Genomic DNA, 72,089 nt, shown 5'->3' with positions numbered 1-72,089 from the left:
GTAAATCTCTTGAATAAGATATAAAAGAGATAGAGAAACGATGTATTTGAGTGTCTTAATTATTTTTTATCAACTCTTCCATATGGATCTGCAAAACTGAGAAACGTGTTTTTGTCTTTTTTAATGAAAGGATATCGAAATTGGTAGATTTCGATCGATCTAATGGTTATTTTAAAGAAATTTGAACTGCAAATCTGTTTGTTTAATGGTGTTTGACAGAAATCTGCAATGAATTTGATTGATCATCCCAAGTTTAAGCTTAATTTTGTGAAATTATGATTCCACCACCGGTTAATGGTGGCGGTAGTGATGATGATGTTAGTTTTGGTGGTGAGGTGATGAATGGTGTTGGTGGTGAAGGGATGACAGAGTATTAGTTAACATTGGAATCAAATTTTCGCACGCAAAATTGTAGCTTACGATGGTGCTAGGTGACATTGGTGTTTCTGGTGGTAGGGTGGTGACGACGGTGATGGTTGTGGTATGTAAAGAAATGAGTTGTTGTCGCTAGAGTTGGTGGCAGAGCCGCTGGTGTTTGTGGAGATGCTATTGGTGGTGGTGGCAATGTTGGCGGTGATGGTGGTTGTGGCAGTGATATAGGTATTAGTGGTAGCTCTGGTTGTGCCGGCAGTGGTTACGGTGATGACGGTGATAAGTGAAGAAATCAAGTGATTTCATTAGAGGTGGTGGGGGAGCTGGTAGTGATTGTGGGGGTGTTGCTGGTGGTGCTGGCGGGGATGGTGGTGTGGAGGTGATGGCGGAAGTGGAATCCCTCCCTCATGGAAGAGTTTGATAACAAAGAAAAATTACGACGGACCAGGTAGGAAAGTTAAAAACACGAAGAGGCAATTGCATAATTCGTCCGTACCATATTATCTTTTTCGCCCTTCAGCGTGGTGTATTTACAGCAGTTTCAGTGGTAATTAGAAACGTGGAGGGGCAATCTGGACCTTTCATTGTTGACTGAAAAAGTTTGGGATACTAAAATCCAATATTTTTGGGTCAAATTATAAAAAAGAGTATATCCGACATTGACACAAAGTCACCATCTCCCTTATAAAACATAGTTTGGACAAGTTAGGCAACATAAAGAGCGGCCACGATTCATTCTTGGAAAAGCTAAATCTACGGCTGTAAAATAATCAGTTTAATTAACTTTCAATAATAAATGTTCTATTAATATTTCATAATAATTGTTTGTTTAGTTAATCAAATAAGTATACTTTCATTAATACAGTACATAATAAATTTATCTTATATTATAGACATTAATGGTGATTGTGATGGTGGGCGGGATGGTGGATCAGCGTTACTGGAATAATGGTGGTGGGTGTTGGTGAGAATGGTGGAGTGATGAAATTAATGGTGGTGGTGGTGGAAGAAGTAGTGGTAGTAGAATGAAAAGGGTGTCCTAAGGTAGATAAATTACTTAGTTACCCTTGGTTTATTTTAGTTTGGACAACTTAAGCAAAATAAAGAGCGGTCAGGATTCATTCTCGGAAAAGCTAAATCTACAGCTGTAAAATGATCAGTTTAATTAACTTTTAATAATAAATTTTCTATTAGTATTTCATAATAAATGTTTGTTTAATTAATCAAATAAATATACTTTCATTAATACAGTACATAATAAATTTATTTTATATTGTAGACATTAATGGTGGTTGTGATGGTGGGCGGGGGTGGTGGATCAACGGTGGGAATAATGGTGGTGGGTGTTGGTGAGAATGGTGGAGTGATGACATTAATGGTGGTGGTGGTGGAAGAACTAGTGGTAGTGGGATGAAAAGGGTGTCCTAAGGTAGATAAATTACTTAGTTACCCTTGGTTTATTTTTTTATTTGATATTAGTTTTTAAATTTGTTTTTCTTTTATTTTTCTTTTATTTTTTTAAATTTAAAATAACACTTTCATTAATATTATATTAAATTAAATCAGTGGACATTAATAGTGGTTGTGATGGTGGGAGGGGGTGGTGGATCAACGGTGGAGATAATGGTGGTGGGTGTTGGACGTGAGAATGGTGGAGTGATCACGTTAATGGCGGTGGTGCTGGAAGAAGTAGTGGTAGTGGGATGAGAAATGTGTCCTAAAGTATATAAATTACTTAGTTACTCTTGATTATTTTTTTATTTGATATAAGTTTTTAATTCTTTTTAAAAAAAAATTAAAATAAATATTGTAGGTTAGATTTTGTCGGGTCGAGACAAGAAAGAAATTGAACGATTGAGGACTATAAAGAAACCAAGCTCATTCTGAAAGTTAGATAGCAAACCAAGATAAAGTGCGGTTATAATTAAAAAAATTATTTTGCATAAAAAGATGCCTCAGAGGGCTTTATTAGAAAAAAAAAGAGCAAACGCTTCCAATGAGCTGATTGGTAGCCGAGCGACAAGCCGAGTACCAACCCTTTTTGACATCTAAAAAATTATTTACATCTAAACTGTAAATAATGTATTGTTTTGCATACCATACAAAAAAAAAACTGTGATATTATTCTTTTACGTATTAATCTACTAAATTTTGCATTTGGACAAGTTAGGCAAGATAACAACAGCTGAGATTTGTTTAGGGAAAAGATATATCAATGGTTGTAGTTGTTTACATCATTATTGTATCATTAACTTCACATAGTAAATATTTTACTAATCTCTCATTGTAACTATTCTTTTTATTAAATGAAATATATTTTCATTAAACAAATAATAAATTTGTTAATAATCATTAAGGATGATCGGTGTGGTTTTTGTGAGTAATGGTGCATGGAGCCAGTGACGATAGTGCAGGTGGTGTAAAAGGTAGTGGTGATGGGGGTTCTGGGGATGGCAGTGCAGGTGCTCAATGTTTATTTATGTCATTATGACATAAGTAACATTATTATGGAAGTTGTGGTTGATTTTATTAATGTGAAAATAAGATGGTTATTAATGTAAAAGAAACAATTGTACATGCTGACCACCATTTTTTCCGAAAATCAACCCGAGAAAACCCAGCGACGATAGGGATAGTAAAGGTTTTTAGTTGGTTCCACTATATGTTTCACCCGATGGTTTTTTCGAGACAAATATTTAGGTCAACCTAGCAATTCTCAGAAAAAACACAGACAACAATTAAAAAACATAGAGAATAATTGTCATTTTATATAGAGCCGTCAAAAATTGACAAAGATTGAAATTGACATAATTTTTTTACTTACTATGGAGGTTGTGCCGTTACGGCACGGGTGCAATTCTAATATATATAGAGTCCCCATTTCACTCGGCCGGCCTAAAGGCCAAGATACTTATCGAATAAAAAAAAGTAGATATAGAAATACCACGAGATATGGAATCATGGATTCACATTTACAGTGAAATAGCCTTTTTCTCTAACTTCAACGGCCTATCACCTTCTACCTTAAGGAATCATTTTAATTACAGTATCTTCTGACATCACTCTTGGTAGGGGTGGTAGAGTATGTAGTTGTATAGAGTATAGACGAAAGCAACAGATTAAGAAATAGATAGAGAAATACCACGAGATATAGATTTACATTTCTAGCGAAGTAGCCTTTTTCACCAACTTCAACGGCCTATCACTTTCACAAAATTGGTTAAAAGGATCAAAATCAACAATTCCTAGATGAAATGGACAGTTAGATTTTGATACTATTTAAATGGACAAAAATGTAAAAATAGGCAGGATGTAACCAGTTTCATCGTGCCCATTTTCAAATATTTTTTCTTATTTTTAATTTACGCAGGATGTATCCAGTTTCATCCTTGCTATTTTTAAATTTAAGCTAGGATGAAAACAGTTTCATTCTTAGTGTTTTTTTTTCGCCATTTCCCCCAAACTATTTTTTACTCGTCTATTTGAACCGTGATTTAAAAATATTTGGACAAATGACCCATTTTCCGTATCACTTTCTATTCTTCTTCAGATTCTGGCTCGACCTTATATACATACCATTTAGTAAATACTAAAAACAACATAAGATTGAGAAAACTCAATATCCCTAGAAACGCATAATAGTAATCCAAATGAGATAAATTAATGTTATCCAGTATCCATCCTGTGCCGCGACGCTCCGTGATATTTGCCACGGTTTTTAGAAGAAAACTACCAAGGAACTGTCCAATTCCTAAACTACTTGTGTAGTACGATGTCCCAATACTTTTCATGCTTTCTGGTGCTTGATCGTAAAAGAACTCAAGGTTCGCAACAAGGAAAAATGAGGCAGATACCCCCATCAAAACATATTGCGGTAGTAATATGAAAATAGGTAGAGGAACAATCACACTTTTACCAGTAATACCGTTGTCTTTTATCACTTGTAATCTTTTCCTTTCCATTAAGAAGGCCGTCAGCATGACCATAATATGCAATACTATGCCAATTCCCATTCTTTGTAAAATCGTTACCCCTCTTGGATTCTTTGTATACCGTCGAACTAATGGCACGAAGTAACGGTCGTAGATTACAATACTAACCAACATTGAGAGTGTAACGAACACTCCAAGGCATGCTGGAGGAATGTCAAAATTCGGACCCAGGCTTCTTTCTAAGGTGATACCTTGCTTGATAAAAAAGTGTATTTACTTGGGCCATTACCATGGCTGGAACAAAAGTAACAATCAAAACAGGTATCATTTTTATCATCTGTTTGGTTTCTTCTACTCGTGTCACCGGGCAGAGTCTCCAGGGGCTGCTTAGACCAGTCTTGACAGCCGCTTTATCAAGTATCCTGTTTATGGCACAGTGTCAAATATTTTTCAAAAAACAAGTATATACTCCATGGAATTCTAAGTTTGTATGAGATGAATAGTTGAAGAGGGTAGTTGCAAGCGAACTGACCTCAGTGAAGGAGTGTGGTCAACTCTGCGCTTCTGGGCACGGGCATTATTCATCAGGTTTCAGTTCATAGAGATCTTTAGGTTCATCTGGTAAGGGAACTTTGCATTTTCTCAAAGCAGCAACAAGAACCATAGCCATATGAGTGAAAGGACTTCCTGACCGGACCTTGTGCCTGTAAAAAGGGGTTCCAACCAAGAAGACTATAGTTGAAATGGCTAATCCAATTGTAGGAAGGCCATACCCAAGGGACCAACCAACATTGTCTTGTATGTAAACAATAACAGTGTTTGCAAAGAGTTGCCCAAGATATATGGTAAACATCCACCAATTAAAGAAGGATAACTTTTGAGCCTTCTCTTTGGGTTCATAAACGTCGAATTGGTCTGCACCTATTGTTGAGATGTTTGACTTGGTTCCGCCGTTTCCCAATGCCATTATATAAAGCGCAGCATAAAAGATGCCGACTTGGAACGACGAAGGTCGGTCATTACAGTCTTGGGGAAGTACTCCAGGTCCACATATTGGTGGCTTCAATGCAGGTAATGTAACTGACAAAAATAAGAGGCACATTCCCTATTTGAAGAAGGAAAAAAAAATCAGTTAGTTGTACATACGAGTTTCTTAATATGGTCCGAAAAATGCATGCATGTTCGATCAAATCAATGTCAATCTTATTTTAACCATGAGCAGTCGCATAGGTAACCATGAGCAGTCGCATAGGTATATATTTCGTACAGAAATATGAAGCCTGTCGCCAAAATCCATATGTACCCAGCCAGGTGCAAGTGAAATTCAAAAAACGAAGTAAAAGAACATCGTAGGGTTATATTATTTACCGCAAAGTAAACAGCAGATGAGATAACAAATGTCCAATATCGTCCAAGATAGGTATCTGCGATATAAGCACCTACGATAGATAACATCCATGTCGTACCGATCCAGTTGGTCACATTGTTTGCTGATTTAACAGTACCTTCATGTAGTCTAGTTGATAAATAGACCACCAAATTCGTGAGGACTCCAAAAAAGGCCAGCCTCTCAAACAACTCATACCCTGTACATAAGATTGTGTCCCATAAAAAATCCATAAGTATTGATCAGACTGCGCATATAATACGATTCGAATGAAAACGAATACTTTTAGATTGACGAGGTTATGCATGCATAGTTCAAATCAAAATAACTATGAAACCTCTATGTAGTACCGCAGATAGATGTTTGTGTAGACATATTCTTACGTACCTACAATGAAGAGCATGCCTTCCATCTTCCACCTTTTGCTCGAAGGACGGGTCGGCCCTTAAGATCCACTGTACCATCTTGTGTGTAGCCTTCTTTCACCCTCATGTCGCTCATTCCTTTCTCTTCTTCCATTTGTTTCTTATCAAATCTTCTTTTGCTCTTTTCAGTTTTTTGAAGAAATGTTAATTTGGTCGATGGAGGTACAAATTAATGGTAGCAGGGATTCTAATTTATAATCAGTTCAATAGATAGAAATGGATTATTGAGGGGATCTTTGTTTATAATTTACATAAGTCAGTATCGAAATGATTATGATATTAGACATCATGGAAGAGTGTTAGGGTGTCTGACATGTCCAAACTAATTTAGAAGAAGAAAAAAAAACAGTAGATATGATAGGAGTAAGAGTATTCTTTATACTTCATCATTTTTTAGTATCAAAACCAACTCTATTTTTTCATTGAAAGGCTGCAAAATTTTTTTTTTAAGAAGTACCAGCAAAGTCATATGTGAACGGATGTGATCTAAGATGTCACCTACAACACCACCACCACTTATTGCGTCTCCCCAACACAGGTTACACAGCTATGACGTTTGCAATTTGTTATTGACTTTGTTACAAGGTTAAAAAAATGAAAACATGTTGTTTACTAAATATATACACAGATAATAGGTACTTATAAAACGCAAGTTACGTAACGCATGACAGCAGCATGATGATATCTTGATATCATTTGTGTTGAGCCTAGGCATAGGATGGGTTTGGTAATGCTTTTATTTTTACAAAAGCACTTTCAAAACTTATATATGTCAATAATTTTTGAAATTTGTGTTTGGTAAAAAAAATCAAAGTGCTTTTTATCCAAAGCACTTCCCAAATTCCTCAATTTTCCAAAGCCGGGGAGGAGGAGCTTTTAAAAGCTACAAAAACATAAGCTTTGGTCTCACCTATATTTAATGCTTGATTTATCTTTTTTGTCCCTATTTTATTTTATAAATGACAAAAATTACCCTTACACTTATATACAATCAATTTTGTATTTTTTATATTTTAAATATTATTATTTTTTATTATCAAACTACTTCATTTCATTTATCAATAATAACAATAAAAAACAAATATTAAATAATTATTTAATTAATTTTCGTTTGATTTTTTGTTTGAAAATTATATATATATATATATATATATATATATATATATATATATATATATATTAAAAAGTGGTTAAGTAAAATAATTCTTTTTAACAATCATAATAATAGTAACAATTAGTAAATTTAATATTAATTATTTCTAAACCCAATAAAACCGAATAAAACTATTTTCAAAGATATGTTTGTTTTTGTCACTTGCAACAACAACAATGGTTGAATTTGATATTTTACCAAACACACTTTGACTGCTTTTTTAATCAGCTTTAACTTTAGTTAATATTTTACCAAACGTCAAACTATTTTTTTCTCACAAAACAGCACAACAACGCACAGCAGATAAGTGCTTTTACAAAAGATGCAGCAATACCAAACTAAGCCATAAACTGTCTTCCAAGATTTCTTCCTCATTTTCGATAAAAAAATATTGTAAGTTTTGGAGTAACAATTAGGTTAAAGCAAGAGATAGAGAAAGAGAAGAACATGGTATTGATGAAGAGGCATCAATCTGTTACATACATATAATGTTATCTTATATACAACAAAGGGAAGACCTATTCATCTAATGGAACGCACATTCATGGGCCACAGGCCCTATAACACTCCCCCTTGTGCGGTTCAATAACAAAGCTTTGTACATAGTGCTTCACATATAGTTTTTCAAATGTCGTTCTCTCCTTGATGACTTGCTCCGAAATCAACTGCCTTACTAAAACTTTGACTAGGAAAAACCCAGTGGGATAAAACCTTGGTACAACTCTTCACATGTAGTACTTCACATGTTGTCTCTTACTTTACATGTAGTTCATCACATGCAATACGATCTTCACAGATCGATGAGTCTAAGTTGATTGCCTCGTTAAAACTTCGCCAGGGAAACCCAGAGGCACAAAACCTAAACTAAATAAAAAGAGTACAATATTAAGTAAACTTAGAACATAGTTGGACTCGAATATGTTGCCTCATTAAAACCTTGACAAGGAAACCCAGTGGGACAAAATCTTGACGAAGGGGAAAGAGTACAACGTGACAGATGCAAGTACAGGTGATCTGTTGCAGATGATCACTTTGCTTCGTTAAAGTTGTTAGTTGCTTCACAATTTCTTAGGCAGAAAATCCTTGTGGAAAAGAAAATATCCTTAGTTGGGAAGTTAATTCCCAGTGTTTGTTGTTGTCTAATTAAAAACCTTGCCGAGCAACAAAACCCTGTGGAAAAAAGTAACCTCGGTGAAGGAAAATATTTCAACACACCATTAGATGCTCCCCCTGATGTCAGACAATTTTCATTAGTCTAATGCAGTCAAAAGGAGTTTATCACACTTTACTTTGGTGACATGAATTTTTATAAGACCATGTTGTTGATTCTGGAAGTTACGTCGCTTAACGGACTATCGCGTTTCATTTCTTTGATTCAGATATTTTCAGTAATATCAACGCGATCTTTATGTCTTCAACGTTCAACATACTTGATGTTTTTAGTATTATCTCGCTAAAAACCTTGTCGAGTAACAAAACCCTTTGGGAAAAACTATTCTCGATCGAAGGGAAAAAAGAGTACAACACAACTTCAATTTCGAAGTAAATTATGTCGACATCATATCCTTGGATCCTCCCCCTGATGTCGGCATCTCCCCCTGATTACTTTCAGAGTTGTTCCAGACTGTTCCTTTAGTCATGTAGTTTTCAAAACTGAATATCGGTAATAACCTAGAAAATAATCTACCATATCTCCCTCTGATTACTTTCGCTGGAGAAGAGATTATTGTTCCTTCATAATCAACAACTTTTGTATTGCACTTTCATTAGCATTCCTTTTAATGTCTTTGTAGGGATAAAACAAATTTATGTCAATGGTTACTTTTAAGTACATGATTACATTCACCATACCATTCCAATGACGTTGCGTTGGCGCGGAACTATATCTAGCTAACAAGTTCCATGATGATGTAAAATATAATTGAGTACATTATTATACTAAGTACAAAAATGCGTCTATTGTACTTAGATATGGGAATTTCATCTCCAAACACATTTTCGTCATATTTCTTTTTGACAAAATGGTTACTTACTTACATTTGAACCTCGACTAATCATGGGAGTGCTATCAGGATGCATGTCTTTGTTAAATTGCCTGACAACTTTAGACATATGCAAAATGGTGGAATAATATACCACAATCTCAGTATTTGATCGACCTTCCCTAGATTTTTCATCTCAAATTCATATTTTAAATAGCTTTTAAGTTCTCTTATCACATCAAGAGTACACATCATGTCTCTACCATCAACATAAATAGCTACAATTCCAAATCAAGAACTTTCTTATGAATACGCAAGGAAAAATAACTTACTTGTCTATCCCCTCCAAATCAAATAGCCACTTAGACGGGTATACCACATCCGTCTGATTGCTTGAATCTATAAGTGAGTGTTCTATCTAACTGTAAATGCACTCCGTGGTTTAGAGTCATTTGATTTGGGCAACAAAAGTCTATCAAGTACTTTTGTAAATATCTTCTATCTCTAGATTCTTTCAGAGATACGTAACAACCACATATATATGCTGCATTTCAAGTCCTTTTGAAATTACCAAGCTAACTAGGTAGCAGAACTCTATAACGTTCATTACAAGAGAACAATCCAGGGCTTTATGAGAAACCTCGCGCCACAAGGAGAGTCTTTGTACTTTAATACTACTTTCTTCTCATTATGCTTTATGACAAATTAATTATATATGTCCAATGGGCTTTACACTTGGTTGGTTAGCACTACCACACCAAATACCCGTATATTTGTCAAAGAACTAAGTTCTACATGGATTGTGTAGGCCAAATATGCTATTTATTTGAAATTAATCAAAATAAAGCATGGTTCGATCTCATTGTGCTCTACTTCTGGAGCAACTATTTATGGATTATATCATCACTGTGCACTCATGATCCTTCCATTAACTCATGTGCATTCTCATAATCCGTCAGGATTTTATTGTTCTCTAGAATCATTTAAAAATTCGGAGCGTCCTCCAATTTGATTCATGGACATATTCAGAGACAATCTTATGAGATGATTTCTGATGATATAAATAAGTTGCGCCTTACTTACCTACTTCCTTTCTAGGTGAGGATCGATCGAACCAAGTGGTCTCTCCATCTTCCTTTATGGAGCCACGGCCTCACCTACACTTCCACAAAGTGTAGTTGCAACACCTTAGTCTATGGTGTACCCCATACCGAGGATTTCTAACCTTGCAGGAATATTTGCAGCTGGTATGTGTGATTTTGTCACTTTATCGACATCAGTGTACATTCTGAAAATCAAATATTCTTTATCACTTCACATTTACATTTGTGGAGTACAAGAATCAATATGAGACACAGTGGGAACACACCACGAAAATTCCTATCGTTCCCTTAGAAAATACTTTTTCTTATCTCCCCCTAACGACGGGAAGACTGTCTCATTAAAGTGATAACCCGCAAATATAACGGTAAGAGATGTCCTTCCAAAAGTTTTAAAATGCGGATAATTGTTGAGAGTAAATATCCAACAAAATTACTTAATCATTTTCGTGACCCATCATAGTACGATGTGGACTTGTAATGGCACATATATAATGCAACCAAAAATGCATAAGAACACAAATGTCATGCTTAAATTCAGTTACCAACTAGTATGTAGAAAAGGTTGACTAATATTGGGTTCTAAAACGAATTAAGTAAAGATGCGCGTAATATTGCATACCTCTAAAGAAATAAAAGGTAGGTTGGTACGCATAACCTATTCCTTAGACACCATCTGTAACCTTTGATGGTAGCTTCTCCGAGACCACTGGGTATAAGATGCTCTATATTGATCCTATTAAACATGCAATATTCATCAAGTCCTTTTGATGTGAATTCTCTAGCATTAACAAGGGTGGTTAGCCTTTGCATTTTGCATTGTGTAATATGTGCTAGGAGTTTTCAAACGCAAATTTCTTGGGAACTATAACTAGTGTCAAAACATTCACCAGATCCATCAGTCACTTTAATGGTCCGCATTCTGCATGAATATTTTTCTAATTTCACCTTGTTTTCTTTGTAATATGGAAATTTTACCGTTTGCATCTTAGGATGGTCTCGGTCCTGTTTTATGGAAGACTTTATAAAAATGAGTAATATGTTTTCTTACCTAAAAGCATAATGGGAAGGGGGGGTTGTGCATCTAGTAATTTAGAAAACACTTATTGAGAGATATGCCATCACTTTTCATTCTGTCAATCTTTTTCCCATTTTCGTTCACTCAAATAAAGTGATATTTGTATGAGTTCTTTCAAAACGATCATCATGTCACAACCAATGTTTTTTTATGGTTATGCCCAAAGCCTGTATGAGTCAGTTTCCAACATTTCATCGTCAGAGTCAATATGGATTCAATAATCCAAATATTATAGTGAATTACATTGCACTAGATTGACTCATTAGCTTCTCTAAAATATATTTCCTTCCAAATATATTAGAGACTATAAAAGATGCAATCAGTTACATTCTCATCATTTTGATGTTCCATATGATATCCATTTGCACGGGTTACTTGGAAATTTAACAAGGTGTGATTATCTCTTGGTACATCTATAGATTTTGCGACGTCTTTGTTTTATCTTGAAAAAATAAGTGAGCAGTGATGCGCCCGATAAGATAGGGAATTGGCCAGGCAAAGTTCTTGTTGCCATTAAAGTTGATGTGAAAATTGGTTTTTATTATGATACACATACACATTACATTTTATATACCAACACCTATGACCAGGTGCATTTCCAACTCTTTTATTATGATGGGGGCTAGAATTACATTTTAGCTGATCCCATTTTCAATTGATACCTATACTTTGGTGTCATTACTGTTGGGAAAAAAAAATATATTTTTGTCTCATGATATATATGTCCCTTATCACATGCTTTATATGAGTCGGTACGTCTAACCCTCATTACTTTGGGGTTCTTTCCATTTTCAATTTTGCTACATTTAGCTTAATTTGAGAAATTTCTTTATCTCAATAGGCCAAGAGAATCTGACTACACATGTCAACCACTTACTTTAGGTTGAATATATTACTAAAGATAATTCTCTTGTTGTCATACTTCAACATATACCGGTTCGTTAGTATTATGGATGAAGTAGAGAAATGAAAATTTTATGACTCATATAATCTTTTGTGATTTCTTCCACAAAAATTGGCATACATGTGATTTTATTTGAACGTATGTTTTGAAATTACTGAAAGATTAATAGTCGAGCAAGTGGATACATTCCACGTAACATTCAAATTTTTGGGAAAATATCAAGTATACAATAATGGTGCTCAAGTACTTCTAAGCCCCAAATAAATACATTGGAATTGAGTTGGTACAACCAATTGAGCAAAAAACATCATTGAACTATAGCCAATATCATATTCAAGAGAACAAATAGCATTAAGACCAAAATTCTTAATGATTGAGATCAATAAAAATAATTTAAATTGACCGTTTATATGTTGTTGACTTATTTTAAGACAAAAATAAACAAAACTAGGCATATTTTAAAAACAAATAAATAAGCCTAGCGACTAAATAACCCTAGCATATATATATATATAAAAAAGAACTCGTGTTATAGTTACATACCTCAAAATTTGGTTCCACCGTATATACACAAATCCAAAACGCCCTTAGTCGCGCACGATCAAAAATATAATAAAACAGGACATGCTCTGGTTGGGTCGGACCAGATTGGGACTGGTTGGGTCGGACCGAGTGGGGCTAGTTGGGTCGGACCAGTTTCCTTCCTGCTGGACAGGACAGGAGAGGTTTTACTCCAGCCGTTTCGTTCCTGCTTCCTAAAACAAAAGAAGACGGAAAGACTTTTTTGATGAAAAAGACGAACACATATTGTTTCTCTTTTCATAGATTTCATTTCGCACAAATCAAAAAATATAAAAAGAATCAGTACAAGTACAATCCACTTCTCCAATCAACCAAATTAATTCTACCTCTCCTCCATTAAATTAATATCAATTAAATTAAATCAATTCTACCAAAATCAAAAGAAAAAGGAACATAAACACTTAGCTTAAAGATTGATTCCATGATTTCCTTGATGTAAATCTAAACCCAACTTTTGATTCAAACAGCATGTGTTAGCTTGTGTTTATCATCCATTTAAAAAGAAAAAAAAAATCAATCGCTCTGCGGTATAGCATCGGGCATGATAACGTTTTGGAGTAACAATTAGGTTAAAGCAAGAGATAGAGAAGAAGAAGAACATGGTATTGATGAAGAGGCATCAATCAGTTACATACATATAATGTTATCTTATATACAACAAAGGGAAGACCTATTCATCTAATGGACCGCACATTTATGGGCCACACGCACTATAACAGTAAGAGAGTATTACACATTTCATATGTTTAGAGCATCCACAGTGGGCGAGTATAACCAAAAATTTGGGATGAGATCGTAACGCAGTGGGACGAAGTAAAGATTAAATCCCAGCCAAAGATCAAATCCCAGATCATATTTGGTCGCGACTAAATACCAAATCCTAATATAGTCGGGCGTAAATTTAAAGTACGCTTGTTGCTGGGCGGACACCCAACCATCCGCCCGTTCACTTACTCATCAGGCGGGCATCAAACCATCCGCCCCATTCAAAATGAAATTCATCAGGCGGACACCCAATCATCTGTCCGTTCACATTTCGTCAGGCGGACACCAAACCATCCGCCCCATTCAAAATGAAATTCATCAGGCGGACACCCAACCATCCGCCCGTTCACTTACTCATCAGGCGGACACCAAACCATCCGCCCCATTCAAATTTCAGGCGTAAACCAATTTTACGCCCCATTCAAGCGTACACCAAATTTACGCCCGTCTTCATGCGTAAAATTGTTTTACGCGCGACCAAATTTGGTCTTCTCCCCATAACGTCACAGTACAGATTAAACTCATATTTAGTCTTTTTTTTTGTCTTTGATCTTTGAGTTTAGTCGTACCATTGCAATCGCTCTTACATGATTCAACTCTTTGAAAAAGAGTGGGCCGGGGGAATGTATTTATCCAAAATGATTGTATTTGGCTATTCTATCAGCCTCACTATATGTTATCTTCTTATACAAAAGAACAAGTCACTGCGGGGAATTTTTCAGCATGAATTGCAATTATTAGATATATGTTGTAATCAGCGTTTACTTTTGCTCAGGCTACTGTCAGAAAGGTGTATTTTGGATATTGCAGGCGTGGCGTGGGGATAGATATTTTGCTTCCAAATATGGTCTATCATCTAGATGTGCCAAAGTATTATATATAGCATCTATGCTGGGGCTATGTCTTCTTGGCAATTGGTATCTGACCAATGAAATTGTTCCGTCCTGAATATACAATAAAGAGTTGAAATGTAGGATTTGGGACAGGGGCAAGTTGGCAACTTCTGAGTTTAGTCCATTTCTTTTTTCCATCGGCAGTGGGTTGTAAATAACACAACATTTCTTCCAAATATACACACTTGCAAGATTTAATATTGAGAATATTAATTTGAGGAGGCACAATTAAAAAAAAAATAATAAAAAAAAATAACTGACAGAAATTTGTTGCGAATTTTCCTCCAATGGTCGTTATGCAAGTGTGCTGGTGGTACATAGGACAATTGATACGTGCACTCTGCATCGCTCTATCTCCAATTTGAAGTATGCCTTCCAGACGTCTTGCGCCCAACAATTCAATAATAAGCGAACTTTTTGCTAGCGGTACTAACGAAGCGAATGATGGTCATTGTGTATTCATTAATTTTCTTAGAAATTTACCCAATAATTTTTTAGAAATTTGAGTTTCCTTTCCTCCCAAGATTGCTAATTAGCGTTTCCTCCCCAAATAAATTGAAATTAGTGTTTCCTCCCCTTGTTAGTTTTTCCGTCCAAACCTCCGTTAGCTGAGTCAGCACCTGTATATGCGTGGCATAAATTGTACACCTGTTTCTTGATCTGACCAAAATACCCTCGACTAATGAATTTACAGCCGATTTGTCTTGCAAAATCGATTAAAATACCTTCCTACAAGTAGTGAAATTGATTTTCTGGTGCGTATCAGATCACCAACAATTGATATCCATCAAACGAACTCATCCAACTCTACTAGTATTCTAATCAACAAACAAAAAATGCAGACCATCTGATTAAAAACCAACTCTTAATATAAACAAACTTCTTCATCTCCTCGCTTCCTCAACACAGTTACAGACTAAGAACACCAAATTGGGTAGAAGTTTTGAAGTGTATTGCTTCCAAAAAATTTAATTGAGTATGCAATATGAAATTTTATGAATTCAAATTCATATTAATATTCAGAATTTGGGTGAAAATCTAGAGAGGAAAATTGTAATTTTTTTCGAGAACAAACCCTAGTTTTTGGGTGTTTCCAATCGAATCATCAAAGGAATAATGAAGTTGAGAACCGTATTAATGGAAAATCGAGAAAGAAATAGAAAGGGGATGTGACGTGGGTGACTGTTGCTTATTTGAAAAGATTTAGTGCCGGAAAGAAAAGGAGATTAGAAGATAAGGAGAACACAGAGAAAATGGGTTTTGTTGGAGGATTCATATTTTTGGGTAATCCAGAGGAACTAGAAGATTGGAGTCGTTGTTGTTGGATCGAGTTGGAAGTGAAGATAGAGAACAAGGAAGAGTTCATGGGTTCGTATTTGATACCGAGGAGAACAAAAAACAGTGGTTTGAGTTTCTGTGGAATCTGTTGCTAACGTAACTCTGGTGATTAATTATTGGATTTGAGATGATGAAATGAAGGAGATTGTGGAGGATTTAAAGGTTTATAAAGAATGAGAAGATGGGCTTATGAAATTGGTTGCTGCTGATAGAATTGCAATTTTTGTTAAGAAGACGAGGATATATTAGGGATTTTACGAAAATAATTATTATATATTCCACGTGTACAATAATGCTGACTCAGCTAACGGAGGTTTGGACGGAAAAACTAACGAGGGAAGGAAACACTAATTTCAATCTATTTGGGGAGGAAACACTAATTAGCGATCTTGGGAAGGGAGGAAACGCAAAATAGTCCTACTTTGTTTATCCGTTCCATTGAGATTTACTGATATCTAATAATTATCTGAAAAATAAAACTACATTCGAAGCCAAAAAAATTAGTGTAATTGTTTGTGTCTAAACACTTTTTCTTTTTGTGATCCCACAATTATAAGAACAAATTAAGTTTGATAAGTTTGTCGTTCCTTTCCATTTCTTTTCAAACAAAATCATTGACACATGTTATAAAATTAGGTATATTTAACTTATAATATAGATCGTATACATATATTTATTTTATCGAAAATCTTTAACTGAAGTAAAAAATAAACAAAATTAATCGGATACGGCATTGGAAAATTATCCTGCTGTATATTGGTAGTTTCATATCCGTTCCACTAAAACGAAAATATTTGATAACATATGTGTATCAGGTATCTGAAATTTTGGATCATATCCTAATTTTTGGAGGAGATTTTAATGTGATCAGATTTTGTGTCCGTGTTATGTTCGGACATTTTTGTTCTTTTAGCCGTGGGGTTTCGCCTCGCCTCGTCCCGGTTTGTTTTGGTAAAGTTCGGCTTCGCCTCGCCGCGTCCCGGTTTGATTTGGTAAAGCTCGGCTTCGCCTCGTGCCCGTCCCGATTGGCGTAATAAATTCACTGGGTTCATTATACTTATCATATGGGTAAAAAAAGGCTACATGATTGGGTAAAGATTGGAGATACCGACCTAATCATATATTGATAAAGCTCGGCTTCGTCTCGCCCCGTCCCGGTTTGATTTGGTGAAGCTACTGTAAGTTTTTGAAAATTATTTGGACCATGAATTCATATACTACTATCAGAAATTCATATAATGCAAACTACTGTAAGTTTAATTTCCCAAAAAGTACATAGATTAAGTATTGTGCCAAGACTGATAGTATATGTTTCCTCTAGTTCTTATTGCAGACACATACATATAAAGTAAAAATCAACCATGGTTCTTTGTATATTCTTCTCATATGCACGAAGATCAAAGTGACCTTGTCTTCACATAGATAAGAGTATAAACTACAATGAAGTGCTACACTGACTCCAGCAACGGCACCACCAACAATGTCTGGCACCTATAAGTCACACCATGAGAAAAAGATAAACCTAGATACCACCACATTTAAAACATACACCATTCAAATTTCTGATTTTGAGGATATGTTTGATTGTAAGATAATCCAATGAAACTGAGACTAATAAAAACTGCAGCTTCGTACTGTTAATTTTATTCATTGTTGTTTACATAATGGAGGTGGTCGTACATGGATATGAAAACTATATAAGTGCTACTAGGGGAATTAGAAGTACATCTTTGTTCCCTAGATTATGATGGTTGACTTACGCTTTTAATATTATGCAATCTCCTTATCACAAACATCAAAATTATGTTGTTATCATGAAATTAGGATCTTATAATACATGTTAAGAGGTCTCAAACTCATATTCATCAGTTCCCTAGCTTATGAAGGTTAAATAACGCTTTTAATATTCCGCAATCTCCTTACCACAGGCATTAAAATTCTGTTGTCAATTATCAATTATCAATCACAATAAAATTCTTTTAATATTTGTATGATATCAATGTTTAAAAAAAGGGAATTCAGGTTGAATAAGTAAAAAAGTTAATGCAAAAAAATGAAAATGAAACTTACCATATCTCATCATAGCATTTTTTTTTCTCGTAAAGTTAGTTCTGCCTTCCATGCAGAGAGATCTTTACGATCCTTCTGCAAAATGAATATGAAAAGTATCGGCTAAACCATACACGGGAACATACATATACTTACGTATTAGTAACCAACAAAAGAAAATAAGATAAAGTATCCATGAAAGCTAAAAAAAAAAGATGGCTTTGAATAGCTTATTTCAAAGAGCTTTTGTCATTTCTATACCTTTTTTTTTCTTCTGTGAAACAGAGTAATACCTGAATGAAGAATTTTGAAGAAAAACTTGTTTCACTACTGCACCACTCATCTGAAAAATTGGACAGACTTCCAATTGGAAAAAAATAAACTTTTTGTAAAGAAAAGAGTTTAGTCTTATTGTTATTTATCAAATGTAGATGAACTACTTTATATATAATACTGGCAAGAAGGAGTTCCGAGTCATGAGCTAATGGTCCCAGTTCAAAACATCAATGGGAGATGTTAAGTCTCGACTAATATATTTAGTCGAGAGAAATCATTCTAGTCCTGAAGTGGGATGTCATTTCCATGGGAGTCCTCTTGCATATATCTTCATCTTGCTTCTTACGAAAAAGCTCTTTCATATTGCTTGCTTTCAGTTGATCTAATCTCTGAACTTCAGCTTCGTCCTAGAAATTAACATACTGTAAGTAAAAAATATGTTACCTTTTAGTGTTTCAAGTTAATAAATTATAAGTATCGAGGGATCATGGATCAAAGAGAAATCGTGACATGAGATAGAAATTTAACGTGGTTTGGTAAACTCGATCTACGTCCACGGACAAAAACCCGAAGGGAGAAATATTATTGATCACCAGTTTTGATGTCACTGGGATGATTTACAATTACAATGGCACTCTTTATTTATAGAGTGAATATGTAAATAATTAATTAATCAAGATATTATCTTATTCTTGAGTATATCTTAATTAACTATAACATATCCTAATTAATTAGAATATAGAAAATATAGGAAATTAATTAGATACTTTCCTCTATAGAAAATAAGCTAAATTACATAAGATCTCGTATTCGCGTAAACTTAGCTTGATCTCTGTCAATCTTCTGTATTGCTTGATCTACGTCGATCCTCTAGTAACTTGAGTCTCGACTACTTCATTTTGACCTTTGACGTATGACTTGAGTCTTGGTCACTTTACCTTGATCGTTGACTTCATCTTGAGCTTGACCACCTCGATATATTCTAACACCCCCCCGCAAGTTGGACACGGAGAGAATCAAAGTGTTCAACTTGAATACTGACTTAACGAACACAATCTCAATCACGTATTAGGTGTTATCTATAAATTCTTCGATATCTTGATCACATTTGGAAGAAAGTGATAAAAAGTGTTCTCGTCGAAGTATATTTGATCATCTATGTCACTTCAACTGAAAAGAATCGCTAGAATAGCAATGGACAACATTATTTTTATGAGTAACGACATCAAACATGAAATCAAAAAGAAAATAAAAACATTGATTGATGTGAAAAATAAAATTTGAATTTTGAAGCGGAAGCGGAAGCAACTTGAGCGGATCTCCCCGCTCTGATACCATGTTAAAGTCTGCGGGCATCCAACTCAAAACCAATTGGCAATGAGTGGAGCGGCCCTTCCATATTATATTTTAGGTTCATTATGCGGAAACTAGGGATGTGGGACTATTTGTCCTTTCACACCCTCCCTCACGTGTAAGGCCAGTCACTCGGCCTAACACGTGGACCTACGCACGTGTGGGTCTTGGGTGTGCAGGTGACATCGGTCACGGTCCACCCCACGTACAGGTCATACGAGTGACCAGTCATTCGGTCACGGGTGCACATGTGCCCACTCGGGTCACGACGGCTACTAATTCGGCCTACACCCCGCGTATGGGACCTAGATCTGATACCATGTTAAAGTCTGCGGGCATCCAACTCGAAACCAATTGGCAATGAGTGGAGCGGCCCTTCCATATTATATTTTAAGATCATTATGCGGAAACTAGGGATGTGGGACTATTTGTCCTTTCACACAAGTAGATAGTAACAGTACCTTATGGATTATGTCAAGCGTCGGGCTTCAGGAGTTGATATTTCATCTACTGAGATTGATATATATGTACTTGGTTACATGAGAAAACATAACTGATGGTCAATAAATAACAAAATCAAGCTGCACCTAAAGCCTGGTGTAAAACCTAAAGAACACATAAGCATAGACAACCTATAAGATTATAATTCTACTAGGGTTTATAATCAAAACTACGATTAGTTGATGAGTATGCCGAACGAAAATAAATTGGACAGTAAAATTAGTAAATGAAAAAGAAGGGGAGTTTCTTATGTGAATCGAGAGCTAGGAAATCGTTAATGAATTAAACCCCAAATTGATGAAGATCGGAAGATGAGAGGAGAAAATCTACATCTTTTCAAGAAGAAATATAAAAAATACATCGGTATTGAGATGCACTCTGGTACAGTTAATCAATAAATAAATAAAAAGTAAAATTTTAGTCTAGGGTTTTTATGCGTTACCTTCTTCTTTTATTCCTCTTCGTCGTCATCTTTTTGATTCTGGTCTGGCTCCTAAAGCACAAAGTAGAATCCCTGAAAAAAATCAACGAAACTGCCTTCCAAGTTTGAATAACCACCGGTTTCAACTGATTTCCAAGTTTTAATCTCAGCACTTATCCATTTCCTCCTCTAAACACCAGATTCAATGGCAGAACCTCTTAAGTTTTGTACGAAAGATGATTAGGTTTTTTTTTCCTCTCGGAGATTTTTTTTTTCCTCACAGAAGTTTATGTTTTTTTTACAAACCCTTGACCAATAGATTGTTGCCAAGTGTCCTCTCCAGGTTTAACGTGAGAACTCTTTTCTCAGCGATTGTGGCCCTCTCGAAAACTCACTATTCTCTCGTTGAACGGTGACGCTCACCATTCAACATGGGGGCTCCAATGAGTTAGGATTTTAAAGGAGTTAGATAAGATTTTTGTATGAAAGGTCTTCTTCTGGAGAAATTACTGCAGGCATGACAAAATTTAACAATTTCATTACAAGACAATAATTGTTTGACTTGCCTCTGAATGGTGCAACCTTTACTTGGACCAATAATCAAATTAACAACATTAGAAGCAGATTGGATAGATTTTTAATCTCAGCAGTTTGGGAGAAGTATTTTCCAAGAGTAATGCAGCAAGCCCTTCCAAGACCATGTTCTGATCACAACCCCATTGCTCTCTTCTGTGATGGTGTGAAGACTGGTCCAGGTCCATTTAGATGTGAGTATTTCTGGTTTACTCATCCTGATTTTATTTCTTTTATTACTGATCTTGGTCTTCTTTGTCTGTTACATGGAGTGTTGGTTTTACAATCTGCAAGAAATTGCAACTTTTGAAGCAGCTTTTAAGAACCTGGAGCAAGCAAGAATTTGGTGATTTGGACAGAAGAATGGAGGAGCTAGAGGATATTTTTGTCACTCTAGATGCTGAGGAGAATTTACATAATGTTCTTACTGAAGAATAATGTGAGACTATATTGAATGCAAGGCAGGAATATTGCAATCTGGAAATTCTTAAAGATGAGAAATGGAGGGCTAGAGCTAGAGTGAATCACATGAAGCAGCAAGATGACAACACTAAGTACTTTCACGGGTTGGCCACATATAGAAGAAGAAGAAGTTATATTGGAGCAATCAAAGTAAATAGGGAAATGACAACTACTGAGTCAGAGATCAAAGATGGTATTGTGGCTCATTTTCAAAACATTTTTCAGCAACAATCAAACAGAACTGTCACTATGGAGAATATGCATTTCAACAGCATTTTTGAAGAGCAAAAGATTTGGATTGAAAATGAGATTTCTGAAGAAGAATGCTTGGCAGCTATGAAGAGGTTAGGTCAAAACAAGGCCCCAGGACCAGATGGGTTCCCAATTAGCTTTTATGTGCTTTGTTGGGACATTTTGAAGAAGGATATCATGATGGTTTTCAAAGAACTTCAAGACAGAAGTTTTTTGGATTGGAGACTAAAAAACACCTTTTTAGCTCTAATTCCAAAAAAGGAAACTATTGAAGAGACTAAAGATTTAAGACTCATCAGTTTGATTCATGGTGTCTATAAAATAGTTTCTAAGGTTCTTGCAGATAGATTTAAAGCTACATTGCCAGGAATTATCTCTTCTCAGCAAACTGCCTTTATCAAAAAAAGGCAAATTTTAGATGGAGTCCTTGTTGCAAATGAACTTATAGATTCAAGAATCATAAGTGGAAAGGAAGGTATTATTGTAAAGGTAGATTTTGAAAAAGCTTTTGACCATGTTAGATGGGACTTTATTGAAGAAATTCTGGGTCTCATGAATTTTGGTGTCAAATGGAGAAGTTGGATAAAATGAAGTTTAGAATATGTGAGATTTTCTATATTAATCAATGGATCTGCCACAGGCTATTTCAAGTTTAAGAAAGGAATCAGACAAGGGGACCCCTTATCCCCTTTCCTTTTTCTTCTTGTTGGTGAAGCTCTCTCATTCATGCTAAAAAATGCTCAACAACAAGGACTCATCTCTGGTTTTCAGGATGTAAAGGATGGTACTTTCATAAGTTATTTGCAGTTTGCAGATGACACTTTAATCTTTATGGATGTTGATATTGATCAAATCAAGAATCTAAGATTACTTCTTCTTTCTTTTGAGCAACTCACAGGGCTAAAGATTAATTTTGCTAAAAGTCAAGTGTTTGGGGTTGGTTATTCTGGTGATATGACTCAATTTTCTGAGGTTTTAGGCTGCTACATTGGTGCTCTTCCAACTACTTGTCTTGGCTTACCTCTTGGTGACAAAAGTGGTGGAGTGGCAAAATAGAATCTGATAATTGAAAAATTCTTAAAAAGATTAGCTGGTTGGCAGAAATCTTTATTGAGTAGAGCAGGTAAAATCACTTTAATTAAGAGTGTTCTTGCCAGCTTACCTGTTTACTATATGTCATTATTTGTTATGCCTGTCTCAGTTGAAAAAAGACTAGAAAGTATTATGAGAAAATTTATGTGGAATGATAACAAAAATAAGAGAAAACTTAATCTTGTTAAGTGGCCAATAACTTTATATAAAAAGAGAAGAGATGGAGGTTTGGGTATTAAATGTCTGTTGAAGATGAATAAGGCTCTTCTGACAAAGTGGTTGTCGAGATATGCAAATGAAAAAGAAGCTCCTTGGAGAGATTATAAAAGAAAAAGTATGGCTATGAGATGCATGGATGGTTTTCTAAAACTCCAAAGAAATCTTATGGTATATCTCTTTGGAAGGGCATTATGAAGTGTGAAGATACTTTCAAAAATAATATTCATTTTAAGGTTCATTTTGGTAACAATGTCAGCTTTTGGAAAAATGTTTGGTTGCTTGATATTTCTTTGCAGGAAAAATTCCCTAATCTTTTTGCAGTATCCAGACACAAAGACAAAACTGTAGCTGAAATGTTTGTGGAAGATTCTAACAACTGGAATCTGAAAGTTCCAAGAAGAATGAATGCAACAACTATAAGAGAGCTTGAAGATATCCAGAGAAGTCTAGAAACTTTTACTTTCAACAAGGATGATGCAGATGAAATTAAATGGACTCCAAACAGCAAGGGAGATTTCTCAGTCAAAACTGCATATGACAAGCTTAATCATGAAGTTGAAGACCAAAATCAGAGGTATTTTTTTAACTATATATGGAGTCAGAAAATACCTCCTAAAATTAGTTTTTTTTCTTTCGACTCTGGCTGATAAGAGTCTACCAACAAAGGACATGCTCACAAGAAGAGGTATGACTGTAGACCAAACCTGCAGCTTTTGTGATGAAAATGAAACGGTCAGTCATATATTTCTACTGTCAATTTGAAAGAAAAATTTGGTCTCATTTCCAGAAGAAGTTGATTAGGAATTTGTTATGCCTGATGACTTATTCACTATGATATACTTTTGGAATTTATCACTCAGTTCTTCTCAAGAGACTCAGGTATGGAGGATGATTTCAATAACTATCATTTGGTGCATTTGGTTGGAAAGAAATTCAAGAACCATGGCAGATAAGGAGTGTAATGAAGTTGGGGTGCAACATAAAATTAAATACACTCTTTTTACTTGGTGTTTGGTGTTTAAGCATTTAGAGAATCCAACATATAGAGATGCTATGCTGAACTAGCTTCATTTGTATTTTGATTCTCTTCACTAGGAAGTGGTGCTTACTTTCTTTGTTTTTCTCTTTGTTTTTCTTCTTTTTTGTAACCTTTGAGGGTGGTACAAGAATTTTTGTACCCTCTCCTTTTTTGATCAATATATTTCTTTACCGATCAAAAAAAAATGACAAATCTACATTTCCCCCAACAGGCGAAAAAGTGCATACTTTGAGCATTTGGAGATTTTCCTTGTGGAAACATTCACCTTTGCTTATACGGTGGTTAACTAAAAACCTTATTATTTTCTCTATATATCATCATCATTAGACATGTTCAATGTTTGCCGAAATTTAGGCTGGGACCAAGTTTATCACTTTGATAAATCATTGAAAATATAACTTTACATAGACAACTTTCTCTGCTAAGAGATTGTTAAGATCATCGACATACTGAGCATGTTTTTCACAAAGATTTTTTATCTTAGAGACTTGATTATTCAAAACCTCAGAAAGATCTTCATTTTTTTTAAATGATATCAATTCTGATTCTGAATCATAATCATCAGAGTGTATAAATAACTGATTTCCTTACTAGGTGAAAATATTATAATTTCTTTGCCTTTGGTTCCAGAAGAATCAATTAAGGAATCATCCTTAGTGGTAAAACCTAAGCACTTGGCATACTTAAAGCATGAGGAAACCATACTTGTGTTAGAATGTTGCTCGATCAAACTCGCAAGTTTTGTTATCTCGAGTTTGTAATCAACATTAGATGCATAAAACTATATCTTGATTTCTAGTGTACTAAAGTCAAGCCTCGGACTATGATTGGAGTATGGTAGTTGGTATCAGACATCATGAAATAACCCACGAAGTTCGAAGACTGAAGAACAAACAAAGACATTTGCGAGAACTTCATCAACATGTGAAGACCGAACCATCCTATTTACTCACGACATTTACCATTCTATTTTATGAGAATATGTCATAGGATTTTACTAGATTTAATATAACAAAGAAGAAATTTCGAGTCAATCTTGTCTTGATAAATCTCTCAAAATATGATTCAATCAATGGATGTTCATGAACTATTTTTTTTTTCCGAGTTGCTTATTTGGAAATTTGGGCAAGCAATGATATTTATTATCTATGGCATTGGGAATGTTTGAAATTATTTAAAGAGTTTTTACAGAACATCTGATTTCGGCGTACTAGGTAGGTACACATACCTAGTATACGTACCATATTGATCTGAGTTGTGGAATGAGGGGACGTACGCATACCCAGTACCCGTACCCCTGGGATCTGAGTTTGCAAACGCCCCAAGTATGTATATACAGTGCGCGTACCCTTTGAGGCGGAGTTCGTTGATTGTCCATAGTTATGAATACCTACCCAGTTCTTATTTAAGCAGAGGCTCACAAACTGTTTTACAAACATGTTTCACTTTGCTATAGCTCTCATAAACACTTTTAGGGTAACTTTTTTCACAAAATCTCTTGAACTTGTGAATCATGGTTTAATCCTTGCGTGTTATTGAACACCAGTTATTCTCAGAGGTTCAAAGGCTACTTAGCCATTACGAGCCATCATTGTGCACAGTTCCAGAACCCTGGACCATAGTGTATATTCTTATGTGTAACTTCAAAGCGGACATCTTACACGTTTACGTGGATTCCTAATGAAAATCTCATCTAAACTGAGAAAGTGTTTGCTTGAATTATAAGTAATCCTAGCTTGAATTCAAAGCTACTTTGAGTCCTGAAAATCAATAAATAAAGAGACCCACGCAACATGATTTCTTAATTACCAGCACTCTTTTGTCATAGTTGCTTGCTATAGTTGTCCTATATAACCTAGGTTCTTTGTGAACTTTATTCTAGGTCACGACTTTGAAGACTTCACTTAGGGATTCGTGAAGCCCGATCAGACTATCTTTTACCTGATAGTTCGTGTATCCGTATCTTGTTCTTATTGATCTTTGAGGTTCTAGTATTCTCAGATCAGGAACGAGATAGATAAAAATCGCAAAGTTTTCTTCGTATCGGACTTTGTGATTCCTCAAGATAGATATCTAAATTTTTCTTTGATTTGTTTGGATTGTTCATGCTAGGTGGTTAGTAATCCAAGCTTCTAATGTAACTGAGTGTAAGTGTTCGTGATTCGTGAGGTTTCCTGGAATTTATCTATTACAAACATATTTCAAAACCTAAATTAAAAAATCAAAAGGGAAATCAAGTATGCTTATCTGTTAGAGGCAGATTGGTATCAAAAGTCTTCACTGAGGTTGAAGCAACTTTTAGGATGTGAAGGACGTCGGCTAAGGGAATCAAGTGCGTAGAATCTTGCGAGGTTCAAGAGACATAAGAAACACGATTGTAACTGAATTTCCTGGATGTTTAATCCCGTTTCAACTATATTTCAGTCCAAAATCTGATAGTACGCTAGTATTTGTAGCGGTTCAATACAATGTGGTGTTCAAAGCTGTACAAGGTCCCGAGGGTTTTATTCAGGTGCAGTTTTCCTCGTTAACAAAATTTTTGGTGTCTTGTGTTTTTTCTTTTTCCACGTTATATTGTTTTATTTTTATAATACGAATATCGCAGATAGTACGTAATCAGTCTAAATAGGTTAGGTTCTTATTAATTGATATAAAAAACAAGACTCGTTATCATTGAAATATTCATACTTGTTTAGAATCCAGATCCTCTTGATTTGGATACGACTAGATTGATCTTGGATTATTTTTTTTGAGATCGTCCAAGAATTCTTCTGGTCTTCATAATCTTCAGGTCTTCGGAATAATACATGTATGTCTCAACATTCCTAGACTTTCTAGTCTAACCTAAATGAAGTTGACTCTAATATATTTAATCAAGCGATACTAATTGAGTTTTGATACTAAAATATGACAACCAAACTTGACACACCAACGTTGGTGGGTTCAACCAAGAAAAGTCCTAACAGATAAGAATCCATCAAAGGATGATTCCGTTTTTTTTTTTTCCAAATAATAAGATAACCATGTCTTAGAATACTTCTCTTTGCTCAGGTTAGCTACGTGCTTAAAGGAAGGGCTATAGGGTTGAGTCTCTCAATTAAAATAACACTTTGTCAAATTTGACACTAGTATGAATAGAGGAAACATTTTACCCCAAACTCAATAGGCCACTTGTTTAATTGAAGATGGGTTGAAAGTCTTTGCTATGCGACAAACTGTTTGCCTTGTGAACAAACCAAATGGAAAAGACAAACTATTTTCCTTATGGACCGACAAATGCTTATGGCAATTTTTTTCCTTTCTAATACGGCAAAGTTTGGCCCCAACCTCAACTTCTTTTTCGCAAGGCAAACCGTTCGCTAAATAGTCTCTTCAAATATCACTCCGGCTCCACTCTAGCTCATTGCGAAAAAAATAAAGTGTTAAAACACTATGTTCCATAGTCTCAGCCCCCACGCGTATTTAGCTCATGCAGACAACACCAAAAGAAAAAGACATCTTAAATCACATTATTCTTCAACTAGAAATATACTTCCTCCGTCCCACAAAAATATGGGTGCATTCTTCTTTTCAATAAGTACATACTTTTTTCATCCCACAAAAAAGTGGTGCCTTAGCCGGTGTCAATGTAGTACAGTGGTAAAGTCATTGGGTGATGATACCAGTGACCCGAATTCGAAACTCGCTAGCACTAAATTCTTTACCAATCAAAAAAAATAAAATGGTGCCTTAAATATTTCACAATTCTTAAGGTAAAGAAGAGAGAAAAAAGTTTTCCTGTGTTTTCTTCTTGTACACTCCTTATGTGTTAAAATTTTGAACATAAATATCTCACAAGCCAAAAGCGTAGAACATAAATACTTGTAAATGCTACATGGATGTACTGGTTTCTAAACCATTTGTTCTCCCTCAATTTGGTAAATTTGTCAATTTGCTAGTCTTTAGATACCACTTCAGAAGTTTCTTTTTGACTTATGGATGCAAAAATATCGAAATTAGCTTTTAAACTTATGGACGTAAAAGAATTTAGCAGTTAGCTTGGATATACTTTTCAAAAGAGAAAAATAATTTAATAATTAATTACTGAAGTGATATATTTTTGACTTTGTAAAATAAGCAAAACTAGTCATAAAAACCCAAGGTGACCAAACTTGTGGTACAAAAACCCCATTCAAATGTTGGGATCCATTAAAATTCCATCTTAAACAAAATTGATACAAAACCCCCAAATTTTTAAAAATTGATACAAAAACCCCAAATTTCAAAATTGGTTTCATCAAATTCTTTGGGGTTTTTGTGTTACTTTTGTTTTGATGGGGTTTTCGTGTTACTTTTGTTTTGATGGGTTTTTTGTGAATGGATAGTGACACCTTTGGGGTTATAACTCGCGAACCGTAAAATAAATAGAAAGTAAAAAGGTTAAAAAAAGAATCCTATTACTGGGGCTTTAAAGTCAAAGGTCTTTTGGGGCTTTTTTGGGTTCTAACATCCTAAAATGGATAGGGGGAAACCAAATCAATAGTAAAGGTCAAACATACCCTTTCCTATAAATATATTTTAACCATTAAAAACAAAATGGTTAATCTTGTTTTTTTCTTCTTCACTTCTCCTTCATTTCATCATGATGAAATCACGATGAAAATGATGATCATAATTTCATCATGATGAAATCGTGATCATTAGAAAACTTAAATTATAATTCTTCTTTCTTTCTTCTATTTCTTCTCCATCACATCGTGATGAAGATGATTATATAAAAATAACAAAATCTATTATTTTTCTTTCTCTATTTTTCTTCATCTTGTCCATTGCATATAGAGATGATAGAAAAAACCAAAACTAAGAAAATCCACCATTTATTTTTACTTTTGATTGACTTAAAAACTTGATTCGATTAATTTGAGAAAAAAAAAGTTTATGAAACTGTATAACGGCCGGGAGTTCACACTTTTCCAACCGTGAAACCTGTATTCCGGTTGAGAAAGTACATGTTTCCCAACCGTGAAACCTGAACCTACCTGTTCGGTTGGGAAACTAAGAACTCCCAACCGTAAAAGAGTGTTTGCGCTAGATTTTCCTAGTCGTAAGCTATTCTGATAATCACATAAAAAAAATATAAACAGAGGTCTAATTTCGGTTAGGTTTTCCTCGCCGAAAATGCTTACTCTCGGCTAGGTTCCCCAGCTGTAACTTGAATTTTCGGCTTGGAAAACCTAGCCGTAACTGTTTCTGATACTTATAAAAAATTGTAGAAAAAATCCTAGCCGTAACTTGAATTTTCGGCTTGGAAAACCTAGCCGTAACTGTTTCTGATACTTACAAAAAATCCTAGCCGTAACTGTTTCGGATGGGAGTTCTTGTCGACTCAGCCGCGAAAGTAATCTACGACTGAGAATTCTTCAACTGCGAGCCGTAAATTACCATTCACAACCGGTTAGGAGTTCTTTATTTCCCCGTCGTAAATTAAAAATACGGCTTGGAACACCAGTATTTCCCAACCGTTTTTTCGTTTTACAGTTGGGTCGACAAATTATCCCAGCCGAAAACCAAGCTGAAGTGCAGTTATGGCTGGGAAAACCTAGTCGTATCTGGTTCTGAAAACCAAAAAAAATATTGAAAAAACTTTCGGTTGGAAAAACCAAGCTGAAACATGGACTCTCGGTTGGGTTGACAAACTATCCCAGCTGTAATCTTGATTCAAGGTTGGGAATCTAAGAACTCCCAACCGTAAATACTTTCAGAAACTGTTTTTTTTTACCCGAAATTCATCGAATTGGATTTTTTTAACCATTTAAAACAAAAATAAATAGTGGGTTTTCTTAGTTTTTTCTTTCTATGATGATCATCATCTTTATCATGATCTTTGAATGAGAAGGAGAAGGAGAAGAAAATAGTTTTGGGTTTTCTTGATGATCATCATCCTCATCATGATGAAATTATGCTCATTATCATTTCACAATTTATGAATGAGAAGAGAAGGATGGGGAGAAGATAATAGATTTAGTTTTTTATATTTTTATGATCTTCATCATGATGAAATCCTGATCATCATCTTCATCTTCATCATGATTGTAAATGAGAATGACAAGGAGAAGGAGAAGATTATAAATTTAAGTGTTTTTTTTCTTCTTTTCTTATGAATAGTGAAATTTAGATAAGGGTATAATAGACATTAGAAATATGATGTGATAAGGATAACCTCATTTACTATTTCATGACCGTAAAAAACCCCAAACCATTGACTTTCAAAGCCCCAATAATAGGATTAAAAAAAAACCGTGAAGCAAAAACATTCGGCTCCTTTGCTTCTGGCATCCGAACAGGCATAAGCCCATAATGGCCTCAATCCGCTCTTTGGTAATTTCGTAATACATAATCTTTCAAATCTCCACATTCACGGGCTCACAGGAAGACTTTAACCCTAGCCGAGAAACCTCTCTCCCTTCCACCCTAAAACCCTAGACAAGGTTAAGAGGATCTTTGGTTTTTTCTTCGACTTCATTATTAGGTCAAAGGTTTGTTTCCCCTTCTTTATCCTTAATCTTCTTGTGTATTATTGATTTCGATTTCGATTTCAATTTTCTGAGTTTGATTTGACTGTTTAGTCGATTCGTGGTGTAAACTCATTCAAGTAAGAAGCTTCGTGTTTCAGATTCAGTTAACCTTTTATGTTAAAAATAGATGAATTATATCGAAGATTAAGTTGTTGCAATTGTCGGGTGGTGGATTATGTTTTCAATCCATACGATTATGTAGAAAATAGATTAAATAATTTTGTAGAAACTCGGTTTTGGGTTGTGTGGATTTTAATGGGTTTAATCTTCTGTACCTCCCATTGTTGTACAGTAATTTTTGCCTGTTTTGGAATATCGCTGTAAATCTCATGAATAGTCGACATTAATTTTCAGGTGCTTCAATTAGCAACGCAAATTATACAATGTCGCAGCCGGAGAACACCTCTAACCGTGCAGAAGAAGAAGGTGGGACTACTTTGAGTAAAAAAGCTGCAAAGAAAGAAGCAATAAAACAGGAGAAACTTAAACGTCAACAAGAAGCTGCAGCGGCTGCTGCTGCTCTAGCTGCTGCCTCAATTGAAGCTGATCCGTTATCTGAAAATTATGGGGAAGTTGCACTTCCAGATTTGCAATCAAAAGCTGTTAGTGGTCGAAAATGGACTGAAGTTGGATTGGTAAATGAAAGTTTGAAGGATAAAACAGTTCTAGTCCGTGGACGAATTCAAACAACCCGTCCTGTTGGTAAAAATATTGGATTCCTAGTTTTGAGAGAGAAGGGCTTCACTCTTCAGTGTGTTCTTACTGTGGCGGATAATCTCGTTAGTCGACAAACGGTGAAGTTTGCAACTAGTTTGAGCAAAGAATCTCATGTGGACATCGAAGGGATTGTATCAGTTCCTGATGCTCCAATCAAGGGGGCAACCCAGCAGGTATTGTCATTGACCTTAGTAAGATTTGATAACTGCTGTTTGATTTTGCAGGAATTTGGGAGAACTGATCTTCTTTGCTGCAGGTTGAACTACAAGTCAGAAAAATCTATGGCATTAGTAGAGCTTTACCTACGCTTCCAATCAATATTGACGATGCTGCACGTAGTGAAGTCGACATTGAGAAAGCTCTGCAGGTATGCTTTCACATTTATACCTTTCTTGGAGAACCTATGATAAGAAACAAGTAGGATAGAAACATAGGTTCTCTGCTTTCCTGTTTTTTTGTTCAAAGATGTGGTGATTGGTTGCAGAGTTTATTACAATGGAATGTAATTCTGATTATGAACCTATTAAAGCTGTTTCTCTTTTGACTGTTGCAGGGTGGAGAACAGCTTGTTCGCGTTAACCAGGATACCCGTTTAAACTTTAGGGTTTTAGATTTGCGCACACCTGCTAACCAAGGGATTTTTCGCATTCAGTGTCAAGTTGAAAATGTAAGTACACATCCACCGTGTGAATTACATTGCACTGTTAAATACCTCGGTTCTAGAAGGCCTTATGTTATCCTGTTAGTTCTAATATTTAGTTTCTCATTAGTCTACAAGGCAATATTACATTTTGAAACATAAAGAATGAAGTATGAAGAAATGGAACCCCTAAATTGTATCTTCATTTGAAAGTGCATTGATTTCTTTGAAAGCATCCACGTACATTAGCTCAAGCATTGCAGGATAGATCACACACCTTTAAACTTCAAAGTCATGGCTTGGGGACGTTTTGGCATGCCTTCTCTCACTGCCCAAGCCCCTAGAATGAAGTACTGTTGCTTTTTGTGGATGTGTAGGAAGTTCCAACTGTGTGGCAAAATGACCATAGAGTTGTGTATACAGTTGTCCCTTATATGGAAGAGTTAAGGGGAGCTGATTTGGTAAATACTGCTAGTGTATTCTCACTCTCCAACCCGTCACACTTGCCTAGCGATCATTAATTTGCTGTCTGCTCTTTCACAAATAAGGTCATATACCCAAGATGGTATAATTAGCTTGTGCTGTGTTTTGTTCCGCTTATTGTTAAGCGAAGTCTAATTGTTTGTGAACAAATTCATACTTCTGCAGATATTTAGGCAATTCTTGTTATCCGAAGGATTTGTTGGAATCCATACACCAAAACTGATAGCAGGCTCAAGTGAAGGTGGTGCATCTGTCTTCAGACTTGACTATAAAGGCCGCCCTGCATGCCTAGCTCAGTCACCACAACTTCACAAGCAGATGGCAATTTGTGGTGATCTTGGGCGTGTCTTTGAGATTGGCCCTGTTTTCAGGGCAGAAGACTCCTTCACACACAGACATTTGTGTGAATTTACTGGTCTTGATGCGGAAATGGAGATTAAGGAGCATTATTCTGAGGTATGGGAACCTCTTTTGAGAATCCACTATCGCCTGCTTTATATATTTAATTTAGTAATCTTGTTAATGCAGGTGATGGACGTCGTAGACCGCCTATTTGTTGCAATGTTCGACAGTTTGAATGAGAACTGCAAGAAAGAACTTGAGGCCATTGGGAAGCAGTATCCCTTTGAACCTCTAAAGGTAAAAGATTCTTTGAATAAGCATCTAGAATTTATATAGGCCTAATTTGAACTGAAAACTTTTTTATATGTCAGGACAAGCTGTGTAGCTAAAAGGTGCCGTTTAGGCGGCTGGTCTTTGGCCAAATTTTTTGTGCCTTTTGTGCCTAATGGGTCTGGGTAATTAGGCGCTGATTTTTGGGGGATCAGTTATTATTCGGTTGAAAATATTCAGTTTTTATTAGGAAAAGTTACAAAAGAGTGAGAAAAAAAAACGTGCAGCCACCCTCCTATTTGGTTTTCTCTTACATTCTTTTCTGTTTTTTCATCATTAATGACAACTGCTATTTTAATTAGCTCTCTATCTCTTGCTAATATCACATATGTACTTATATCTTTATTTTCCCGCATACTCCCTTACTAGTCCCTACAGGTGCTAGGCCCCACTCCGCCTGGCGACCGCTAAACGAGTTTTTCTACCCAGAGTATAAGTGGGCTTATGTAAAATTCTGCATATAGTGTCAAATGTCAATGTTTGAAAACTGTTTTGAGGCGCTCCTTGATGCGCTCTTTTTTGTGCTTAACTTTTTTTTCTCCTTGATGTGCGCCTTTTTGCGCTTCACTTTTTGCTGCCTTGACGCTTGCACATGTTGGTGTTTTCTTGAGGTACATACTTTTGGGGCTTTAAAAGTCCAAAACATTGGCTTTGATGCAGGCAGTGATGCATGTTTTTAATCCTTTTCATTCTATAAGCCTGTAAAATGTAAGCCTAGCCCCTCCCAGTATAAATACTTTTGAAGAAGATATGTGCTTGAAGTTATATATACTAAACGTGAAGGCAATACTGTAGCATGCGGACATCTCAAGTCTTGTATCCTGTCTTATCATGTGTTTTCGCTCCTTTACAGTTTTTCTAGTTATTTTTTACCTTGTGTATTGTAATTCTGAGTATCTACATGTGTTTTTGTCATGACAGTATCTAAGGAAGACTTTGAGACTTACTTTCGAAGAAGGGGTTCAAATGTTGAAGGTATGAATACACTCTTTATACTTTTTCTCGTTATTATTGAAGTGATGGACCAATGAAGAAATATGATGAGATAGGTAGGAATGCACTCTGTACAATATAAAAGATGTTTCAGACAGTACATCACATTCTAATTCTGAGTTTTCATTCCCACAAAACTAGCCTGTTGTGAGGATAATAGTGTAGGATTTGGCTTTTGGGGGTGAGTGTTAATTTACAACAATGAAAATCTAAGAGTTTGTCTAATTATGGAAGGACTTCTGTTTTTTCCTTGGGAAGTATGTTACATGGATATGTTTGCTGATATAGTAAAACAAAAATAATAAAGTAATTCAAGTGAATCTGACGTCAGTTATTTGGTTTGGACTTGATGAGTTTCGTTTATCTTATCAAATTATCATGAAACCGACACTAATACCATGGCCAAGCATGAAATGCTGGTTTCTGTTTCCTTGTTACGCTGGAAAATTCATTAACAACCTCTGTGCAGGAAGCTGGTGTTGAAGTTGACCCTCTTGGTGACCTAAATACAGAAGTGGAGAGGAAGTTAGGGAAGCTTGTACTTGAAAAGTAAGTATTTAGTTTTGTGTTTTGCCTGGTGATCTGAATATTCAGATATACATATTTGTAGCTCTTATTTGAAATACTTCTGAAGTCATGCTTTTGTGGCTAACTGAAATTTTGCATCTGACAGGTATGACACTGAGTTCTATATACTTCACCGGTATCCATTGGCTGTTAGACCGTTTTACACCATGCCAGCTTATGACAACCCTGCATACAGCAATTCATTTGATGTCTTTATTCGAGGTAACTTGAATATATTTCTTGCATAAAGCAATTGGTAATAGTATTTGATTTCTGTTCTGCTGCTTCACTGTTTTAAACCCCTTATGTATTACAGCATGCGGCTTCATTTATTTTTTTAGCTTCTCCCATGCTGTTATGCATTAGATGTACTTATTTTCGAATTTGAGTTCTTTCCCTACTTATGGTTTCCGGTCCTGTAAGATCTGCTCGATAATGTTGCAACTGTTTATACTGAAAGGAAGTCTGACAGCTTCATCCTCGTCTTGGTTTTCTATATCCGAATTGATAATGCTCCTTAAACAGAGATCTTTGTAGCTTCCCTTGGTAGAATAAAGAATTTTGTATCCCTTGCTTCATTATCAGTCTTCTTAATTTGATTTTTCCATTTCTTCCTGAAGGTGAGGAGATCATTTCAGGAGCTCAACGTGTGCACGTACCTGAGCTCTTGAGTACTAGAGCAGAGGGTCTGGGAATTGATCTGAAGTCTATTGAAACGTATATTGATGCATTCCGGTATGTTTCTTATCCTTACAATTGTCGATTTTCTATACCAATCCTTGAGTTTCTGAATTGATGATGAGTTAGTTATTGGGTTTATTATGGGGGTATATACTCTTAGTGTATTGTAGAAGGAGATTGCCCTGAACATTAAAATTATGTATTAGGAAGTTTGTTATAAGCTGGCCCAAGAAAAACGAAGAAGAATGAGAATTTTCCATAACATACTGAAACCTTAGTTCGTGTAAAGTTGATTTTGAGCAACTTGTTTACCTGCGTTACTATTATATTTTCGTTGTCGAATATTTGTGAAGACCACTTCTGTCAGATTTTCTCGAGACTTGTAGCATTGTTGAAGAACTTGCTTTTGCAGAGATTTTTTTTCGCATTTTTTTTTCTTCCTTTCAACGAATCTCGCATTTCTAGACGCCTTTAGTTTTTTTCTATATAAACTACCTATGTGTGTGTAGAAGCACTCTAATCTTGGCTTATTATAGGTACGGAGCACCCCCGCATGGTGGATTTGGAGTTGGATTGGAGCGAGTGGTTATGCTTTTCTGTGCTTTAAACAACATCCGTAAAACCTCGCTTTTCCCTCGCGACCCTCAAAGGATCACTCCATAGTTTGTTTTCATCTCTTCCATTAATAAGATAATTCCATAGTTATACCCATCTGAACTAGGGTCTTTTTGGATCTACGATCAAATTGTGGTGATGTGATTTCTCCTACCACACCATTTGGATAAATGTTGCTATCAAAGATTGTCATTAGTATTGTTGCAAAATTCAGCAATTGCTGGTCTAAAGTCTCTAAATGGATGAACAATTTCTCATCGTGTCTAGCATGTTTTTGCTGCATTCCAAGTTAGCTTTCATTCAATGGATGAATAGACCTTGAACCACAAGTTTGATCGATATTTTATTGTAGGGATATGCTATTTTATAAGCTTCCCACAGTATTGCTTCAGAGTTGTCATCACTTTAGGAACCAACTGTGAGCACAGGTGCCGCATCCCTAAAAGCAGGGCTCACATCTCTTCCCCCAGTGAAATGATATCATTTGTTGTTTTGGTGGTTGTTTGATGATTTTGTTCTAGTGTAGTTCAGGTTAAAAAAGAACCCTCCTAAATGGTGGTGTCACGAGAGAGAGATATGGGGTTTCTTGATTGCTAGTGCCATTGTGTGTAATCTTGACTTATTTAAACAGGACTCTAAATCGAATTTAGATACATATTTCAAAACACTCGCACCAAAAAAAAATAAAAAAAATAAATGATCCGGGTGTTTGTAGAGTGGGTCAGAAAGAATTTGTGAGGGTAAAGTGCATGTGATTCTTTGCACAAATAGCGTGAAGTATATACCTTGGTTAAGGTTGGCTCCCCAATTAATGGTTCGTTGCCAACCAAAGCAGTCTCTAGGTATATACACTAATATGTCCAATGGTTACTCAAGGAGAGGCCTGGTTATGTCACTAGCAGACAGCTACACCACGCTGAGGCGCTGAGCCAGCCAAATAAAAACTGCACTTTTTTACCTAACACCATTTAAGGCGAAACAAACAAACAAAAGGGTAAAAACGTAAGCTACCATGTACAGTAGTTCTCTACTTCTCTTCTGATACTCAGAGACTCTCTACTACCTTCACTCTCTCATTTGCGAAGTGAAATCTTTTCTTACAAAAACTTCTGGATGTTTTCTTAGGCATGATTCTTAATCCAGGAAATCGTATTTAAGGTTGGTGTTAATCTCTCCTTTTATTCACTTGATTTTACTAAGTTATCATTAGGGTAGTTTCTTTCACCATTATTGTGACTCAGTTAATGTAATTAGTAATAATCTTAGTAATTACTTCTTCTTCTTTTTTGGTATAAAATCTTAGTAATTACTGATGGATAGAACTATTACTGTTTGGGAAAGTGAGGTGAACAAAGCCAATGAAGAAAGTATACAATGGAAAAATATGTTTACAGAGTCAGCAAAACATTGTTTTGCTCTGAAATATCAGAAATTTCAGTTGGAGAAAGAGCTTGAGGATAGTACATCCAAATATATTGATTTGTACTTGGAGTTTGAAGAGAAGAAAATGGAGTTTGAAAGGTTTAAAGAGAAAAGAATGGAGTTTATTGAAACTGAGAAAAGGTTTGAAACCTTAGTTGCTGAAAATAACAATCTCCAGAAGTATAGAAATATGTACAGTGAGTTAAATGTGGAGTATGAAGAGAAGAAAATAGAGTGTGATGTGATTATGGGAAAGTTGAAAGACCAAGATTTGGTTAGATTGGATGCTCAGAAAGTACTCGAGGATTATGAGATAACGTGCAGTCGGTTGAAAGAGCGGGTTAACAGTCTAGAGGAGGAGGAAAAGAAATGGGAACAAGAGAGAACTGCTTATATGGAAGAGTTGGAAAGTGAACAAAGGGACAAGTGTGTTGGGAAGACTAAGGATGTGGGATGTGAGAATACAAGACCTGAGGATGAGTATGAAGTTTTGAATACTAAGTTTGTGGAAGTGGAGAAACATTTAGAAGATTGTAAATGTAAGTGTCATGGTTTGTCTATGGAGCTGAAGGAGAAGAAAATGGAGTCTGTTGGGCCCGAAGGTGAATTGAAGAACTCAATGTTAACAAATGTTGGGATGATTCCTTCTAATCCACCAGGAAGCAGCCCTTCTTCACTTCAGGGTAATTTTGAAGATGCACTGGTTTCTAGTATAGCTCTTTCTATTCTGTCAGTTGTTTCCCTTTATGCACTGGTAGATGTAGACCATGTTGGGTGTTTTAATGTGTCTTGTCAGTTATTACATTTGCTTAGAGTCGATAGACAATCTATGTACTGGTGTTTCTTTAACTAGTACTTAACATGAAGGGAACAACCAGTTAGAGGTTGTCTTCATGATTAACGACTTTGTGGACCTCATATTTGAGGATTTGATTTTTGTGAGTCTATGGTTTAAAGGTGAATACATAATCTATCTTGTGCACAATATGACCACATATGTGTTCCCCTTATCATGGCTTATAATCACTGGACCATTGGACTTTCTTTTTCCTTTCTCTTGCTCAATTATGTTTTCTAGACAAACAAGTGACCCTGTGAAACCTATATGGTACCTCGCTTATGTAATTCTCAGCGTGAATTGAATTTGTACCTGCATATTGGAACTGTTTTCTGTAATTCTCACCTCACATGGAGTACGTATTTTTTTCAGTTACCATTTTCATTTCCTCCCCGCGAATCAAATTCAAATGTCTGTAACTTTTCATGTTGGATGGTTTGAATGATACAGCTTTAAGGCGAAGTTGTACTAGATATTGTAGGTGACAGATGATTTGATCTTTTGTTTTCTGCACTAGAGGAGGTGTCCAATTATCTTTTGGATCTTATTTCACTGGATGGATTTTACCTCAAGTATATGTATGTATTACTAAGAACAAGTAACACTTTAATCATGTAGCTGCAATCCATGGTTTACTTTGTTTTTTGTCACACAATGCCAGTTCATTAGTTCAAAAACTCATGATACCTTCTTTACCTGAGTCATCTGGATCCGAGTCGTCTGGATCTGAGTGAAATCACCTGACTCATCTGGATCTGACTCACTAAGGTCTGAGTCAGAAAATATGTTTGTTTTGTGAGTCAGACCTGACTCAGCTGACTGGATTTTTTTGGACAGAAAATTCCCTTGTGCACATTTCAAACCATAACATTTATCACTACTGAAACATCACAAATTGTTCCATTCCAGTCTGAACAACTTCCCTTTTTGATGGAATTAAACATCATAAAACAATAAAATCTAAAGATTAAAGTCCTACAAACATAAAAGAAGCAACAAAATCTAAAGGAGACTAGCTATCTCATCACGTAAGTTGTTCATATATATCTGCTCTTGTCGTCCAAACAGACGAGGTGCATTTTCTTCCGTTTCTGCTTCCACTTCGACTTCCACCTGTGTCTCATTCATATCAATGTCTCATTCTCATATTCTTTAAATAGCCAATCATCCAATGCATTACGACGTAGAAAGTTATGTATTGACATGCAAGCAATAACGATATTTCTTTGAGTCTCAGATGAGTAAGAAGGCATTTTACTTAAGACGGGAAATCTTACTTTCAATACCCCGAATGCTCTCTCAATCACATTCCTCAATCGAGCATGGGCTTGATTAAACTTCTCCTCTTTTGCCGTTGGAGGTACTCTTCGGTAATCACCTATCCAATACCTTATGTTGCGATACGGACACATAAACCCTTGTGTATGAGAGTACGCAACATCACATAGATAGTATTTGTCTGCAAATTTTCAACAAAAACATTATGAAGTCATGCTGATGAAACTGCATCAAGAGGTAACATATATGCTAGTCCAAAGTAAGGAGAAAAATGAAACTGAAGCGTAAATCAATAAGGTATGACAATGCGAATGACCAAAGTGTAAAACAAGAATCCCTGTCAACTACATTGAGCAATATTATGTGGCAAAAGAGGGGAACCAGGACTTCACACCCTCATATTAACTTATTCATGGCATGGCCAATGTAATGTTTACTGAATTCGAACAATCCAATCTATGCCAAACCCAAAAAGAATGATCCTAATTCCTAAGTAGAGTTCGATATTGTGATCAATTTCCTAGTTATAATGGAAGCACAATTTATTTTTCCTACAATTCAAATATATAAGAACGCAGTGCACAAGAATCTAAATAAAATTGAGTAAAGAAAACAAACCCAATGCAGAAAAATGGGACTTAAAATAGAGATATTACCTGGTGGAGGTAAAGGAAACTTGAAATATGGATCACGCACTGCCTCGGTCAACACGCTCGAGTCATGAGCAGTGCCTTCCCATCCAACCACTACATACAAAAAGTACATATCCCAATCACATATCGCAAGCACGTTTTGGGTACATTCTCCTCTTCCCCTTCCTCTATACGGTGTTTGCTTCTCGACTGGAATGCTCGCACTAATTAGAGTGCCATCTAATGCACCAACAACACCTTTGAAAGCACCTTCTCTGAGACGTTTATGCCTTTTAGTTATAGCTGGCTTGTCAAATACATTAGACGGAGGAACTAAAACTTCAGCAGACCAAATCTTCATAGCAGCCAACACTTCATGAAAATACTTACTAACCGTTTCACCCGAATGTTGAAAGTGATACAAAATTACACGATTCCTACAGTTGTGCCCAATTGTATGTAAGAACATTGCCATCTTCTCCTCTACTTCTATATATTTACTATCCTTTAAAAGTCCTTTGGCTCGGAACTCATTGCATAATAGGGTAAAAGGAACCTTACTCATTCTCAATAGGTTGTACATATTCCTCAGATTTCCATCTAAAAGGTCTTGGGTGAAAGCCTTTCCCGTTAAAATTGACTTCTTGTACTTCGGGCGTACACGCCGTTTAGCCTTCTTAAGTTTCTTCACTAACAAGCATAAAACTACTAGTTGAGATAATAACGTTTTCATTTTCCTGAAAAGACCAAGTAGATGAAAGAAAATCAATTTCAATATAATATTTAGTAGAGCTTGGTGTACTCAAGTAGATGAATGAAACTCAATTTCAATACAATATTTAGTAGAGATTGGTGTACTCAAACAATACGCAATACCCAATTGCACATATACTTTTAAGGAATCCAACAAACTCAATTTCAATACAATACAAGCATTCATTCACAAACCTATATAAGAAAATGAGTACTTGCCTGTATTTAAGTTCTCCCCTTCTCTAAACCCTCTTCCTTGTAGCCTTTCAATCTGCAATGAAATGAAAGAAAAAGGTTAAAAGCATAAATAAGAAAATAACCAGCAAGCAATTGAATGTAACCAATAAGAAAATACGAATTCATTCATTCAACATTCACTCATTAAGCACAAATAAGCACAAATAATACTGATTCATCTATTAACTTCAATAAATACTCATTCAACATTCAACATAAAATAAAACTCGAGTACGTAAGTAACAAACACGAATGTTTTGCAACCCTAACATCTCTAACTATTTCCTAATTTCTCAACATCTCAGTGGATGAGTATTCAAGATTTCTCAACGTTCTTTTAAAAGTTTGTGTACAAAGGCAACACGACGCTCATCGCTTTTCAAACTGACAAAAAATTTCTGCCAACCAGGCATCTCTGAAGCTTTTAGAGTTATGCTCAAATACTCATCCATTGTGATGCAATCAGTCTCAAGTAAATTATCCAAAGCTTTCATGAATTCGGCTGCGCTATCCTTTTCTAGAGCAAGTTTCTTATGTTGAAGATGAGTCTCCATCGATGTTACAATAGAACAAACTTTCTCAGTTAATAGATCACTTGATTCTTCCTCCATTTCCTTCTTCCTTTTCCTGCAACTCCCCTTTGCATTGAGACTAGAATCAACCTCGTTGTCATCCTCATGATTTTTTTCTTTTCCATGACTTGTACGAGATTCAGATCCATTATTTGAAACCCCTGCAGTTGTAGAAGTTCTAGCTGAACAAGGCGGTTCCACTCTTCCAGGCGTATTTCTATTAGCTCCAGTGGAGAATTTCCCATCAAATAAATTCTGCAACTTCTCTGCATCTTCCAGCCCCTTGTTCTTGAATTGACTAGCGTTTTTGATCGTCTGCATCAATTAGAAAGTAAAAATCAATAAATATGTTCAGCTGTTTATACAATCAAAGTTATAATTAGATGCACCAAACAGAACATTACCGGTTCATTAAGGTTATAGAAACATTTAACACGGACGATGCGCAAAATAAAATTAGTACCAAGCAAAGCCCCTTAAACATTAGCCCTTTTCACATATATGGATATACCCTTGTTATTGATGAACTAAAGGAGCACATAAACCTAAAATCACAGGACAAGGTATAATTTTAATTTAGACTTAAAGCAAGAGAACTAACAACTAATTGGTCTAGTTGAAGTGGCTAACTGGCCCTAAAGCCAAAACACATTGCCTTAACTGGCTTAACCTGATGGCAGAGCGACATTTAAAGAAAAACAACGATAGAAGTAAGCCAGACCAGGGCTTACAAGCATAAATTTAATTCAATCATAAAGTCCAAACAAAACTGAAATAGTCTCTTACCTTGTCTAATTCAATCCATTGCTCTTCGCTCCAATCAAATGTGTTCGTCTCCATGTTATACCCATGGCCGGTTCTTGCTAAGAGACGGGACCAAGTGACATATTGGGTTCGCAAGTAATCCCAGTGGTTTCTCAACTTTTTTTGTGTGATGGTGCAGTCATACTTCTCAGAAAAGAACTTGCACAAATTTCCCCACGAAGTTTGCTTCAAAGAAGTTCCAGAAAATCCATACTCAGTAGCTTGTGCCAAACACTGGTCAGTAAATAGCCCTCTAAATTCTGGGACGCTCCTAAAGGTTATCTTATTTGCTTTCTCATCTTCCTTTTTCTCCATAGAGAACTAGCATAAAGTAAAACAAATACAAGACGTGGGTAATTTGAAACAAAAAGAGTGTGCTAACTTTTGAGAATTACCATACAAAGTAATTTACCACTAGGCATGATCTTTATGCATTCAGGATATACGGGTTTAAAATGAAGATAGAATATTTGACATCGAAAAGTAAAAGCAATGGTTGGCACCAGATCCTCATTACTGTCCTAATATCAAAAGAGAGATTCGCCAAAAGAATGCAACTAAAATCACAACTGCTGGCCATTAACTCAGTTTTTCCTTCCTACTTTGACAGTATATGCCTACTGAAATCACTAGCTTGAAAATGTATGAAGAAACTGACATGACAGAAAGCAAAGAAGGTTTTAGCACACCTTTACCCAGCACCCTTTCTTAGATATCATTGACACAACAATTAGATGTTATATTGTGTTCATACACGAAACCAAATACTATGTAGCAACAAATTAAAATGTTCTTTTATGTTACTGCGAAACATAAACATGTATATTTTAGAGTTTTTCACTCATTCAAGTCCATATACACCTGTATATCAACTAAATAATATAGCAAATACTACTCCAATTGCTTTTAACTTATAACTAGATATACAAATGTAACAAATCCAATAATGGAAGTCATAAAAAATGACATCAACAATTTCTGGGTAAAGCTAACTGATCTTGACTCAAAACTCTCAACAATCTTTGAAAGGTAGGACATGATATCAAAATCCATATAAGATGACATATTCTATCATGCATAATGATCAAATAAAACAGTTCTCTCTTTGGCATTTTCACAAACAGCAAAAAGCTAACAAAAACTACCATCAAATACTCAAATTAGCATAAGTAAGTTTGTGGAAGTGGAGAAACATTTAGAAGATTGTAAATGTAAGTGTCATGGTTTGTCTATGGAGCTGAAGGAGAAGAAAATGAAGTCTGTTGGGCCCGAAGGTGAATTGAAGAACTCAATGTTAACAAATGTTGGGATGATTCCTTCTAATCCACCAGGAAGCAGCCCTTCTTCACTTCAGGGTAATTTTGAAGATGCACTGGTTTCTAGTATAGCTCTTTCTATTCTGTCAGTTGTTTCCCTTTATGCACTGGTAGATGTAGACCATGTTGGGTGTTTTAATGTGTCTTGTCAGTTATTACATTTGCTTAGAGTCGATAGATAATCTATGTACTGGTGTTTCTTTAACTAGTACTTAACATGAAGGGAACAACCAGTTAGAGGTTGTCTTCATGATTAACGACTTTGTGGACCTCATATTTGAGGATTTGATTTTTGTGAGTCTATGGTTTAAAGGTGAATACATAATCTATCTTGTGCACAATATGACCACATATGTGTTCCCCTTATCATGGCTTATAATCACTGGACCATTGGACTTTCTTTTTCCTTTCTCTTGCTCAATTATGTTTTCTAGACAAACAAGTGACCCTGTGAAACCTATATGGTACCTCGCTTATGTAATTCTCAGCGTGAATTGAATTTGTACCTGCATATTGGAACTGTTTTCTGTAATTCTCACCTCACATGGAGTACGTATTTTTTTCAGTTACCATTTTCATTTCCTCCCCGCGAATCAAATTCAAATGTCTGTAACTTTTCATGTTGGATGGTTTGAATGATACAGCTTTAAGGCGAATTTGTACTAGATATTGTAGGTGACAGATGATTTGATCTTTTGTTTTCTGCACTAGAGGAGGTGTCCAATTATCTTTTGGATCTTATTTCACTGGATGGATTTTACCTCAAGTATATGTATGTATTACTAAGAACAAGTAACACTTTAATCATGTAGCTGCAATCCATGGTTTACTTTGTTTTTTGTCACACAATGCCAGTTCATTAGTTCAAAAACTCATGATACCTTCTTTACCTGATTCAGTTAAAAAAAAATTATAATTACATGTCATGATATGTCCTACTCTACTGGTTATTTTGCAGGCACACCTCATCTCCATTACCAATGTGAGCTTTCTGAAGGTATTAAGGATGAAAAGAACAATATTTGTTTCGATTCCATGGTGGACTTTGTAATTGCCGATAGCCAGCAACTAGGTGTTGAGACAAATGAGAGCTACAGAGAAACTCTAGTTTTGCTCAAACAAGGTGATATCCGAACATCTTCTACATGTATTATTGAGATTAGCGACGATGAAGTTATGGAGATTTGTGACAGTGAGGAGGATGGCATGTAGCTGCAATGGAGGTTAGGTCCTGCAAAATGGCCATCAAGGGAGACAGCTAAAATCTGGTCAATTCTGTCAAAGCAAAAGCATCTTTTATACTGGCAAGGCCAGTCTATTTTTGGCAGAAGCAGTAGAAATGCTTCAATTAAATGTAAACTCGTGTTGTATTAGATTCACTTTGCATGTAAAACTGCAATCAGGTGGCCTGGATTACAGTAGCTCAACCTCTAGCTTTTTTGTTTGGCCTTGTGACAAGATGTCAAATACTCAGGTGTTTCCCCTTGCGTTGTATGGCGTCTTTAAGATAAAATGCTAATTTTAACCATGTTGCTGTCATTCGTTTTCTTTTGTTCTGTAATTATGTTCTGTCAACATAGTCTACCAAGCCAAAGAAAAAAGTATTTATTGCAGATCGATACTGATACCAACAATCAGAAGAAACAGTCAAGAAACATTTTACAACATAAAACCGGATGAGTTGACACAGCATGATATATAAATTACATTCAAGGCTTTTGTATAACTTTTACAGCCTTCTCAACCTATTTCTCTGCTGGTTCTGTTTCTGAGAACTCTTCTGGTTCGTGGTCGACGTTATAAACAAATTTCTTAGTGACAATCAAGAACACAATAAGATTGAGAACACTCAACACACCAAGAAATGCATAGAAGTAATCTAAACGAGACGCATTTAAGTTATTCAATATCCATCCTTTGTGGTGATTCTTCTTTGTGACATCAGCCACAGTTTTCAGAAGAAAACTACTGAGGAACTGTCCAATTCCCAGACTAGTTGTGTAATATGATGTTCCAATGCTTTTCATGCTTTCTGGTGCTTGATCATAAAAGAATTCAATGTCTGCAACGAGAAAAAAAGCGTCCGATATCCCATCAAAAGAAACTGCGGTAAGTAACACGAAAATAGATAGAGGAACTATCTCACTTTTACCCGTGATGTTGTTATCTCTTGCCGCATTCAGTCTTTTCCTTTCGGTTAAGGATGCAGTAATCATGCAAATAATGTGTATCACTATGCCAATTCCCATTCTCTGCAGTATTGTTATCCCTCTAGGATTTTTGGTGTAGCGACGAACTAAAGGCACGAAATAACGGTCGTAGACTACTATGCTAATCAACATTGAGAGTGTAATGAATGCAGCAAGACTTGCTGGAGGAATGTCGAAATTTGGACCCATACTCCTCTGTAAAGTGGCGCCTTGCTTCACAAAAAGTGTATTCGTCTGGGCCAACACAGCGCATGGGATAAAAGTCACAATCAGAATAGGTATCATTTTTACCATTTGTTTTGTTTCTTCCACTTGTGTCACCGAACAAAGTCTCCATGGGCCAGTTAAACGACCGGTCTTCACAGCAGCCTTGCCAAGTGCCCTGTTATATTAGTAGGCACAATAAAATGCTAGTAAGTCAAAAAAATATCTGGAGGAGATTTTATCTTTTACATGCTATTGTGTATGTTCTGTTCATAGTATGAAAAACTGACCTCAGTGATGGGGTGTGGTCAATTCTGAACTTCCGAGCACTGGTGTATTCATCGGGACTCAACTCGTGAAGATTTTTCGGTTCATCAGGTAAGAACTTTGCGTTTTCGCAAAGCAGCAACGAGAACCATAGCCATATGAGTGAAAGGACTTCCTGACAGGATCTTGTGTCTGTAAAAAGGGGTTCCAACTAAGAAGACTAAAACTGAAATGGCTAATCCAAGTGTAGGAAGGCCATAGCCGAGGGACCAACCAACATTATCTTGAACGTAGACGACAACCGTGTTTGCAAAAAGTGTTCCAATGAATATGGTAAACATCCACCAATTAAAGAAGGATAACTTTTGGAGCTTCTCTTTGGGTTCATAACGGTCGAATTGTTCAGCACCCAGTGTTGATATGTTAGGCTTGGTTCCACCATTTCCTATTGCAATTATGTAAAGTGCGGTATAAAAGATGGCGAGTTGAAACGAGGAAGCTCGGGCATCACAGTCCTGCGCGAGTACCCCATTTCCACATAACGGTGGCTTCAATGCGGGTAATGAAACTGATAAAGTTAATAAACACATTCCCTGTTCAAGAACAAGATGTTCTTTTTTTTGGTACAAACAAGAACAAGATGTTAATTGCTGATGAAATTATGAACAATATTTGCCAAAAAAAAATAAAATTGAAAGAGAATTTGGCGAAAATATTATGGTGAGCTTGTTGCATGTAAACTTGAGGGAAATATTTGTTGGGTGCAATAATCAAAAACAAAGAAAAATCAAATAAGCAAAAGTTATTGATACTTAGCTCCTTTATAATGGAAGTGATTGCTTTGACGAAACGAACAAGCTCCCCGTATCTCCGCAACAACAACAAGGCAAAACTTTGGAAAATAGAGTGAGTCACGTGTTCAACACGCTGTCCTTAAGACATTAGCGCCCGGCTACACTCAAGAGTGATGCTATAGCCCTCACAAGACGGATATCTCCAGGATAAAACTCCCTAATACACCTACTACTAGCATATGTAGTAGATGCTCAACTTGAGCTTGGCAACTCCGAAAAAAACCGTTAAGGAAAATCGCGAATGCTTAAAAACCGATATAAAATATTTTTCCTTAGGGGTCCCTCTAAAATATAGAGCAACCCCTTTCCATAGATTTTACAAAAGTAGTGAATTTCTTTATATAATTGACAAATACAACTTAAGAAGAAAAACTCCCCGATGTGGGACTAAAAGGTTTATATAGTTTCTTAAAACTACTAAAAATTGGAAACTCCACGATGTGGGACTAAAAAGTTTCATTCACAAAATAAAACAATAAATTATAATTTTTTATTAAAACTTTAAAAAATTATTCTTTTATTAATTGTTTTCCAACAATCCCCCACATGAATGAAAACTCAATAAAACATGAAAACACAGATAGATCTTGGTAAATAAACATCCCAACCTCACGATCCAAACAGACTGATCGTGCAAGTGTTGAAATCATACTAGTCATTTCTACGTCCTCTCCCTCACACAAAAGTGTGTTGACCCCAGGGTCATACTATGGATTGCATAAATCATAATAGTATTGAGAGCTTTCATCTTTAGTTCTCACATGGTGAGACTATAGGTATCTTTCACCAAAGTGAAAAAGCATGAACTAGTGAACCCTTAGTGACCTTTAGGTCCTAAGTTCCAGTAATACCAAAACCATCAAAATGAAAATCACATAAAAAACGCCGGAAATACCATTTTAGGCAGAGGTGTCCATGAGGTCTTGAACCTTTGCTTAGTGAGATATTACCAGAATTACTTGCTAGAGACAGTGAACTATGTCTTGAAGAACTGCTAGCATTTGATGTAATTCGTGATAACAACCACGGGTGATATCTCCAAGATTGCTGCCAAGCTCGTGCCGTTTTGTCCGTTTTGGCCCTGGACGTATCCTGTTTCTCAGAATGCTCTAGAGAATCAGCTCATATTCTCACAGGAAGCGACCCACTTCCTCATTCAGATAGGTGAGTTTCCATAAAGAGTGTTACTTCGCTACACCCCACTTCAATCTTAAATTGAAACTATAGAACTCATTAAGACTTATTAAAAAGTCATCCTCCACATGCAGTCACACTATCACGTCTACACCATAGGGAAGGGACAGAGAATGAAAATCTCTGATAGTGTTTACCTTTACCCACCACAAATTAGTTGTCTCATTCGAAACCTTGATCATGGGATCTCCAGTCAGCAAGGTTGAGTATCCTTCATGGCAAGTTTAATATATGAGCTTAAGCCCCAACCCCCTCGATGCATTTTTAACTATCTCTTTGTACAAACCTTTCGTCAAAGATTGCGCGATATTCTCCTTGGACTTTATCCAATCAATGGAAATAACGCCGATTGAGATTAGTTATTTCTTAGCTTTAACTATTATAGCTTGGCTAACACAATGTATAGATATAGCTGGCACAGGCCTATGCCAAAGAGGAATGTCTTCTAAAAATCATTAGGCACTCGGCCCCCTCTCATGCTTTATCTAACGCAATACTCTCAGATTCCATAATGAATTGAGCGATATGTTTGTTTGGAAATCTTCCAACAACAAACCCACATGTTAGAGTGAAACCATATCCACTCGTAGACTTAGACTCCTCTGAGTCAACTATCCAGTTTGCATCATAAAGTCCCAAGGACAACAAGATACCTTTCATAAATCAAAAGAGTATTTTAGGTACCATAATACTCTACTCAGTGCATCTGAATTCTCTTGCTCTGGACTACAATTATATCCACTTAACTTACTCACAATATAGGCAATGTCTGGACTCTTACAGTTCATTAAATTCATCAGACATCCTATAACTTTTGAGTATTCAAGTTAAGATACTCCACTACCCTTATTTTTCTTGAGACTACAAGAATAATCGTACGAAGTACAAGCAGGTTTACAATCAGACTGATTGTATCTCTTAAGCACAACTCAACATAATGAGAACGACTAAGACTTATAAATGTTTGATTATCTTCTAATCCTCATCCCTAAGATTACATCAAAAGGGCCCAAGTCTTTCAAGTCAATGTTCTCATTCAGTGCATGTTTTTAGTGGAATTGATCACATCTATGTTTGTATCAAGCATATCATCAACATACAAGCATACAATTACACAGACATCCTTAACAAGTTACTTGTAGACATACTTGTCAGATTCATTAATTTAAATCCACTATCCATTATCACATGATTAAATTTTCCATGTCACTGTTTACGTGCTTATTTGAAAACCATACAAAGATTTTTCAAATTACAAACTTTGTATTCACAACCTTTCACTACAAAGTCTTCAGGTTGATCTATGTAAATTTCTTTACCTAATTCACGGTTTTAGAAAAAGCTGTCTTAACATCCATCTGATGTATCTCTACGTTCTTTATGGCAGCAATAACAATTAGTATCTCAACGGAAGTAATTTCCGTCACAATTGAATTAGAATCAAGGAAATCTACACCTTCTTTTAGTTTATAGCCTTTAGCTACCAACTTAGCTTAATATTTTTCCACAGTTTCATCTACCTATCGTTTCCTCTTAAAGACTCATTTACATCCCATGGTCTTACAACCTGGAGGTAAACTAGCAAGCTCCCAAGTCTGGTTCCAACGGACTGAGTCCATTTCACTAAATGAAGCTTCTTACCAGAATGGGGTTTCAGTAGATATTAAGGCTTCTTTACAAGTCTGTGGCTCAGACTAAGCTAGGCATGTTATGAAGTCGGTTTCATAAGAAGTCTCAAGTCTAATTATTTTACTTCTCTTAGGCTCAACATCAACTTCATCTTCCTTTAAAATAAGTTCTGACTATTTGAAGATAAATCTAGGGGATCAACAACACATCTCTAATGAGGTACAGGTTTAGAATAAACATGTTCAAAGAACTCAGCATCCCTAGATTCCGTAATAATATTCACACCAATGTCAGAAAAAATCAGAACACACAACCAAAAATCTATTTGTAGAAGTATACTCAATATACCCTATACGAAAACACAATCAACATTTTTGGTTTCAATCTAGTTCTTTTAGGAAGAGGAATTACAATCTTAGTCAAACGCCCCCACACTTTGACACATTCATAAGAAGGTCATCTACCGTTCCATAAACCATATGGAGTTTCATCTGATTCTTAAAAGGGTACTTTATTCAGGATATACTAGTTAAGAGGACTGCCTCCCCCCACAAGGCCGCAGGTAATCCTGAACTAATCAACATGGAAATTATCATCTCCTTAAGGATACGGTTGTTATGTTCAAGGCTTCTAATTGGTTTCCAACTTCAAGTTTATACATCTTAAGGCTTCTAAGGCGTCATCCTTATCCTAAGCAAGTATACAAGATAGTACCGTACTCGTACAATCATCTACGGAAGTTATAACCATCTTTTACCACAGTGGTTTTGGGTTGAACTCATGTCAACTAGGCCTAACTGAATTAATTCTAAAGGCTTAGAATTACTCTGAACATTTGTGCTAAAAGATTTTATAGCATATTTTGATTCTTCACAGATTTCACTTTTGTGTTCAAAATCCAAACTAAATTTGGGTACGAAGCCTATGCTAGCCAGTTAAGCATTGACTTATAAGTTTACGGTTCCAAGTCTACCACGTAAAACAATCAATCACACAAAGATATCACAAGAATCAACTACGTTCACATCATCAGTTTTTCCGTTAAGCTTATATAGACCCAAAGTCCTATAACTCTTGCTTAAAAAATCACTGCCTAGTTACAACAAGTTTTCCAGATTCAATTAAGATCTTAAATATTTTTCCATCTACAACAGAACAAGATACAAGATTTTCGCATATGCTCGGAACATGAAAACTTCATTCAATGTGAGAATATTACAGATATGAGCTTCTGCTCGACCTTTTCCTTTTATGCAACCTCTATTGCATATGAGTTACTCAATAAGAGTTTCTCGACATCCCCTATCCTATGATAGGAGGTGAACAGGTCTCTGTTTCAACAACATTCTTGGTGGCTCCAGAGTCCACCTACTGGTCTCTCACATTGGTTATTAAAATAACTTCCGACATCATGCCACCAAACTCGTTCTAGTTTGTTTCAACTAAATTAGCATTAACTTTCTACTTATTAAGGTTTTTATGTTGTCTACAATTTACTGCCGCGTGGCCAGAATTTTACAAACATAACACTCACCCTTAACTAAAGTAATTCCGGATTCAGGTTTACGAAATATACCTTTATCATGAAGACCATGCTTAGAGTTGCGTTCGATGTTCTCACCTTTGCCATCTTTGGAAGATTTGTTTCCAACCACATGCGGCTATTAGCCATGTCCCTCGGAGATGACACCTTTATTCACAAATCACAATTCCAAATCAGAAAGTAAAATATGAGTTTTGAAGATAACATCTATATATACAAACTTCGTTTGAATCAGCGTTTCAAAAAACTCATGGTTACCCCACAAAAATTAATTTAGTTAACAACAATTTTCTGCTCGTCAGAATTTTTCAGAAACGTTTTTCTGTTTTGTAAAATATCAAAAAATACTTTTACAACCAAAAATTCTGAAATTTTACGCGGGTAACTATCAGGATGTCTACTACGTTGTGTCAAAAGGGTTCATCGAAATTCCTTCTAGATTAAAAGATAAAATTGAAACTCTACAGCTGACCAGAAATTCGTTTTTGTTTTTCACTCCACAATTAACATCCATGATTCACAAACCAATCAATCGTTTTCGATTATTACAAATATAATGTCTTAAGATTGTTGGGTGCAATAATCAAAAACAAAGAAAAATCAAATAAGCAAAAGTTATTGATACTTAGCTCCTTTATAATGGAAGTGATTGCTTTGACGAAACGAACAAGCTCCCCGTATCTCCGCAACAGCAACAAGGCAAAACTTTGGAAAATAGAGTGAGTCACGTGTTCAACACGCTGTCCTTAAGACATTAGCGCCCGGCTACACTCAAGAGTGATGCTATAGCCCTCACAGGACGGATATCTCCAGGATAAAACACCCTAATACACCTACTACTAGCATATGTAGTAGATGCTCAACTTGAGCTTGGCAACTCCGAAAAAAACCGTTAAGGAAAATCGCGAATGCTTAAAAACCGCTATAAAATATTTTTCCTTAGGGGTCCCTCTAAAATATAGAGCAACCCCTTTCCATAGATTTTACAAAAGTAGTGAATTTCTTTATATAATTGACAAATACAACTTAAGAAGAAAAACTCCCCGATGTGGGACTAAAAGGTTTATATAGTTTCTTAAAACTACTAAAAATTGGAAACTCCACGATGTGGGACTAAAAAGTTTCATTCACAAAATTAAACAATAAATTATAATTTTTTATTAAAACTTTAAAAAATTATTCTTTTATTAATTGTTTTCCAACAATATTTACCAGAAAGTAAATGGCAGAAGAGACTACGAATGTCCAGTACCGGCCAAGATAGGTATCTGCAATATAAGCACCGATATGTGTCATCCATGTCGTGCCAATCCAATTGGTCACGTTATTTGATGATTCAACCGTGCCTTCATGCAGTCTAGTCGTTAAGTAAACCACCAAATTCGCAAGAACCCCAAAATACGCCATTCTTTCAAGCAGTTCATAGCCTTTATACAATAGAAACAGTTCAAGTGAGCTAGTTTAGATTTTAGAATCAAATAAATGTGTAAAAGTAAGAATGTTTGTGTAGGCATACAGGATACAGTACCTACGATAAAAGAGCAAGCCTTCCACCTGCCACCCTTTGATCTAAGGATAGGCCGATCCTTGAGATCTACCGTACCATCTTGTGTATAGCCTTCCTTGGACTCCATGCCGCCAATCCATTTCTCTTCTTCCATTATGTTGCCTTCTTCTGGTGTTTCAACAACTTGGAGTTTTGCTGTTGGAAATTTGAACTAATGGTGGCCGGGGATATGTTCACTTATAGTGTACTTGGTTCCATCGATACGCATGAAATTATCGGGAACTCGTTAAGTCAACATAATTTAAATTAGTACTTAATGCACAACATGTAAGAGGGTAGGTACTAGAGGAGGTTACGGAGTATTATTATTGAAAACCATTTTCTTTTCTTTTTTACTGCCACAAGGAAAAAGTTTAATGTGAATTTCTCACAAATTTCTTTGCTAAATTATTGAAAAGAATCATAGGTTGAGTATATACTCATTCAAAGGACTGGATCGTTGAGATGGGTATAGTCTGTATGTGTTATTGTCGATTCAATGGGTGTCATGACCACGAATTTTGGTCTGAATTTCCATTCGCCATCAGCCTCTTGTTGTTCATGACTTCATGTGTCAATTAACATTGACTAGGCAAATATCTGATTTTTGTTTTGGGGCTGCCATTTACCAGCCAATAACACGTGCATTAGTGAGTGCAGCCAACTTGTAACTTTTAAACAAACGGATTTTGGTCTGGATTTCAACTTTGTTGTCGTTGTCATTTCCGTTGAGTCTGCTGTCTTTGGTATTCCAGTACTGTTGGGCATAATTTGAAAACGAGCTAATATGCCCACGACTTTTGCATCAAAAAACAAAACTTATGAAAGTTTCTCGCATCTGTCAAATTCATTAAACTTTTGATGGCATAATTTTATTCAATGACAAGTTGATCGAGGGTTTAGAGCAGCCATAGTTCTGTTTAATCAGTCAATAACTCGTATATAGATCTGACAATCAGCTTGTAATCTCCCTCAGCATTTTATTTCGGTGCTATGAAGAACCAGTCTTTGCAAGAAAAATAAGAAATTCAGCAGCCACAACCTGCAGCCAGGTGTTGATCCCTAACAGCTATATGCATCTATTTTTAAGGATGCGGTCCCCGCATATCCCCACAACCTACGGAGAGTCAGAGATGATTACATAGTATTATCCAAATAAATAATCCCAACTTTTTTTGATAAACTCAGACTAGTATTACTTAAGCAGTTTCAGGCACTGCAAGCCTATGAAACAAAGAGGAAATCCATGGAGAGTAGTCCACATATTTCTCTAGATGAAGTTTGTCCTTCCTAACTTTGTTAGCTACACTATCAGCTAAATTATTGAAATCTCTCTTTACATGAGAGATTTTACAAACTTTGAAAGTAGAAATAAGAGATTTAATGTCTTTAATCAAATGGTTATTCTCCCATCTTTGGAGAAAATAGACCGCACAACCACTTCTGCGTCTGCCATGAGTTGGACTTCAGAGATGTTAAGAGACTTGATCCAACTAAGAGCCTCCAGGATAGCCATGCATTTTGCAGCTTCTGAGTCGATTACTCCGTCTGCATACGATCCCTTAACTCCATCAAAGGTACCTCCAGAAGACAATAGCACCATGCCAGCGCCAGAAGTGAGTGTCAGATAGTCAAAAGAAGCATATACAAAAATCTTTGTAATATGATCTAAGTTCACAGGTTTATCAGGAAGGACTGGCTGGACAGGCATGTTATTCTTGGCTTCAAGAGAGAAATTATGAAGATGGAGATTAATTCTAAAAACAGTAGAAAGAGGGTTTAAAAGTTTTTGTTGAAAGACATGTTCACATCTTTCCTTCCATATATCCCAACTTGCAATATTAAATTTCGTGAGTAATTGGATCACCGATGCTTCTAAGAGCATCTCCAGTGCTAATGGTGGAGGTGATCCTATGTGGAGGTCTAAATATCACATTTTCTATGGAGGTCATTCACATATGGACAAAACAAATAAAGTTAACACCTTTCCACCCAAAAAATCATCTCTAATTCTCAAGGTTTTATCTAGATGATGTGGACTTAGACCCAAGGTCATGGAGAAGGTCTTATATAGACTTTTTCTTCCACCCCACGTAATCATGTCACAATTTTCAAGGACCTTAACCCTTGCATTGGAGATAGAATTTTGGTAGAAGAAGTCTTAAATCTTAAGGTGACATGGTTTTTTATGACCTCCACCCCTTGCATTGGAGATGCTCTAAGTTCCAAGGTAGAAAATAGGTACTTGACAATGAGAGACGGGCTAGGGCTAGAAACCCACACGGCCACACCAAACAACTCCAACAAAAAACCGGTGAAACGGTTTGAATGGCATTTTTTTAAGGCTTATTTGATCACGTAAATAGGATCCTCAAACTAATTTTAAATTAAGTTTGATTTACAATCACATAAATACCAATTTCAAGGCAGTCATAACTCTTATAGAAATCTGACAATTGACGATTCACCAAATTGGTTTTGGCATTATTTGTTTTCGTTTGAAGAACCAGTCTTTACAGAAAAAGAGAAAATCGCCACAACCTGCAGCCAGGTATTGATGTCATTAACTGCTATTTGCATATACGATTTAAGGATCCGGTCCCGTATATCAACAAAAGTCTTCACATCGGATCCCCACAACCTGCACAGGCAGAGATGGTAGAATACTTGATTATAGAGTATTACGTGAATTCTAATCAGTTAAATTTGAAGAGCACTATGAAATCAACCAAGAAAATAATATGTTCTTGGTGTGCAAAGTAGCAAAGTTAAAAGGATGCCCTCCTATCAGACAGGAAAGACTAAAACTTACTTCATACGCTTCTAATGTTGAAATGTATAGGACACACTTAACGTTACAAAAACTATGCAGAGGGTCTAGAGGGCCTTCATTCCCCATGAAAAATTTCTCAGCCTAGAGACGAACAACTAGAAAGATCCAAAAACTCTATCAAATTGGACTTCTTTTGTTATCAGTTAATTATGAATCATATTTAGCTATAAAAAGCGTGTTCAGGTTGAGCTATAATACTTTACCAACAGCCGACACCTGCTGTGTTCGCACCTACTTTATCCGCATCATGATCATCATGCACTGCTGTGGCAACCTCAACACCAACCCCCTCTACAAAACACGTCAGAGTTTAGACTACATTAACAGGCGATAAAAATAGGTTCCAGAAGAATATAGGTAGCGGTTGTACTTACCTAAAGCAGCTTTGAAGATCTCCGTGTCAGGCTTTTCATATCCTACTTCTGAAGATATGATAGTGGCATCAAACCTTAAAAAAATTTAGGGGGAAAAAATCACTTCTTTAAGCAATTAAAAATGTAACGTCATCATATGGCGTACATGGTAATTCAATTTTAGTGATTTCGCGAATTTCAACCACGAGGCAGTAGCAGTGATGTTCAAGCTGAAAATCTTATTTACAGGATAATTACATGAAAAAGCTTCTGCAATTTAACAACAGTTGCAAATGCAAGCAGATTCTATGATAACATTTATTTTATTTGAAGTAAAAGACAAAACTGAAGTAGGACGATATACAAGAGTAGTTGAAACACAGCTTACATATCTAATGGCAACTGCAAGATGAAACTTAGCTTATATAAAGACAACTCTCTTTATTGATGTTTAGAAAATCTCTCAAAACTAAACACAAGCTCTAATCTTGCTCATATGATCAACCACAACTTTGGTGATCATATATATATATAGAACTATGAATTCCTTTTCCTAGTCCTATTACCTTATTACATGTCTTTTCTTTTCTTAAAACTTAGCTAGCTCCTAATTCTTAGAACTTCATGTATTTCCTATTCTTATCCTAACCAACTTGTTAGTGATTTCTATATTGAAGATTAACCAACATCCTCCCCGTTAAGCTTCAACCTTACCCGTGACATATCTTGTACTCCAATCAATTAAGTCATTTCTTCAAACTTGATCCGAGCTAATGCCTTTGTCAATATATCTGCTTTCTGCTCAGTTCCTGATATGTGTTCAACGTTGATGATCTCTTTCTCGATACATTCTCGTATGAAATGATACCTTTTGCGAATGTGTTTCGTCTTCCCATGAAACACTGGATTTTTAGTGAGTGCAACTGCAGACTTATTATCAATCTTGATGAGAACTTTTTCAGGTTCTCTTCCTTTGATTTCACCCAACAGTTCTTGAAGCCATATTGATTGTTTAGCTGCTTCTGTTGCGGCCATAAACTCAGCTTCACAGGATGAGAGGGCTACAGTGTCTTGCTTCTGTGAACACCATGTAATAGGTGCTTCTCCTAGATAAAATATATGACCAGTTGTACTTTTTCCATCATCTTGGTCAATATTATGACTGTTGTCACTATACCCAACAATTCCTTTTGATCCTCCTCGACCATACTTCAATCCACAGCTGATTGTTCCTCTTAGATATCTCAATATCTGCTTTATTACATCACCACGAGACTTGCATGGACTCTGCATATAACGGCTTGCTACTCCCACAGAGAAAGCCAAGTCTGGTATTGTGTGTAACAAGTATCTAAGGCATCCAACATTTCTTCTATAACTCGTTGGATCAATCTCAGCTTCTTCTTGTGCCTTTGAAACTTTAAGTCCAAACTCCATTGGTATCTTAGTTGGATTACAAGTTTCATGTCCTGCTTCTTTCAGAATTCTCCTTGCATAAGCTTCTTGTTTAATCTGAATCCCATCTACTCCTTGATGGACTTCTATGCTAAGGTAATAAGTGAGTTTTCCGAGGTCTGACATCTCAAACTTTGATGAAATTTCTCTCTTGAACTCATTGATCACCTTAAGGGAGTTGCCAGTCAAAAATAGATCATCTACATAGACTGCAATCACAAGAAGCGTTCCCTTTTCTTCTCTTCTGTATACTGATGTTTCTTTAGAGCACTTAACAAATCTGATTTCTCTTAAGATTTGATCTAACTTTGTATTCCAGGATCGAGGAGCTTGTCTTAGACCATATATAGCTTTTGATAACTTATAAACCTTATGCTCTTGTCCTTTTACTTCAAAACCTTCTGGTTGTTCAACATACACATCTTCTCGCAATTCACCATGTAAGAATGTTGTCTTAACGTCTAAGTGGTGAATTTCCCATGAGTTTGATGCTGCTTCTGCTATTAAGAGACGAATTGTCTCTAGTCTAGCAACTGGTGCGAAAACTTCATCAAAGTCTATGCCTGATTCTTGAACGTATCCCTTAGCTACAAGTCTTGCCTTATATTTGTTGACAGTACCATCAGCATTCCGTTTTATTTTGAAGATCCACTTAAGACCAATCACTTTTACCCCATCTGGCTTATCAACTAGAAACCAAGTCTTGTTTCTGTTGATTGAAATAATTTCTTCTCTACATGCTTGTGTCCATTTAGTCGAGACCTTTGCTTCCTGAAAATTCCTTGGTTCATCATTAACAGAAAGTAGCATAATCTCACATTCTTCTGCAGCTCGAAGAACATAATCCTCCAGATATTGTGGCTTTTGTATCTGTCTTGTTGATTTTCGCAGTGGAATGGGTTGAGTTATTTCATCGATCTTCTTTTCTTCTTCTTCTTCTACTTCTTCGTTATTCTCAGTGTTTTCATTATTCTCTTCTTCTTCTTGATTAACATCATTGTTTCCATTGGTATTGATGATTATGGGTCCTTCGCCTTCATCAATTACTTGACCCCATCTCATGTGAAACATTCCTGGATCCCTGCTTGGTCCATCATTAGTTTCTTTCCATTTCCAGTTTGCTTTTTCATCGAATACCACATCTCGACTCACTATCACTCTTTTCGTTGTTGGATTGAATAATCTGTAAGCTTTGGATCCAGGCTCAATTCCTAGATGCACAAGAGTCTGAGATCGATCATCCAGTTTCTTAAGAGTTGCAGAATCAACTTTTGCGTATGCTTTGCAACTAAACACTCTTAAATGATCTATGTTTGGTTTTCTCTTTCGCAAACTTTCATATGGAGTCATGTCTTTCAGGGCTTTCGTAGGTATCCTGTTTATTAGGTATGTGGAGTGTTGTACAGCTTCTCCCCATAGATAATTAGGTACCTGCATAGCCTTTACAGAACTTCTTGTCATCTCCATTAGAGTCCTGTTTCTCCTCTCCACCACTCCGTTTTGTTGTGGTGTATATGGTGTAATAGGACCACATAAATCAGCATGAAGAAACTCTAATGGCTTTGAGGCTCTGAATGTTGTTGCTTTTGGAAAACTTTGACGCGTTTGTTTCCCAACTAAACATGATTCACATATCCTTGATTCATCGTTTATCTGTGGTAGCCCTCGAACTATCTTGTTTTGAGACATTGCCTTTAAAGTTCTAAAGCTTATGTGTCCTAACCTTGCGTGCCACTTCCATGTCTGATCTTCCAATCTCATATTCAGACACAATGGCCTTCCAATCATGAGACTTATCTTGTAGAGTCTATTCTGTGAGCGTGAGACTCTAACTAAAAGTCTTCCACTTGGGTCATGAACTGTTAGATAATCTTGTCGCATTCTAACATCACATCCAAATTCTGTAGATTGTCCTAAACTTAGAATGTTGCTTTGTAAGTTTGGGATGAAGTAGATGTTTGTGACAAGCTTCTGTTCTCCGGTCTTGCTCTGAAATAGAATTGATCCTTTCCCTTCAATTTCTACAGAAGATCCATCTCCAAACTTCAGTTGTCCTTTGATTTTCTCATTGAGTTCAGAAAAGTAGTGTCTCTTACCAGTCATGTGATTGCTGGCTCCATTATCTAAATACCAGATTCCTTCTTCTCCATCCTTTGATTCGTAGTTCTTTGGTATTAGTTTCCCTTCGTTTAAGAATACAACTTCGTGCATGAAAAGAGTTGTATCTGCTTCCCTTGTTTCATTCTTGTTTGTTTCTTCCATCTTTTGTATTCTTTCAGGGCATACAGAGGAGAAGTGTCCTGGTTTATCACATCTGTAACAAATAATGTTTGATCTATCCTTCTTTTCTTTCCCTTGGTTTTGATCATTCTGACTTGTTGTTCTATCTTGTGAGTTAAACCTTTCTCCCCTTCCTCGGCCTCTGTTTCCTCTACCACCTCTTCCACGACCTCTTCCTCTTGTCGCAGAGTTTTGTTGGTAAGAGTTTGTGTACAAGAGTTTTCCTTGAGTTTCTCCATTGTTTTCTTCATCAAGGATTCTTTCTTCATATGCTTTCAATCTTCCAATTATATCTTCATAGCTAGTCTTCTTTAAATCTAAGACTTGTTCGAGAGAAGCTATGATATGAATATACTTGGATCTTGGTAAACTATTGAGAAACTTCTTTACCAGTTTATCTTCATCAATGGATTGTCCAAGTGACGCAGCTTTTGAGGCTATCTCTGATAGCTTTCCTGCAAAGCTATCAATAGTATCAGTGTCTTTCATCTTCACTCTTTCAAATTCAGACATTAAGGTTTGCAGACGGGCTTCTTTAACTCGATTAGCTCTAAGATTACGTGCCTTTATTGCATCCCAAATTTTCTTTGAAGTTTCCGGTTCACCAACTTGTAGAACAAGACATTCTGGTATTGCTTGAAAGAGTAATCCAATGGCAACATTGTTTTTGTCTGGGTCCAATGTATCAGGATCAATTGTTTCCCAAACTTTGTAGATTTTCATCAGTACCTTCATTCTCATGGCCCATACTGTGTAGTTTGTGGCGTTGAGGATTGGAACTTGTATTGATGGTGGCGTGAACTGTTTTGCACCCACAATGGTGGTTTCGTTTTCCATGGTTCAGAAACAAGCTCTGATACCAATTAATGGAAACTGCAAGATGAAACTTAGCTTATATAAAGACAACTCTCTTTATTGATGTTTAGAAAATCTCTCAAAACTAAACACAAGCTCTAATCTTGCTCATATGATCAACCACAACTTTGGTGATCATATATATATAGAACTATGAATTCATTTTCCTAGTCCTATTACCTTATTACATGTCTTTCCTTTTCTTAGAACTTAGCTAGCTCCTAATTCTTAGAACTTCATGTATTTCCTATTCTTATCCTAACCAACTTGTTAGTGATTTCTATATTGAAGATTAACCAACAATATCTGCAACATTTAGGTCCTTCAACAGCTTCCTTAGACGGGTATCGAAATTTGACACGACCCCAGTTTAACTGCAATACTGGATATCTCATTTAGTTAGTGACGAGGATTACTGAGGATCCAGTATTACAAAAGCTCATAGGAACTTGAGTACCTACAAAAGAAAGAAAATACTTGATACATATTACCTCCATCATCTTTAAGAAGGCGCAGTGTTTCATAAGCTCATGCAGGGAGATTCTATGCATCACCCTTTGCAAAATATTGCTCCAAAGAAATCATTAAGACATCAGTACAAAAGGATGTAGCTTTTAGGAGATTAGAAATCGATTTAATCCTACACAAACCTCGATCAAGGCTCTTCAAAGAAAAGATAGTATCATAATATTTTTCCAAGGGATTAATCCCATTTACTACTAGTAAAGGTAAAGGAACATGACCTCGTATACTTCTTCAAAGTAGTCATTATTGTCAAAACCTGTTGCTTCAGAAACAACAAGTCTCCAAAATGGCCTCCCATCACCCTACCAAGACCAAATTAAGACAATAAGAACCGGAGCAAGATGGCTTTTTACACCTACTTAGTTGGAAACTCAGCATACTTTAGTTCTTTTTCATGTAAACTGAAAAAATGGAAAATGTACACTGCTAGCAGAAGACTAAAACACTTACAACAAGTTATGGGGTGATTATTGGCTCGACAATATAAGCAGAACACCCACAACAAGTTCAGGACTTGCAGACCCAATCTCAAGCATGTTCGATGTTCTGTTAAGAAAACCTATGTACAACAAGTACTGACCATAAAGCATTACATACTGAATAAATCGGGAATCTCATTATTTTTATGTTCTTCTTGTCAGGACTCAGAATCACAAAACTATACAAAATAAGAGACAAAATTAACTGTTGTAGATTAACTATTTATTTAGGGTGTTCTTTTATATACCCCTAGAAATACTAATGATACCCCTTTATCTACATACCCCCAACATTTATTTACCTACCCCATCAACTCTTCTAAATTTACATACCCCCGGGAGAAACATACACTGATAAACACAAACTTATCTTCTCCTTTATCTAAGAAATTGGTGAAGTTATTGAGTTGTTCTTTTTCTCATTGTCTTCATAGATCGGGAGAGAAGAACCTACTGAAAAAGCCTAATTATTTTAACCTTAAAGATTTCCTTCAACCCCCAAAACAACAACAAAATGAACCCTAAAACAACTATCGTCATTCGTCTGTAAAAATTGCTCTTGAACTTGGATTATCAAATTATTGTCGTTTGCTAAAGAAATCCTAAGTTTCGGCTTGGATTGATTTCCAGAAATAATTGCTTATGAACTGACGTGGACTTAGGGATTCTTTTTGAGAATAGATCATTATAGGTTCTGGCAAAATTGCCGCAATGGCATATATGGTTTGAGTGCCAAATTACTTATCATACGTATGAACAAACTGAATGTATAGATGGGATTAATGCGTAACCAATAGAGCTACTCAATCTCTAAGTGTAGCCAAAGGTGCTATGAAACCAATAAAATAATCTTTGTTCTTCTAATCACGTATATATATATATATGTCAAGCTTGAATCAAACTACAAAACTGCATAGATCAGAAGAACAATATTTTCCCATTTCTGTGAGTTGCTTCTTCAACAAGGGAGCTCTTTCAAGGGACACAAGTGTTTGCAATAAAATACAAAAAAAAAAACTCGCGAAAAGTGATATTGAGATTAATACAAAAAGGAGTATCCGTATCAAAAAAATCCATTAATTCAACGATTTTCATGTTAATTAAATTGTAACTAACATAACTAACTAATGGGGTACCATTAGTATTTTTGGGGGTATATAAAGGAACACCCTTTGTTTATTAGATACAATTGACCAAGATTTAGGAAAACTAAGTTTTAAATGGCCGCCACCAGTGTTTTAAAAAACGTTTTGATGCGCGCTTTTCAGCGCTTCACTAAAAAAACGTTCCAATACGTCCGCATTAATACTAGGTTATATTTTCTAGAGAAAAAAAGGAATATTCTGGAGAAAACCAGGGATTTAAATCCCAAAAAAAGTCCCAAAGTTTCCTTCTTAGGTTTTCTGGAGAAAAATCAGGGATTTAAATCCCAAAAATAAGTCCCAACGTTTCCTTCCTAGGTTTTAGTATTAAAAAACCCTAAAAACTACTCAACTCTCTGCAAGCCAACTATTTAGAGACTCCAAAACCAAAGAACAAGTCAGTACGACATAGGCTTAGTTAGCTAGTTTTTGTATTTGTTCTGCTCCCTTCGTCACGGTGGATTATTATGTTACTGCTTATGCTTAATCCACATATTCAATTAAAAATTTTGATTCACTTGAAATGCAAAAAAATTCAGATTTAAAATATATCAGATCACAAATTCACTCTAACATACTAAAGATTTGGGTTTCATCCGATATTGTTGATTCATCTAAATACTGTATCAGGATGCTCACGGGTCAATATTATTGAATCCATACTACGGATCTTATGATGAGTGAACCGCCCAATTATCCTCAACATCTAAATTGTAATGATCAATCAATGAGTAGAGGTGTGATATGTTAGGAATCCTCGGGCCTAACTAACCTCGAAAACCGGATTGCAAGGTTAGGATTGCCCATGGATTATCAAGCATGGGACCTAGGTTGCCCTAGGCGATGTGGTACTACTAAACAAAGAAAAAAGAGCTCTCTCTCCTCTTTCTCTTCTTCTCCTCTTTCCCCTGTTCTTCGGAAAACCCTAGAAAAAACCCTTCTACCATGGCGGCTAATCCCGTTAGAGAGTAAATCTTTGGACATCTCGGAGGCGAAAGTTAGATCAAGGGGTAGGGGTTATGGATCTGAGAAATCTGATGTGAAATACTTTTATTTGATGGCATAACTAGGTTTTTCTAATTTGAGTTTTGTTTCCTGGTTCTTTATCTCTTTATCTTGATCTTTGCTTGTTTTTTTGGTCTTCTTGGCTTCTATGGATGTCTATTTCTCCGTATGTTTCTGGAATCGTCCTATCTAGGGCCTCTATTGCCTATCTGTTGTTGTTTTGCTTGTTTGATAGATTTTTCTGGGGCCTTTGCTGCTGATGTTGGACAGTTTAATCTCTAATTCGGTATTGATTCTTGTTGCTTCTTAAGTTGTGACAATTCTCTCTTCAAATCTTCATATTTTCTTTCTCTTTTTCTCCTTCTTATTTCTTTTTGCTCGTGGTAGGAGTATTTGGGATCTGTAGCTTGGGGTTTGATAAGATGACTTCTAAATCGCTTCACTTAAATTTTGGGTTCTTGAAAAATAGGGTTTTGAACCCATTAGGAAAATGAAAATCCTTGATAATTTTCTTATTGTTTCTTCTTCTCTGATTTTGTCCGGCTTCTTTAGTTTGTTGGGTGCTCTTTCCCTGTCTTGCTCCTTCTCTTCTTCTTCATTTCTTCTGAGATTTTTATGCTTTTTGTTAGTTGACTAAGCTATGTTTGTTTGATTTTGTTGAAAAAGCTCATTTCTCTTGATCTCTTGCTCTTGTTCTGTGGCTCCAAAAGTTAATTTCTTCTGGTTTTTCTATGATTCTCTGTCTTCTTATCCCTTTTGTTTGTCTTTGGCTTGTTCTCTTCAACTTTATCCCTGCTCTTTTCTCCTGCTTTGGGACCTATTTTCTTTCTCTTTATTTTCTTCTCAAATGCTTCATGTTTCTAGGTTTAGTCATGATATCTCAGTAATTAGTTGATTGTTGTTAAAGTCTTTCTCTCCGTTTTATCTTGTCTTGTTGCTCCCATTGCTTTTTTCTTTTCTTCTTGTTTTGAACCTTGTCTCCCTTCTGTCTCTGTTTTCTTATTAAGATTTTAGACCGTACTATGATTTTAAGTTTTGCTTATGTGTTGGGGGGTTTGTTATGCCTGAAAATAATAGTTAGAATGAAGAAATAAATCTCAATCTCCAACCCTAGCCCCAATGATATGACTAAGCCCCCAGGTAAGTCCATCCTTAATACCCTTGACACCACTCATTTCATTTTTGTGTTCTACGGTTTTTTCTTTTTTCTAATCTTTTCTGTCCAAGTTTAGGAATCAAGTGCCTGGACAGAGTTACAAGTTGGTTTGGCTATTCAGGGGCCTTTTTCATCCTCTTTTCTTTTGTTTTTTTCATTTATATTGTGAAGTTCTTCCTCTTTGTATATGATGTATGTCATTCAGGTTCACTAGCTCCTACAATTTTATAGTATCCGTTGATTTCATTAGTTCTCTAAACAATAAGCTATTAACTGTTTCTAGTTTTGCTCCGTAGTTTTGCTCTTTCCCTTTGTTTGTGAAGTTACTTGCAATTTTACCCTCAACTTGTTGATACTTGAGAATAGACTAAGCATTTTTCATCATATACAGTTTCATCTGCCTTTTAGTGATAGGATTTTTATGAGATTAATTTTATGTTGGTGTTAATCTTATCTGTTAGTTCGTTCTATTTATTAGCCTCTCTTTTTAACATGTATGGTGTCTGTGTAATGTTAGCGTGCAATTTAACCTCCATGTGTGTTTCTTCTTGGAATAGGAAATGTAAGACTCCTGTGAAACAACATGATGCTGAAATCAATACTGGCTATGTTCGACATGGTTGCATTTTTTCGAAGATGCTGTCGTCACCAACAAAATCTTCGATTGTGGAAAAGGCTATACCGTCATCCTCAATCACTAAGAAGAGATCTCTTTCCTGTACAAGCCGCAGTGACACTTTTATCATACTAGTTCGTGATAGAAGGGCTCAGGAATCCATCTTGATAGTTTTATCTCGAGCAATGATGCTCAATTTTCACACCTTGCTTGTGGATACTTACACACTGCCAGTATTAGAAGACTACTCATTGGGTACCGATGGAGAAAGCATGTTTCCTAGCCTCCTGAAGAATTATAAAGGCTTTGGTTGTCTCTGCATTTTTAGTTCTAGGACCTTTTTTAGGACTTATCGCGTTGTGCTCTTTTCCTTCGTCGAGGTTTTATCCCTTTGGTTTTGGATTTTCTTCGTCAAGGTTCTTAAAGAGGCAACAAATGCGTGTCTAACACCTTTTGGTGGTTTTATCATTTACTTTATACTGTCTGTTTTTTATTTTTGTTGCAATTCCTTTAATTTGTACATTTCTTCTCGTATACCATTCTTATTAGATGGTTATACTCTTGTTGTAATTTTGACTCCTTCGGAGCTTTAGTTTTCTTCATGCAATGCCTAATTTACAAAAAAATAAAAAATACAGAGAAAATATTTTTATGTACCGAATCTTGTGCTTTCAATATATTTGTTTAAGAGAAATAAACCAACAACGGTTTTCTCTGCAAAAAGCCCTCTAATAGAAAAAGCCGGAATGTGCACCCCGGTTTTAGAGGGGTGCACAAAGTTGGACTCCTTAATTAACTAGTTCGTTTATTTGTTCCGTTTATCATGGATTATTATATTGGTTTTTGGTTTTGTGTTAGTCAGTTTCATATAGATATTAAGTATTTTTTTTCTTAATTTTCTGAAGCTGCGCTTCAATAACGTATTGAAGCTACACTTTACGCTTTACTAGGTTAGCGTATCGCTTTAAGTTAACGTATTTTAAAACACTGGCCGCCACAACCACCAGTTTCAACTGCCACACCATTCCAGAACCAGTTGCTGCCCAGATCTAACCCCAATTCCCTTACCAACACCAAATCCATGCCCACCAGCAAGGCCTACACTTGCTCCAGCTCCACCACCTTCAAGCCACCACCAGCACCAAACCCTCGCATATCCTGATCCTCCTTCGCTCCTCCTCCCCCATCCCAACACTTACACCAAGTCCACCTCCTTCACATCCTCCATCCTCCAACACCATATCCGCGACAATGGCCCGATCACCACCAGACCCACCAGCATTTCCTACACCAACCCCATCTCCAAACTTCAACATTGCCTGACATACCACCACCAATATCACCTCTAATACTCCAGCTTCAAATCCTTTAAATACTTTTTGGATCCAGTTCCTTAATCAATATAAGGGTTCTTTATGGTTTCTCAAAAGAAATTCATGTTATTAAAATATGCCAAGCATTGCAAAAGTTTAAATGGAATAACATTGATAGGCTATGACTATATGATACTATCAACTGTCTAGTATTTTGACTCAGATACACACATATCTTCATACCTACAAATAGCAATAGCTATTGCAATCTCTCCATTATATTGTTACCATAAGCATCATCAGTAAGCACATACATTGGTTCAAAACCAGAATACACAAGACAGAAGATAATAAATCACCTCATAACGAAGCTTCTTAGGCCATGGAGCTGCAAAAGCTCTTCTAAATCCATATTTTATCTCAGTAGCATTCACATTTAAACCTGACATACATCAGTACAAAAAATAACCAGATCAAACACATAATACAAAAACAGAAGAAAAATTCTGTAACACATTTTTTTACTCACCGTGTTTCCTCCCGATATCAGCATATGTTTCTTCAACAGGCTTTGCCAACTGCAATAAGGTTCCTCCGGCATCCAATAACAAAGCATCATAAGCTCTCTTCCCTTCCCCGCCTCCAGATGTAAAGGGAAACATAGTTCACATACAATAATCCAAATCAAATTTTGCTCACATAGTCACATTTAGGGAAAAGATTATCAAATTACCTGTATGAATTGCCATTGATGACCTTACGTTAAGTGTTTGAATCTTGGAATTGAAAGTATTTACTCCTCTGTCTCTAAAGAAAGCTCCAGCTGAGCATCTACTCAAGCAAGCTTCTATGGCTCTGCCAAAATTAAGCGAAGAAAACTAGAGAAATGTGTAAGATGATACATAAGCACCCAAAACATTGTATATTGCCAAATTTACCCTTAACTAATTGAGAACCAGTTGTACCGTTTTTCTGATTGGTGTATAGATTTCATTACCAAAGTTGTACCGTTTTTTTTCCTGATAAATACTTGGGAGTCTTCCTTGCTCAAGGTAAAATGAAATCTATACATATTTGGCATTTGGTCGATCATAAGCACCTTAGACTAGGGGTGTAAATTTTACCCGGCAGCCCGAGGCCCAGTACCGTCCGTCCTGCCCCATGACTGTCCATGGGTGACCGTGGCCTTTACGGGTTAGCCCGACCTAGCCCATTTAAATAAGAGGGCGGGCACAGGCCACAATTCAAATTTTCTTGCCCGGCCCAATACCCTCCTTCTTATCCCGTCAATGCTACCCGCCATGTTAGCCCGCCAGTGTTATCCATTTACCTAGCCTAAGTGACTGTTCTCATTTGTTTTATCCTAGAATATACTTGGTACATATACTTAATACAGTCAACCCTCATAGTTTTCATATGTATTTCTTAACTTTTATTCCATTGGAGTCTAATTTTGTTAACCATATAGAGAAAATATTAAGTAAAATCTAAGGAAGTTTCCTTTTCTGAGGATTCAATTCAGGAAAAATTATAGGAAGTTTGGTTTATCTTATTCCCATCTCAATTCTCGTATTTGATTATTAATTTTAAGTAAAACTTGTGTATTATTACTACTTTCTTTTTATTTTTAACAATATATATGTATAATATATATATATATTTGTTTGTAATATTCAAGGCCCTCCCGGCCCTACCCGCCCGAGCCCAAATTACAAAACAGGCTTGGGTAGGCCATGGGTACTAACTGTAGATAAATAACCCTGCCCGCCCGGCCCTTTTAATTTCATGGATAAGAAATGTTCCGGCCCGCCCTATACCGTCCCATTTAATAAATAGGTCGGGCTTCCCGGCCCGGCCCAATTTACACCCCTACCTTAGACTAGCTTCTTGGAGTGGCAAGATTTTAAACTTTCAAGCAAGACTCGCTTTGGTAAATCATGTTCTGAGTTTTTTTTTTTTGAAGCATAATCATGTTCTGAGTAGCATTCCTATTTATAATCTATCCATCTACAAATGGCCTAGAAAAGTTCTAGAAGCTTATGAAAAAATCATCAGGAACTATTTATGGTCCGGCAATATTGAGGAAAGAAAATGTATTATTTTAAAGTGGGACAATGTTTGTACTTCTAAAGAAGAAGGAGGTCTTGGTATCAGAAAACTAGAAGATGTGAACAAGGCTCTTTTAATGAAATTACTGTGAAAAATTCTTAACTGTCATGATGAATGAGATAATTTCTTTCTGGCTAAGTATATGGATAAAAAATGGAAATTGGATTACCTATTATAGGAAATCCTCTGTGTGGAATGTCATTAAATGGGTTCTTCCAGAATTCATTGAAAATACTAGATGGATAGTTGGTAATGGTGCAAAAGTCTCCCTGTGGAATGACAAATGGATTTTTGATGAACCAATATGCAAGCTATTTCCTAATCATCCTTATATTGCTTTGCATCCTCACTTGAAAGTCCAAGATTTAATTGTTGATAATAGTTGGTGTTTTCATGAAGACTTTCTTCAATTCTTCAATGTTGATCAATTACCTGTTCTGAAAGAAGGTGAAGATTTACTTATCTGGTGTAACAATCATTTCGGGGTTTTCACTGTTTCTGATGCTATCAATAAAATTAGAATTCACCAGCCTAAATTGCACTGGTATAAAAAAATCTGGAATTCTGCAGTACTCCCTTCAACATCTGCTAATGTTTGGAAGATTGCTAGAAATGTTTGTGCAACAGAAGGCAATCTGAGGAAAAAGGGTTTTCAATTTGCTTCAAGATGTTACATTTGTCATGATGGAGAAGATAATATAGAGCATATACTGTGGAAATGTGATTTCAGTACCAGCTTGTGGAATTGGCTTTCAGGTATCTTTTTATCTCACAAACCAAATTCTTTTGAGAATGTTTTGAAAATGCATAAAAATTCTAATCTTGTGATTAAAGAACTATGGATTATCAGTTCTTATACTGCTATGGTTGAATTATGGTTCTTAAGAAATGCAATATACTATGATGATGAAAAGCCTGTGTTAAAAAAAATACAATTAAGAATTGCTAGAATAGTCCATGATTGTGAAGTTAGACTGAAAGGTGTTATGTGGGGAACTGAATCTTACAATTCTTTAACATCCAAGTCAGAAAAATGAGAAGAACAAGAATTATTGAAATCTTTTTCTATCTGCCAAATGAGAATGAATTGTTGATATGTTGTGATGGGGCTTCTAGAGGCAATCCAGGCAATGCAGGCTATGGCTTTGTGGTAAGGAATCATGCTGGAGCATTCATTTTTGCAGAATCTGGGGGCTTGGGGATTACTACTAATTATGTAGCAGAATTCATTTCTTGTATCAAGGCTTTAGAATGGGCAGTTGAGCATCTCTCTTAAAAGTTAATTCTGCAAACTGATTCTAGTATGTGCGCAAAAGCTTTACAGCAAAAGAAAATCCCTTGGTTTCTGCTGGCTAGATGTCAAAGAATTATGGCTAGTATTCAATCAGTTACTTTCAAACATGCATGCAGAGAAATCAATTTTTCAGCTGATCACTTTGCTAAGAAGGGAACACATTTGCAGAAGGGGCAGATCTTAAGTTTCAATGAAAAGCCAATAAAATTGTTAAGGCTTGAATTCCCAGGGCAACCTTATTACAGATTTGTTTAGCTTATGCTCTTTTCTTCCTTAGCTTTAGTTCTGTTTCCAGTTTTTTAGCTTTTTATTTGGGCTGTAATTTTAACTCTATTATTTTCTAATAAAACTGTTTCTTTCTCTTACAAAAAATTAAAAAATGTTGAAGGTAAGATGTTGGAGAAAACTGAACCATAGACGGTTCACGAATGAATGATCAAAACATCTGGTTCAGTTTTCTACAACTCCTACTTAAAACTTCAAAATTTTCTCTGGTTTGCTAATCTTGATGCTTGCTGGAACACAGCAAGTGCATAACAACGTAGTGTTCGCTGGACATGAGACGTTGGAGGAAACCAAATTTATCGAGTTGAGTTCATTTTATACCTGCAAATTTAGTTTCATCCAACTCTCATTTCCATCATTCACATTAGCAGGTTGTATGCTCCCTGTTGGATGAAGGTCGAGGCGGGCAATCATGTGCAGAATCATTCTGGGGACTGTTGGAGGTCAGACACTAGCGAAAACTGAACCATAGAATGTTTGGAAATGTACATTCTGGATCAGCTCTTTATTCCTGCAACTTTGGTGCCGCATTTAGAGGCAAGGTTATGTCATGATACTGTGGTTTCTATCTCTCTTCTGTGGTGCCCTGTATCCAACAGTAGGATGTATCTTCGTTTCAGTTAAATTAATTATCGTGTTTTAGCAGTTAACCATGTCTTAAGTTACTACCAAACTGTTAAGTATGTACGTTGACATCTCGACCACGTGTAAGGTCAGTAGTGATTAGGGTTCAGTGTTAGGTCTTCTTCATCCTTAAATACGTTGTACCTCGCATTTAGAGTTATCATGGAAATAGAGAAAAGAGGCAGTACAGTGGTACTGAGGTTACTGTGTTTACTTGATATATTCTATTACTCTTCTACCCATATGTACTGTGTGACTTGAATATTGTCTAATACCACTTTATCTTCTATATTACCTCATCGAATATTTCAGTACATCACATTTGGTATCACCCATTCGATCTTTTTCTCTTTCTTCCTTCACACCATGACTGGTCCAACCATCAAAGATGTAGAT

General features: G+C 36.0%; 3 protein-coding genes and 3 pseudogenes across 8 annotated transcripts; 3 read left to right on the top strand and 3 right to left on the bottom strand.

Annotated features, from left to right (window-relative positions):
* Positions 1-3,892: 3,892 nt before the first annotated feature.
* Positions 3,893-6,418, bottom strand: LOC113277449 (annotated as a pseudogene).
* A 24,085-nt stretch (positions 6,419-30,503) lies between these two features.
* Positions 30,504-36,337, top strand: LOC113281662 (aspartate--tRNA ligase 2, cytoplasmic-like). Its single transcript, XM_026530447.1, has 11 exons — positions 30,504-30,663; positions 31,057-31,592; positions 31,676-31,786; positions 31,973-32,086; positions 32,708-32,998; positions 33,071-33,181; positions 34,136-34,189; positions 34,677-34,756; positions 34,881-34,996; positions 35,395-35,509; positions 35,992-36,337. Exons 2-11 carry the CDS (start codon positions 31,086-31,088, stop codon positions 36,116-36,118), a joined length of 1,626 nt encoding a protein of 541 aa, XP_026386232.1. The 5' UTR covers positions 30,504-30,663; positions 31,057-31,085; the 3' UTR covers positions 36,119-36,337.
* A 7,452-nt stretch (positions 36,338-43,789) lies between these two features.
* LOC113281661 lies at positions 43,790-45,414 on the top strand. 6 transcript variants are annotated; one of them, XR_003326316.1, is made up of 3 exons: positions 44,339-44,471; positions 44,598-44,694; positions 44,881-45,414. XR_003326316.1 is itself a non-coding variant. In XM_026530445.1 (2 exons), exons 1-2 carry the CDS (start codon positions 43,838-43,840, stop codon positions 45,132-45,134), a joined length of 378 nt encoding a protein of 125 aa, XP_026386230.1. In that variant the 5' UTR covers positions 43,790-43,837; the 3' UTR covers positions 45,135-45,414. The 6 variants fall into 6 exon arrangements, 2 of the variants coding, with proteins under 2 accessions (XP_026386230.1, XP_026386231.1); XR_003326315.1 differs by having other exon boundaries at positions 44,589-44,694; XR_003326314.1 differs by having other exon boundaries at positions 44,567-44,694.
* A 187-nt stretch (positions 45,415-45,601) lies between these two features.
* LOC113281659 lies at positions 45,602-53,475 on the bottom strand (annotated as a pseudogene).
* Positions 53,476-55,789: 2,314 nt separating this feature from the next.
* Positions 55,790-68,247, bottom strand: LOC113281660 (annotated as a pseudogene).
* Positions 68,248-69,600: 1,353 nt separating this feature from the next.
* LOC113279095 lies at positions 69,601-70,527 on the top strand. The gene has a single exon (XM_026527804.1). The coding sequence runs from the start codon at positions 69,601-69,603 to the stop codon at positions 70,525-70,527; it is 927 nt and encodes a 308-aa protein (XP_026383589.1).
* Positions 70,528-72,089: the final 1,562 nt, after the last annotated feature.

Source organism: Papaver somniferum, chromosome 5 (assembly GCF_003573695.1).
Source record: "Papaver somniferum cultivar HN1 chromosome 5, ASM357369v1, whole genome shotgun sequence".
In the NCBI taxonomy this organism is placed as follows: Eukaryota; Viridiplantae; Streptophyta; class Magnoliopsida; order Ranunculales; family Papaveraceae; genus Papaver; species Papaver somniferum.
The sequence above is the reverse complement of the archived record's forward strand: the minus strand, read 5'-3'. Positions and strand labels throughout refer to the sequence as shown.

Bases quoted from the DNA above. Each gene is read 5' to 3' on its own strand.
- LOC113281662 (XM_026530447.1), top strand. From the start codon at position 31,086: ATGTCGCAGCCGGAGAACACCTCTAACCGTGCAGAAGAAGAAGGTGGG. The intron at 32,087-32,707 runs GTAAGTACACAT...ATACTTCTGCAG, and splicing joins TTCAGTGTCAAGTTGAAAAT to ATATTTAGGCAATTCTTGTT. The intron at 34,757-34,880 runs GTAAGTATTTAG...TGCATCTGACAG, and splicing joins GGGAAGCTTGTACTTGAAAA to GTATGACACTGAGTTCTATA.
- LOC113281661 (XM_026530445.1), top strand. From the start codon at position 43,838: ATGGAGCTGAAGGAGAAGAAAATGAAGTCTGTTGGGCCCGAAGGTGAA. The intron at 43,962-44,880 runs GTAATTTTGAAG...GTTATTTTGCAG, and splicing joins CAGCCCTTCTTCACTTCAGG to GCACACCTCATCTCCATTAC.
- LOC113279095 (XM_026527804.1), top strand. From the start codon at position 69,601: ATGAATGAGATAATTTCTTTCTGGCTAAGTATATGGATAAAAAATGGA.